Genomic DNA, 72089 nt, shown 5'->3' with positions numbered 1-72089 from the left:
GTCAAGAGGCTCTTTGCCTCTGGACTTGGCAGAAACATCAGGGCATTTCCCTGGTGGTTCAACACCTGGCGCGCTCCTTGAATACCTGGTTAAACTAACTCAGCTGACGATGCGTGGTCGATCCCGAATGGCATCTCCATCCAGAGATGATGCAAGGTCTCTTCCTTCAGTGGGGAGAACCTTGGTTAGACTTGTTCGCCTCCGTAGAGAACTCGCAATGTCAGCTGTTTTGCACGTTGGAGTTTCCAAGGCGGCACTTGCTCTGAGACGCTTTTTGTCACAAGTGGAATTCAGGCTCCCTGTACACCTTTCTACCCATACCACTTCTGCCCAGAGTTCTGAAGAAGATCAGGCAAGACCAGGCCCAAGTAATCCTGGTGGGTCTGGACTGGGCACAAAGAGTTTGGTATCCCAAGGTGTTGAGCATGGCCAAAGCTCCTCCGATCAGACTGCCTCTTCGGGAGGAATTTCTGTTGCAGCAGCAAGGGAGGGTCATCCACCTGAACCTGTCCACCCTCAGCCTTCTTGCATGGAGACTGAGCGGCGACAGTTTACGTCTTTTGACCTGCCACCTGACGTCTGTAACGTTATCTTGGCAGCCAGGCGTCCCTCAACCAAAACCGTATACGCCTGTCATTGTCAAGAAATTTGTGGCATGGTGCATGGACAAATCTGTTGATCCTCTTTCTGCTCTTTGTCTATCAGATCCTTCTCTTTATTCTTTCCCTTGCCCAAAAGGGCTCCACCCTGGGCACCCTAGATGGATATCTCTCTGCTATCTCTGTGTTCTTGAGGTTACCAGATCAACCTTCTTTATTCAAATCTCCCATTGTTGGGAGGTTTCTTAAAGGGCTCACACATCTTTTTTCTCCTTCCCCATTCATCATGCCCGATGGGAATTGAACCTAGTTTTTACATATGCTATGTGGGCCGCGTTCGAGCCGCTTCGCAGCTGCCCTTTACGGCTCTTAACCATCAAGACTGTCTTCTTAGTTGCCATCACCTCTGCCCGCAGAGTAAGTGAGCTCCAGGCTCTTACATCTAAACCACCTTTCTTGGCAATACATCCTGACAAAGTGGTACTTCGCACCAGGGCTTCTTTTCTACCTAAAGTAGTGACACCCTTCCATGTTGGGCAGTCCAACACCTTGCCTGCCTCTTTTATGCACCCACACATCCCTCACATGAAGAGGAGAGACTCCACCGTCTGGACCCAAAAAGAGCGTTGGCGTTCTACTTTGATCGTACCAAAGACTTTCGGGAGGACGATCAACTCTTTGTGGGATATGTGTGTGCAAAGAAGAGGAAGGCGGTGCAGAAGAGGACCATTTCTAGATGGTGCTCTTATGCATCAAAATGTTCTACGCTCTGGCTTAGAAGCAACCTCCTGAAGGTTTGCGTGCCCACTCCAACAGAGCTACTGGTACTACCACAGCGGTATCATGGGGCGTTCCAGTCCTGGATATCTGTCAGGCAGCAACATGGGCATCTCTGCACACTTTTACCAAACACTACTGCCTGGACAGTCAGGTCTGCAAGGATGGCTACTTTTTCCGTTCTTTCCTGCAGGACTTCTTTGTGTGATCTTGGTTCGCAGCCCACCACCGGGGATGGTATTGCTTGCGTATCTATTTAAAGGTAAGGAATCTGCAACTAGAAGTGTCTTTCAGATGTACAAGTTACTTACCTTTGATAACAATATATCTGGTAGAGACATATTCTAGCTGCAGATTCCTTACCGACCAGCCCATCCTCCCCACACTGTGAACTGATTTCTAGGGACAGAAACTTCCCTTTAAGGGCCCTAGTTTTGGTGCACCACTCTCAGTGCTCTTCATGGCTCCACGCTACTGGCGTTGAAAGTCGTTAAAAGAAACTGATGTCAGCACGCCGGGGTGGCACCTATATACGACTGCAACATCATCACAGCGACCACAACGCCAACGACATCCGCAGAGTCGACCAACGCCACCTGACGAAGTGCCAAGGTACTGCTCGAAGAAAAAGCTCCGGATCCATACTGACCCCTGGGGAAATTCAAAGGTAAAGAATCTGCAGCTAGAATATGTCTCTAGCAGATATATTGTTACCGAAGGTAAGTAACTTGTACTTAAAGATGCCAATTGGGGATAAGCCAATGTTACTGTGTTTTAAGGAGTGAGCACATGTACTTTGGCACTGTTTAGCAGTGGTAAAGTGTGGAGCGCTAAGACAGCAAAAACGAGGTCAGCAAAAATGGAGGAAGAAGGCAAACATTTTGGGGGAACACCTTACACTCTGGCCCCACGTAGGAGCTCCGGGTTTAGTAGGATTTGTTTTTCTTTTTATTAATTTATTTGTAATTTTATAGCACGCGCAGCTACCCAAATAGGGTTTCCTGGCGCTAACTCAAAGAAACAGTCAAAGTCATCTCCCAAATTTAGAATAACCATGTCTTCAGGTTCTTGCGAAAGGCAAGGAGTATAGAATAATTCTTTAAGATAAAAAGTAAAACTGCGCACTTGTATAGCGCACTACTCACCCGTTAGGGTCTCAAGGCGCTTTACACATACCGCTGTGGAAACCCTCCTGACTTTTCCCTGTGAGGCGCCCACTCCTGGGTAACCCCCAGGGTGAAGCCAGGCATCCAAGCGCTGTCAGGGCCGTTGTGGAGATTAAGCAACCTATTGCCCAGAGTTACACAGTGGGACCCATTACTTAGATTAGTCACTGAGGCAAGAATTATCTGGTCCAAGGGAATTGAGCCCAAGACCCACAAGGCGGGAATTGAACCCTGGTCCCGGCCAGATCTCTGCATCAGGGTCTGCCACTCTAACTGGAAGAGAATTCCAGAGCTTGGGACCTAAAGCTTAGAAGGAGGAACCACCCCATTCAGGCCAAGTGAAACCTCAGATTGCTGCCTATAACCAAATGCTGAGATCTAAGGGAGCGGTTCGGCTAATAGGGCAATATCACTTCCTGATAAAAAAAATAAAAAGAAAGTACTCTGGGTGACCATCTATGACAATAGGGGGAGTATGTTGAAGGAGGGGACGTCCCTTACATGTGAGGTGCGGTTTTAAGAGAGATACGGAAGGAGGGATGAATCCTCCTTGAAGGAGATTTTGGAGAGTTCAAAGGAACTATAGTGTTGATGACAGAACTTTAACTAACATATGGAATGTTGAAGATTTATGGAGGACAACAAAACCTTATCTCCTGTCTTGATTGGGGGTGCAGGCCACCTATGTTTATTTGCTTGCTTTCTTTGCATAGCTTGTGCTTTATAGAGATTGAAAAGTAGCTTTTGGTTTACATCTTTCAAGGTTTTTAATTTTGGGCAGGTAGTACTGAATCAGTTGTATCAGGAATGTCTAGAATAGTTTGGGGATGAAACCAGTTACGGGCAAAAAGGGTGAGAATCCTGTGGTTGTGTGAATGGCATTATTATAGGCAAATTCAGCTGCAGGAAGTAAGGATTTTTAATTTGTTTGTGCAGAAGAAACATATGTCTCAGATATTCTTCTAGGGTCTTATTGAGTCTTTCTGTTAGACCATTACACTGGTAATGAAATCCAGAGGGTGAGGCGCTGCAGATTCCTAAATTACTGCTTAAAAACTGAAAGAATTGGAATATGTATTGGGAAACATTGTCTGAAATAATCTTGGAAGGCAGGCTGTGAAGGTTAAACACGTTTTGCTAAAGCACTTTGACCATGTCTATTTCTGTGAATAGTCTTGGAAGAGCTGAAAAATGTGTGATCTTAGTAAAGGAATCCACTGTTAGCATTATAGTTGTACAGCCTTCTGAAGGTGGCAAGACCAAGATTAAATCAGAAGAAATAATCTCCCAGGGCTGTGATGGAAGTTCTGGTATGAGTAACAACCATGCTTTCTTTTGCGTTGTGGCTTTGTTTTAGGCACACACATCACAAACTTTAACGCACATGCTGATATCACGATGTAGTGCAGGCGATCAAAACTTTATTTTAATAAGATCTTCAGTTACCCGTTGTTCCATGTGATCAGAAATTAATGAATCATGACATAGGCATAATATAATATTTTGCAAGTGGGAACAAAAAGAGTTTTGTTGTCAAAAATAAGACCATTGATTCGTTTTATTTGATGGTAAGGATGGTCTTACTTTAGTTTCTGTAAGTCGACATTTCTGGTTTCAGTGCATATCTTTTCTGGAAAGTGGTTGCCATGGATGATACAAAAGCCTTAGAGTCAGTTATTCTTTCAGGCTCCATCTAATATGATGGTTCTGGATATTGCCTGGATAAGGCATCAGCCACTACTTTCTCAGAGCCAGGAATGTATGTTAGTAGAAAATGATATTGCTGGAAAGAAGAAAATATGCCCACCGGCCTTATCAACTGTTTCGACAAGCTGCTTGTTTGAAGCACTTCAAGATTCCTCTGATCAGTTTGAACACTACCTTGTGTTGTGTCCCAAGTAAAAAATGACCCCATTCCAGAAAGGCTTCTATGATGGCTCAGAGTTTTTTTTTTCAACACTGAATAGTTTCTTTCTAAAGCAGTGAACTTTCTAGAAAGGTAACCCGCAGGATATTCTTGGTTTACTTGGTTAAGTTGAATTAGAACTGCTCATATGGCATTAGAGGCACCTATGTAAAAAATGAATGGTCCGTTAATATCAGGTTGTTGCAGAATAGGCCTTTTACAAGTTCATATTTTAATCTGAGAAAGGCTTTTGAGGACCCGGGTGACCATTGAAAATGTTGTTTCTTTTCGAAAAATTCCGTTATAGGTAAAACTAATTGAGAAAAGTTCCTAATACGGTTTTGGTAGTAGTTAGCTAGTCCCAGAAAAGTTTGTGTTTCCTTTAGTGTGGTAGATATGGACGAATTCAGAATAGCTTGCACCCTTCTGTCATCCATTGCAAGGCTGTTTGACAATAACACATACAAAGATAATCTACAGACTCTTGGTGAAAAAGACATTTTTTCTGGCTCGGCTAACAGTTTATTTTCATGTAATCGTAACAGTACTGCTTTACATATTCATCATGCTTGTTTGCTTCTTTGGAAAAAAATAGTATAGCATCCAGATACACTTCCTTAGTCTATAAATGGTGATCAGATAATACAGTATTCATAAAATGTGTGAATATAGCAGGGCCATTACACAGACCAAATGGCATCACTCTATACTCAAAGTGGCCAAAACTAATTTTGAGTGCGGTTTTCCATTCATTAACGGAAGAAATCAAATTTAAGTGATAGGCACCCCTCAGGTCTAACTTAGTATAGCTTTTTGTCCCTTATATTGCTTTTAGTATATCCGAGATTTGGGGCTAGTGTTACCGGTCTTTGACAGCCACTTTGTTTAGACCCCTGTCGTCTGTGCAGGGGTGTAATTCGGATGTTTCTTTTTGGGCACAAAAAGTAGAGATGTGCCTGCGGGAGATTTAGACAGAACTTTAGACAGAACTTGGAGCCCATTAGCAAGGTTAGCAGTCAGGTATTCATCCTCTAAGTGCTTGTCTTTCTGTAAATGACAAAGAAATAATTCTCACACAAGTAACAAGTGCTTCAGGTTCGATTTCAATGGCACAGTCGAATGGACGGTGAGGTGGCAGTTCCTAATTTTTTTATTCTTGGAACACATCTTGAAATGTGATAGACTTCGGAAATTTCTTTTAAGTGACCCTCAGCAGGAGGAGAATTGTTTGATGGTATTTTGAGGACCTCTGAATGATCTTGGAGTAATTTACAGCGATTAATATAATATTCTGAAACTAAAAACAGTGCTTTAGCAGTCCAATTTATGTATGGATTATTACGTGCCAACCAGTTGATTCCAAGGATTATTGGATAACCTGGAGAGGAAATTAAATGGAAGTAAATGAGCTTATGATGGACAGCTGTTTTCAAAGTTACAGATTGAGTATCTTCAATGACAAAACCAGATGCCACAAGAATACCATTAACGGCTTTAACAGCCACCGGGACCTTTTTCTTTAAACTTGAAATCTGTTGAGTGGTGGCCCACTGGATGTACATATATACATTTGTAGCGCTACAGTCTACAAGAATTGGTGTGGTAATGTAACCAGACTGAAGAAAGAGTTCTCTATGAAGAAGAACAAAACTGGAGGGTGGTAACGTCCAATGCAGCGTATTAGGATCCTTATTCATCTTCATTACCTGCGATACGGAAGAACTTCGTAGTTTCTCGACTTCAATGAAGAACGTGCCAGTCGCACAGGACAAGAGTTCACCAAATGTCCTCCTTGACCACAATATAAACAGACCATTTTTCCAACTTCTTGCGTTTGCTTCCTCTGATAGTGGACCTTTAGTGATTGTTACATGCATGTATTCCTCCTCCATATCATGATTTTTCAGGAGCGGATTAAAAGGTCTGGTAGTAATTTTCATAGACTATTTTTTTTTCTTGCTGTCTTTCCTGAATGTGGCAATCTATCTGGAGCACCAATCGAACAAGGTCTTGAAAGGTAGGAGGTTTAGAAACTCTTGCAAACTCATCCTTTAAGGCTTCCCTTAACCCTTTCTGAAAAAGGGGAAATAAATTAGAATCAGTCCAATCAATTTCCCTTTCCAAGGCTATTAACCTTGCAATATGCGTCTTCAAATTAATTTAACCTTGGGACAGTTCTAAGATTTCTTCTTGAGCTGTGAATTTTTGATCCTGGTGACTAAATACCTGCCAAAATGCTGTCAGAAAGGCAGGGAAATTATCAAGAGGACTGGAGTCAGAGACTTGTGGCATTGCGCAGACTAAGGCATTTCTAGTAGTATTACTCACTTTAAAGCCAACCTTGGCTCGGTCTGATGAATAAATATGTGGTTTGAAGGTAAAATGAACCTGGCAGGTATCTAATATGCTTTCAATTTCCTGGGATTACCATCGAATTTCATTTCTTCAAGTCCCACTAATGGAGGATCTAGGGAGCCTTGCTGTAAAAGCCAACAACAGCATGAGAGGTGCATTCTCAGTGGTAAAGTTTTGTGTTTGCAGTGTAAGGTTATTTACTGCAGCCAACAGATCTGATACCTGTGATACGTCTTGTCCTTGCTCCACAGGAATGACATGCTGGTGTCGCAAACTATCAAGGACGGGTCTTCTTGGTGATGGAGGAAGATGTTTTTTGGTATGAAGGTATGGCCACTTCTCTCCAGAGGCAGGGGCGGATGCCAGAATTGCAATAGACACCCAGATCTGCTTCAAGGAAATAACACAGCTGAATAGAAAAACTGGAGTCCAGAAAAAAACGTCAGCAGATTCAGAAGGATTACAAGACGCAGATGCACAAAGAATTTGAGATTGTGGAATCCACGGAGACTAGGAACACACAATGAAGAATCAATTGGGACGCAACTGGTTCCTTTATTGAGTCTGCTTATTTAATGGTAAGGAAAGGAGGAAATGACCTAGGGAAAAAAATACTAATGTGGCAAGGACCTGACAGTATTTTAATAATTGCAGTGGGCCACATGGCAATGTTTACTGAAACTGCAGCAGCATGTACGGCAGATCAAAACCTCCAACACAAGATGCAGGACAAGAAGGCAGCAACCACCACTGCTCAGGTAAGAGCACACCTTACGATGGACCACTACAACAGTTTAGGATTTTCGTCCCTCATTCGTATGAGCCAACTGAGGGTCCTGTGTTGTGTCTGAGTCTGAAATTGAGTTCCGTACAGGTATGGTCTTAGCTTCTTCAGTGCCCAGATCAAAACAAAGGCTTCTCTTTCAATCTCACTCCACCTCTGTTCCCATGGAAGTAACCTCCTGCTAATGAAGGCTACAGGTTGGTCTAGCTCCTCCTCATTTAACTGTGTCAGGGCAGCCCCTATGACATGCCCTGAGGTGTCCGTCTGCACTATAAACCGTTTGGAGAAGTCAGGAGCCTTGAGTACAGGTGCTGTACACATCACCTCCTTAAGGGCATCAAAGGCTTTCTGTCAGGGCTCTATCCAGATCACCCCCTTCTGGGCTTCTTCTTTGAAATCAGCTCAGTTGAAGGGGAAGTAATGGTGCCATATCCCTTAAAAAATGCCTATAGTATCCTGTGAGGAACAGGAAGGCCTTCAACTCAGTCTGGGTTTTAAGGGGTTGCCAGGCCAGGATGGTTTCAGTCTTGGCCTGGAGAGGCTGCACCATGTGGCCCAGATACACCATGGAACCCCACCCTATCTGGCACTTACGGGCATTGATAGTCTGGCCCTCTTGTTGCAGGACCTGAAGCACCTACTAAAGGTGGTGCAGGTGTTCCTTCCAGTTGGAGCTGTCGACAACTGTGTTGTCCAGGTGGGTAGCACAGAATGCCTCCTTCCTAGCAAGTACCCTGTTGACCAACAACAGAATAGTGGCAAGGGCATTCTTTAAGCCAAAGAGCATCTCTCTAGATTGGAAAATTGGATAAGTTCTGGAGTGGAGCAGCTTTGGATACCAGCACCACCGGGTTGGACCGGACTGTGGAAGGGCTCAATCACCCCCTAACCAGTATCTTAGATACCTCCCCCTTGATACTGACCCTCACCTTATCTGACATCACATAAATTCTGTTTTTAACATCTGGACTGCCTTCAGTATCAATGTCACAAATGCACAGGTGTGTGAGTACAGGGGTGAAGGAGAACAGAGAGGAAACTGCCCCAGCAGCAGCAACAGTCATTCTGCTGTCCTGGGGTAAGAGTACGGGAGAGGTTGACATCCTCTACTGACCCATTGTGCTCTTGGGTAGACAGGAGAGATGGTCACTTTCCTTTTCCAACCATTCATCTATATCTATATCATCATATATTCTCTAAATGAGGGAGTAAGTTTTAAGTTTGGAAGTGAATGTTTTTTATTCAATAGATGACAAATTTGAATTAAAAGTGAATGGGAATATGAAGTAGTATATACTACATAAGTTGCATTGTGTATTTATTATATTAATTACATTAAATAAAATGGAACGAGAAAACAAGAACACAATGTGGTCTAATAAGGGCATTTTATTTAGCATTACGATTTGAATACAGCTACGAGTTAGTCATTAGTCATTTTGTATAACATTTGTGTGCCAGCAATTTCTTTTAAGTTTATTGGTTTGAGAACAATTCCCAGAGGTAAACTTTTCTGTGTGTGTACATACTTTAACCCTGTCCCTTTGGGGTGTAAGGAGTACCTCTCTAACTTGTTTGGAGTTTGAATATAACTTCTTGATTGTCCTCAAGATTGCTTTTAGGATTCTTCCAGAAGCAATGCATCTGGTTGTGGAGGACCAGCATGTAGCTGACCACATCCTGAGGGACCTTCATGGGAGCTTGCTCCCACCTCTCTCTGACAAGGCTCTGACCTCCTCTGAGAGGCTGGCCATGGAAGAGTTTGAAGGGGCTAAACCCAGCTCCCTTCTGTGACACCTCCCTATAGATAAAGAGAAGGCATGACAGGAGGGTGTTCCACTTACGCCTTATAGGCTTGGGTAAGCCCATTATCCAGCCCTTTGGGTTCTTGTTGAATCTCACCACAATACTGTTTGTTTGAGGGGGATAAGATGTGAAGAACCAATAGGTTACTCCACAATCATCCCACATAGACTTCATGTATATTAACATGAAGTTAGTGCCTCTGTCGGACACTACCTCAGTGGGAACCCCACACTGGTAAAAATCCCAGTGAAGGTCTTGGCCACCCCAGGTGCCATAACTGACCCTCAGAGGGATAGCCCATGGGTAGCTAGTGGTTTGGTCCACTAAGACCAGGATGAACCTGTTGCATACAGCTGTCTTGGGGTTCAACAATGTTGTTTCTCACCCTCTCAAAGGGGAAAACAACAACAGATAATGAGGTCAGGGAGCCTTGAGCTTTTTTCCTGACTTCCCAATGGTCTGCCAGGTGGGACAGGACCTACAGAAAGCATCTAGGACCGTCTTCATCCGGGGCCACTAGAAGTGGGCAAAAAGGCAGGCGAAGGTCTTGTCTTGCCCCAGATGTCCTACCGACCAATGTCATGAGCCAACCGCAGTAAGAAAGCCCTGTAACACTGGAGGGCCACCAGCACTAGGGCTAGTCTAGGAACCTTAGACTCGCTATATAGAAGATCATTCTCCCAATAGATAAGGTGGTCACCAGTGGTATCATGTGCTGCCTGGGCTTCAGCTTGCTGCCTCAAGGCCTCTAAAGTGGGGCACTCTTTCTGTGCCTTGAACAATTCTTCCCTGATGGGCCCACTCTCAACCTGTCAACTAGCAAGGCCAGGTAGGCCACTTAGGGCAGCAATGTCCTCCACAGTTGGTTCAGGAGCATCCTCCTCCCTTTGAAGTCCTCAGGCATGTCTGCCTCCCCGTCCTGGCTCTAGACTAATTACAGGGGGTATGCAGCCCTTTGTGTCGCGGTAGGACACAGCCTTTTCAAGTGTAAATGGGGCTGTACCCAGCTCCTCTCTCTCATTCTGCCCTTGATGGCTCATCCAGACACGTCTAAGCTACCTATTGTGTGTGGCTTAGTAGAAAGAATACACAAAGCTCAACTGTCTGCCCCACTCAGTCAATTGACCCAGGTAAATGGCGAAGGCAGGAAAATGTCAACTTTGTAAGAGTGACATTTTTTAAAAATGTTAACTTTTTTAAATAGAAACATTTTTATTAGCATTTTGTATTTTGTCAACAAAACATATTTGCTTTGCACACTTGAAGCATTGTAACATTTTGGTCTATAGCCACCGAGCTTCTGAGTCAACATAAGCTCACCCCCAATGTCGAGGAAAATGTTTTCGGACTTTGAGTAGGGTCTGAGTCTGTAGTAGTTCCACCATTTTTCCAGATTATCACGTATTTGCAGGGACATCCCTGTGCCTTGTAAATTGTTTCTTCAAACTAATTGCACTAGTCCATGCCTCAAGTCCAGGCATTGGAGGATTTGCAATTTTGTGCTTTTGGCAATTAACATGCCCACCAGTATCCTGTCTCTTCGGGGCCCACCTGCATCGTCAAGGTTACCAACCAGTGCAGTCCTTGGGTTCACTTCGATTTGTGTGCCTGTTATGTCAAAAAGAACATTATTAATGGCAGTCCAGTAGGCCGGTATCACCAGGCATTTCTAGACAACGTGGAAGAAATCCCCCTTAGGGCTTTTACAATTGTGGCATATGGTTGAATCAGTAATACCAGCCCTCCACATTTGGTAAGATGACAGATAGGCCTAGTGCAAGTACTTAAATTGTATGAAGCAGAGTCTGGTGGAAATTGTCAGCGTTCAGTGGGCCACGCAGACATTGCTCCAATCTGCCTTGTCCAATTTCCCCAACCAGGCCTCCCACTTGGCCATCAAAGAGTCCAGTGATGTGGGCAAATGTACCACCAGGCATTTGTAGATTTGTGACACCCTGCCCTCACCTAAAGGACCCATAAGGATCCTGTTTTCCAGGGGGTTGTGTTCAGAAATGTCCTCTGGTACATCCTGGTAAGTATGTAGGATGTGTCAGAGTTGTAAGTAATGGTAAAATTGTGATATCCACATTCAGAACTCTGCTTGAAGTTCCTGAAAAAAATTCATGTGGCCTCCACCACAGACGCCTACTATTCTTGAAATGCCAACGGTGTCCCATCTCCTCAGCCCCTTTAGTGAGGACACCTGAGCCAGCTACCTGCCCTCCAAAGTGGGGGTTCCCTTGTCGGTCTCCAATTCCACCTCATCTATCAGAGGATGGCACTCCATGCTCCAAATGCTACCTGGGTCACCCCCGGAAGCTCCGATAGAGGATGTGCCTGACATTGTATAGCCCCAGTAGGGCCAACTTACCCTTGTAGGCGGGGTCGTCCCTCCCCGTGCAGCCAGTCATTAATGGGGTCACCTAGTAGTATAGACATATGTCTGTCATGGCGAGACTGCCGTCATACATCAACAAGGTACATTTCCCAAAGGCCATCCTAGGGGTGCCACCTTCCCACATGAATTTGCGTTCCCTGGCCAAAAGCGAGTCAAACCAGGTTTGTGGTATGTGTAGGAGTAGGTTTGTAGACTGTAGAGTAGTCTCTGGAGACCATCATCTTAAATAGTGCAACTCCACCCATGGTGTTAAGAGGCAGATTGTTCCAACGTACAAGGTATTCCTAGGCCCCCTTTGTCACAGCCAAAGTTGAGACTCCATGTTAGGTTGGGCCCCCAGGAGATGTGTATCCCAGGGAATTGGAAGCTGGCACCCTGTATCGGGATTTGAAATTGCCAGGCTTCATCTAGATGATCACCGCTCAGAGGGACCAACAAGGATTTACCCCAGTTGACCTGTAGTCCTGATGACTCCCCAAAAATTCCCAAGACTTGAAGAATTCTGGGTCCGGTTTCAGCTGGTTGGGACATAAATAGCATGACATTGCCTGCTTATAGAGCTCTGTGATACTCCATGCCCAAATCCTAGTCAGAGCCCCTCATCTGAGCATCATCGCACCGGACCCACACTGCCAATGGTTCAATAGCTAGGGCAAATAGGAGTGGGGAGAAGGAGCATCCATGACTGATGCCCCTCCTTATGGGAAATGCACTTAACTCAGACTCAGCCCTGTGGGCCCGCATAAAAGATAAAAGACCCTGACCAGGGTGCAGAACTAGGGACCCGATCCCATTTTAGAGAGCACCTCTGTGAGGTAGGACCAGTCAACTGTGTTGAACGCTTTTTCAAAGTCCATTAAGAGGAAGGCCGCAGGGCCAGGTGATGCTTTGATATGAGAAATAGCTATGTGTACCCTTTGGATGCAGTGTCTGGTGCCTCAACGAGGAATAAAACCACATTGGTCTGGATGGACAAGCGGTTGGATAACAGTCATCACCGGATCACCAGGAGTTTTGTGTACAGTTTGACTTCAGTCAGAAATGAGTCAGAAGCAAGCACATGTTGGTCGTGTGCGACCAGCCTTGGGTAGGATCACTATTGTGGCCAATGTCTGCGTGAAAGTGGCCCCTGTCGGTGGCCACATTGTATTATTTATTCAGGGGTGGAATGATGTCTGGGTGGAGCCTGCGATAAAATTCTATAGGGTATCTGTCGGGTCCTGGGGTTTTGCTCAAATTTAGGTATGCCAATGCATCCCCTTTTTCTTCAGTCGTGATTTCCTGATCCAAGGCTTGTTTCTCCAGGGGAGACGGGGAGGTTAGTGGGAGTTCCTCCACCATGTGGGAACCTGTTTCAGAGTCTGGTCGTGCCCTTGGAGCATACAGCTCTCTAAAGTAGCAGACAAATACAGCAGCAATCTTTCATGCATCATCAACCCATTCCTCAGCGTTTCCCAGAATGCAGGTATAGCTCTAGTTTTGGAGTGATGAGTAGCAAGTCAGTGTGGTAACTTACTGAACTTGTCCCACCTTTCATATACTAGGTGCGTGGAGGCCATCCAGCACTAACGGCGCAGGGAGGTTCTGTCAAGTTCCAGCTGGCACTTTTCTGGCTCATTTAGTATTCCAGGGTGTTAGATCTGGCATCCTCAGGGTGGTCTTACCCCAGACTTTTTGTCTTTCAGCTCCTATTTTTGCTTTATCTTTTTGTTGGCCTTAGGACTCTAAACACTTTACACCTGCTAACTAGTGCTAAAGTGCATGTGTTTCTCCCCTAAACATGGTAACATTGGTGTACCCATAATTGGCATATTTAATTTACCTGTAAGTCCCTTGTAAGTGATATACCATTTACTCAGGGCTTGTAAATTAAATGCTACTAGTGGGCCAGCATCACTGATTGTGCCACTCACTTCAGTAGCTCTTGAAACATGTCTCAGGCCTGCCATTGCAGAGCCTGTGTGTGCCACATCGATTTTGCATTTAAAACCTCCTGACAAGCCTTACACTTTCCTTTTCATACATATTTGTCACCCCTAGGGTAAGCCCTGGGTAATTCAGAGGGCAGGATGCAATGAAAATAAAAGGCAGGACATATACTCTTTAGTTTTACATGTCCTGGTAAAGAAAAACTCCCAAAGTCTTTTTTCATTACTGTGAGGCCTGCTCCTCTCATTGACCAGCTTGGGAATTCCTTAATATACTTATAAGCTACAATTCTCGATCAGAAAGGAGTAGCTACATCATGTTTCATATCATTGGAATGGTAGTATTAAATCCACTTTACTGGTAAAGTCAGATTTAAAATTACTGTTTTAGAAATGTCACTTTAAGAAAGTGGGTATTTCTCTTTTCTCACTGCTCTGTGTGCGTGACAGACTGTCTCCAAAACAAGTCTGATCAGTGCTGGGAGATAATTACATTTGTGCATTCCCTCCAGACACCCACAACACAAGACACTCAACTGCATCTGAATTCATCTCCATACCAATGGATCTTCCCGGACTGGAAGGGTCGAGTGGAGCTCACAGCTAACCTTCAAGTGTGAATTGCCTACCCCCACACGAAGGGCTGATTACCTCCTACTGATAGTCTTGTGCCAGGGCTGGGCTAAAAGGGGGACCCACGCACTTCAGAAGAATCCTTTGAAGTTATTCCCCACATCATAGGCACTCTTCAGTATAAGTACTGGGGCTTTGACCCCCTAAAATCAGTACACTTCTGGGCCTGAAGGAAACCCTGCTGGAGTAAATGCTGCTGTGCTGAAAGGATTGCCGCCTTGCTGTGCCTGACTGTTCCAAGGAGCTGCAGGTCTGGTTTGCTGAGCTGCCTTGAGGCCTGCTAACATCAGCCCTGTCAAAAAGAACTAAGGACTAACCTAGACTGTTTACGAGAGCTTGCCCCAGTTATTCTCTGAGGTTTTAGGTACATGAAAGACCACATGAGCAGCTTAACCAGAAGTTGCTGCACCATTCATCAAGTACCCACTATCTCCTCTTCAAGAGCATTTCTGGCTGACTGGCTGGAGCTGGAATGCAGCACCTAAGTGCTCCTCTTTTGGAGGAAGAAGCAGAATGTTCCTTTTTCTTGGGATCCTTTTGGTGAGTGCGGCACTACAAACTGCCCCCAGCAAGACTGTCTGGTCACTGACAGCAACTTCGACGTGCTGGGTGCAACTTTGCTCATCTCCTCGGGCGCTGTTGCCAGAGGTGCCCCATCCAGTTGCCCAGGCAGCTGAGACGTGCTGTATGCGCCTACACCTCACCTGTCCTGTGAGCTGTGCCCCAGCATGACCTAACTCTCAGCAGCGTTGCCTACATCTAACCAGGTACTTCCCCTTGAGCCACGGCGGTGCAATTACGTGCTGAACTTGGACCCGAGCTGTCCCGACATTGTGACACGGTGCTCCTTGCTACAGGGGGAAACCTACACTTCACTCATATCTGCAATACCGATGGGGCTATAATTGACTTACTTCTAAGACAGCAATATTTAATGCTTTTACCCAAATTACTGTAAAGACTCTAAGACGAGTCCCATCGAAAGTGCTGCAATTGAAAGCTTGAAAAGTGAATAACTCTTACTGTACTGATTGGATTTGTTTTGTTGTTTTGGTCTCATTCAACTCAGATAAGTAATCTCTATTTTTCTAAACTGGTGTGGAGTCTTTTTGTGTTGTTCTCATTGGGTTGCTGTTCATGTGTGTGTTGCACAAATACTTTACACTTTGCCACTTAAGTTAAGCCTGACTGCTCTGTGCAAAGCTACCAGAGGGTGAGCACAGATTAATTTACGGTGTGTATCTGATTTACCCTGACTAGGATCGTGGTCCAAACTTGGAGAGGGTGCACACCTCTGCCAACTTGAGGCCCAATTTCTAACACTGGGTCTCTACGTTAATTATTATCAAGGTTTTGGTGTCAACAAATTTGCAATCTTTATCCCGGTCAGCTTCTCAAACATAGGAGTGGGCCACGCCTCTCACGTATGTCTTTCCTGCTTCCCTGAAGGTCCCTGAGGAATCTACTGAACCCTCATTTATCCCGATGTAGGACTTGAATTGCTTGAGAATTGTTCTGCAAACTTGTCATCTTGCAGGATCCAGGCATTAGGCCGCCTCATAATGCGGTTGCCTCTTGGTTATATCCCGAAACCGGTCCCAGGATGCTTGTTTCTGGTCCAGGGAGGACCTGGCATGGCAGATCGGGCTGGACTATTTCCATGGGGAGCTGGGTCAAGAATGATTTGCATATGGCTGGTTCCAAACTGGGGTGGCGTGTTCGGCAAAATGACAATGGATTAAACCCAGATCTTTGTGACTGGGGTGAATGTTTACATTGTCAGCATTTCATCCATCATCTGTTCTTTTTGCTTCTGGGTGTCATGTCAAAGGAAATCCGGACCAATGTGTGATTCGATATCCCTCGAGAGACAACATTTGAGAACCAGAGCCCGAGGGAGGTTACAGGCAGACAGGAATAGGTAGTCAATGCAGAACAGCGACTTGTGTACGGCCGAGGTGCGGTGAAGCCAACGTCATCTGGGTGCCACATCCCCCATGCATCGCTGAGGCCAAGTCCTTTTGACCACTCTGCCAAGCTGCAAGTGCACCTTGGAGTACTACTCTGGGGCTCGTGCCAGTCGTCCTGACCCACGATGTCAATAAAGCACCCCTGCCCCTCAAGAATCGTCGACTTTTGAGGAAGATCTGCCATCAATTTCCCTAGGACTGTCAGTGTGGTCTGGATCATCGAAGGGGGATGTGGACAGTTAAGGCGCTGTAGGGGGTTATGGGGTGCCATCCATCATGGCCTCTAACAAAATATATCTACCCTGTGTGTCTCATATGACCTTGGTTATGACCATTGGTAGAGATTTTTGTAGAAGGATAGCTACTCCCCTGCATCCTCTAGTATGACCTGCATGCAGTACCCTTAGATAGCCCCCACAGGCAAGGAGTTGACAGTTGTGGCCCTGTGAGTGTGTTTCTTATGGCAACACTATCCCAGGGTGTGTTGTTGTAAGAACTGAGATACCGCCCCTCTCTTAATACGGACCAGTAGGCAGTTTACATTTCAAGTTAGAATTGTGAGTGAATGAGGCATGGAATAGTCGATGGAAATAATTGATAACCAATGTGGATTTCCCCTTGAATACTCTGGGATGTCAACAATGTGGATACCTGTGATGGGTGATGCTGGAATGAAACCCTGTAGGGGAGGTAATAAGTGGTGTGCCTCTCTGGAGTGTATATAAAGCAATGCAAAGCAATACAAATTAAACATAAACACATCTAACTGTCCCCTCCCTACCAACTCTCCCAATACATCTCACTGTGGAAGCATCTGTCTCCCCTTTCCAACTCAACTTAGTACAAACTAATCATTAATGGGGGTTACATGTAAAAAAAAGCGGGTTAGAAAGTCCCCCCACCATCATTCCTTACCCTGCTGTAAAGCAATATCATAGTAGGATACAAGAGTGTTGGTGTGTTAGAAGTATTTCAGTTGCATGTATGGGCTAAGATCAGGTTGTGGATGGGCCGGAGCCATTTTGGGAGGCAGAGGTGTTGTCTTCTGGCTGTGGTCCATTTTCACATTCTGAGACTGAAGTGTTCTCTGCGTATTGGTGTCCTGTTTGTTGTGTTCTTAATCTCCTTCTCTGGTGCTTGTCCTTTGGTCTCTCAACTTCCTGGCTAGGTAAATGAGTTGGGCTCAAAGAGCCCCAAAGGGGGGGGTGGGTTAGGGGTGACCGGACGCTGTTCAGTCAGCCAGGTCCATGCCTCCTTTGGGGACTCAAAAAAAATGGATTTGGACTGGTGAACCACCCGTAATCTGGCAGGATACAGGAGCCTGTAGGGAACTAGCATGGCCACCAGTTTAGCTGTAACTTGATCAAAGGATTTATGTTGTGACTGAACTATGTGAGTGTTGTCTAGGAAGATCAGGATGGGCCCGGATTGTAAAGGTAAGTCTTGTGTGAGGCGAGCGCTTTTCAGGATGGGGTTGCGGTCTTTATAATTCAGAAATCACAAAACTTATGGGCTACATGGTGCTCTGGGAGGTTTGGGGGTGAGGGAGTGGTGTGCTCGTTCGGTGACAGAGCACGAGGAAAGATGTGGTGAGTCCATCCATGACGAGATCCATTGTTGTAAAAACAATTTAGGGGATTAGCCCTCTGGTCCCTCAGGGAAATCCAATGAACCAAAGATTGTTGCGCCGGGCCATGTTTATGGCATCTCCTACATGTTCTTGAAGGGTCTTTGTGTCGCTGGTAACCTCAGAAGAAAGGTGGTTGACAGTATCTTCCAGGGTGAATATTCTTTCCTCGACCTATGAGACACTCTCCACTGTTTGGCGGAGGTCCTGTGTAGCAGGGACACATCTGCTCCTTTCTCCCAATGTTTGTCTCCAGGGACAATTTGGAGTCCTGGATAGCTTGTAGAATTATGGATGTTGTGTCCCCGTTCGTCGGGTTGTCATTTCCAGGAGCACCCTCCAGACTTCCCTTGGTCCTTCCCAGTGAGGTATATACTTGTCCATTTTGGGTTAGCCTGTTGGCCCCTTGTCACAACCCCTGGTTCCGTACCCAGCTGTTGGGGCTGGTCCAGATGGTGAAGGGATGCTGTAGCAAGAGGCTACAGTTTGTAGATGATACAGCAGACACCTCAGGGCCCACACAGGACCTCCCTTGATGGAGAGAGGGTCCAACCTGCTTGCACCTAAGGGAACCCCACCAGAATGCAGAGCTCCCTAGGCAGCATGAGCAGTCGGTTATGCCCCATACCCTGGAGTCTCTTCATACTGTACACCATAGACCACACACAGGCAACGGATGAATTTCAGTATTGTAAAGTGTGCAGGAGCCCAGAGGTGTTCTCCAGATGCTTGGCCTCCAAATTTGCAGTGCCGCTCAGTTCAGGAGTGTGCCAGACCACCCCCTGGGTCCAGGGCCCAATTCTAGCCGTGCCTGGCAGCTCATCCCATCAGCAGTTTATGGGATTCAATGGTGGACCCCGCATGGACCCCAACCATGATCTTAGGCCTCGGTGCCAAGCGTGACCAGGATGTGCACAGAAAGTAATTCAGGGGTCACTGCTACCCCCTGGGCCTTGGCAGCGTCCCCTGCAGATTAGCCCCAGTGAGGGCAGACTTGTGCTTCCTATTTTGCTGCAGCGCAAACCGGGGAGAATTCTTTCCACCCCCTGCCGCCATTACCTGAGTGACGTGCCGGCTGCCGTGTCCATCTCGCCACCTCGCAGGAACTGTTTGCGGCCTCAAAGGATGGTCCTTTGGAATGCTGTTGGTCGTGGGCGCTCCAGCTGAAGCACCGCTACTCCAGTGCACACCAGAACCCTAGAAATGCGGGGAAGGAGCGACTTTGTCAGGAGCTCAAAACGTTCCGCCCGTCATCTTGGCCATCCATGCCATGCCCCTCCCAAAATTGTAATTTAAAATCTGTCTTCACCATCAGTTAAGATTTTTAATTACAATTCCAAAGACAAAAAACGTGAATTGGTTACCTGCTCCATTTGGAAATTACAACTCATTAAATGTAATAAGATAACTCCAGTGTTATCTTTGGCAGAGGTAGGTCTTGCAGTCATGACAAATTTATTTAGGAGTTTTCACTACCGATAAAAAAAATAAACAAATTACATGTTCCACTTTTTAAGTACCCTAGATGTGACATATGTACTTAAAGGGAAGGTTTGGGCCTGGCTAAAGGTTTATTTTGCCAGGCTAGAATGGCATTTAAAAATAGCACACACAGACTGTCATGGCAGGCCTGGGGCATGTTTAAAGAGCTACTTAAGTGGGTGGCACAAACGGTGCTGCAGGCCCACTAGTAGTATTTAATTCACAGGCACATGTAGTGCCACTTTAATAGGGACTTAGAATTAAATTGAATGTGGCATTTGGGGATAGGCCAATATTACTATGCCTTAAGGAGTGACTACATGCACTTTAGCACTGGTTGGCAGTGGCGAAGTGTTCAGAGTCCTAAGGCTAGTAAAAATGAGATCACCAAAAAGGGAGGCGAAAGACAAAAACTTTGGGGAAGACCACCATAAGGATGACAGGTTTAACACTTGGGGCCTCATTATGAACACGGTGGTAAACACCGATGAACGCCGTGGTGACGGTGAACAGAAGACTGCCATTGGGGTTGAATAGAAACCCGCCATATAATTAATCAAAAAACAGATTCTGTCAAAAATCACCAGTCCCCCAGTCTCCGCCCGGACCCTGTCAGGGGAAATGATGGACCTCCCAACCCGCCACTGCTGAGCACACCCACATCCTGCCCTCCAAATAATGATGCACAAATCACCTTGGCGGTCAGTGGAAGACAAACGACAATTGGCGGTGCAGACCACCAAGGGTGGCAACTGGACCTAACAGTAAGAAGTGCCCACATTGGATAAGTTAGAAACCCACTCACCTGACACAGATCTACAACACCATAAAAACACTCACAGACACATCCCACAATCCTTTGCTACGAAAGTAGGCCAACGAAGACAGATAACACCAGAAGCAGACACCGAACGCCACAATACACGAGACTCACACCGAACCACAGAAGAGCACCCTCACCGCGATTCCACTCCTGACACCATTCACCACACTCACCATGTCACCCCCTCAAACATCAATGCTTCACAGAAAGGGAGCTAAGGACCATTGTGGACGAGATCCTGAAGGTGTAGCCACAACTCTTCGGGGCTCAAGTACAGCACACACCCATTGGCAGGAAGATGGAGCTATGGCAGACCATTGTCAACAGGGTCAATGCAGTGGGACACCGTTCATGGACCAGGGACGACATCCGCAAGAGATAGAACGACCTGCGGGGGAAGGTCAGGGCCATGGCATCCAGGCACCACATTGCAGTCCAGAAGACTGGGGGCAGACCTCCACCAACACCACCCGACTACACTGACTGGGAGGAAAAGGTACTGGCCATCCTGCACCCTGGGGGACTCACTGGATTCACTGGAGGAATGGACTCGGGTAAGTCGTCTACAAATACCCCATATCTATCACACCTGTAATGCATGCACCACCCCACCCCCTCCAACACACACCAGGACCAACACCCCACCCAGCCCACAGGCACTGAATCACCACCCATGCATGCTCACAAACCCACTAACAGGCCCACATCCCTCCCCCTGTGCACAGCCACCCACCCCTGCAATGAAACTCAATGGGTTAGAACGCCCACAATGCACCTCCACTCCCTAAGTTAAAAGCAATGTTAACCCCACTAAAGCATCCTGCATGTTCCCAAAGTTTGTAAGCTGCACAAACCCGCCCAGGCCTGTGCATCCCATCCGACTATGCTAATGTAACAGACATGTCCATTTCCCCCAACAGGCACCACCACCCATGTCACCCTGACGGACAGGACAAGGAGTGCCAGTGCCCCCAACGGAGACAGAGGCACCTCACAGGACACAGGGGATGGAGCCCTGGACACTGATGAGCAGGCTGGCCCCTCACACAGTCCTGGACTGTCACCATCCAGCAGCCCCACCCAGCATACCACTGACACCCCTATCACCCAGGCAAGAACAGCAGCCCAGGGAAACCGTCCCCACACCTGTATATCCAGGCCACAGACTGGTGGAACACAAGGTCAGAGGCCACAGTCACCCCCTACTAACAGGCAGGAAGACAATGGCCCCAGTACAAGTGGCACCACCAGACCTGTGCAGGGGACACAGGGGCCTAGGCCCAGAGGGAGGGCATCAGTGGCCCAGGGGGGAGGCCACAGGATGGATGCTACAGCCCAGTACGTGATCTCTGAGGTCCTGGGGACCTACCAGCATACCCATGGCTGATTGGCCTAGATAGTATACACCCTGGAGCAGAGTCAGAGGATGCAGCAGGAACATCACCAAGAGGCCATGGAGCAGTGGAAAATGCATAATGCCACAATGGCCAGCATAGCAGGTGAGCTGCAGCAGCTTGTACAAACCAAGTCTGAGACCCACACAGTACAGGAAGCCCCACTACAGCACAGGAGACAGACCGCACAATGACTGCATCAGCATCAACTTCTCACGAACTACCCTCAGAGTAAACATAAGGAACAACCATTTCATCCGCTATAGATCAACAACAGGCGCCCAAACTGACCCTCAGACCAAGATATGGGACTGGAACACCTGCCAAAAACAAGGCCCCCTCAAAGAATTGACTCTGCAACAATCTGTCCACCAACGATCCCAAACAATCAACCACCAAACAGTGCTACCAATAAATAAGAACTCATGTAAGCAACGATGGACCTACCAATACTTACAACAAGGCTGCCACCATGTTGGCATTTAGGATAACCACCCATGACCAACTCCCATCACTGTAATTTGCACGATTCAATCCCTGCACCAAATAAAACACATATCCCACCTGTAACACTGTCCCCTGCCATAATGTGTGAACAAAGTGAAGTATGGATCCAACTGCTGATAACTACTTTATTTGTACCTGCGTAGCATGAAAGTACACACTCGCCTTACATGTTGTTGTGCCTAAATATGTTGAAAAAAAGAACCACTAAACTGTATTCTGTCCTATGCAGACCTGGACACAGTTGCAATTAGTACATTCAAACCCCTCTAGATGACAAGGCACACTGACAGTATGTTTCACAAACACCAATCTCAGCCCTTAGTCCACATAGTTACTGGAAGTATAGTTGCATAAGTTGGGTCCTGGAATTGACATCTTCCCCTTCCTCATCATCACCATCACTCTCGTCCCTTCTCTGAGGAAGCTGATCTGGATATACAGCACCCTCCACCTCCAAGAGGGTGATAGAATTTCTCACTGCCACGCTGTGCAGCATGCAGCAGGCCACCACTATTATACACACCTTTTCAGGCCCATAGGCCAGGGAACCCCCAGAGATATGTAGACAATGAAATCTAGCCTTCGGGAGACCTATTGTGCACTCAATCCCCCTCCCAGTACGTCCATGGGCCTTATTGTAATTCTTCTCTGCATCTGTCCCAGGATTCCTCACTGGTGTCAGGAGCCAACGCAAGGTGGGATAGCCAGAAGCACCTAGAAAAAGGTGCAAAACAGAACTGTCATTGACAAGCCTGAGAGTCAGACAGCCTGGCTGTATGCCAGGTGGCAGTTAGTGACAGAAACACCTACCTATGATCCACCCTCTGTCCTCTTGTAGTGGTCCATTTTGTGTGGCATACTACTTTTCCTCAGCTCAAAGGAATCATGGACTGAACCGGGGAACATGGCATTCACATGTGAGCTGTACTGGTCTGCAGTACATGCCAATTGAATGTTCATGGAGTGAAAGTTCTTCCTGTTTCTGTACACCTGTTCACTGACTCTTGGGGGGCATTAAAGGTATGTGGGTGCCATCAATGGCACCTATCACATGGGGTATGTTGGCAAAGGCATAGAAGTCAGACTTGATGGCAGGGAGGTCAGTACTTTCGGGAAACCTCACATAGGACTGCAGGTGTCGTACAAATGCATTCAGAAATCTTGTCAGTATCAAGCTGAACATTGGCTGTGAAAATCCAGCACCCATGCCCACTTTCACTTGAAAAGAGCCCGTGGCCAGGAAATGGAGTGCAGAGAGCACCTGCACTTCAGTAGGGATGGCATTCTGATTCTGATTTACCGGAGCCAGTGCAGGATCCAGTAATGCACAAAGTTTGAGAACAGTTGCACTGGTGAGTCTGTAATTGATTACGATGTTACGCTCCACCATGGTCCGCTTATCCACAAGTGGTCTGTACACCGATGGGGCCCTTCCTCGCCACAAGGGCCTATACCTAGGAGGAATTTGAAACATGTGTGAGGAAGACACATACATTGGCACACATTGGCAGTCAGTGAGCACTGCTGACTTGATTGTAGGGACTCAAATGCTAAATGTTTTTGACCTAACATCAACAGGACCATAATTATTGATCAGGGTTTGTCAGGTGTGCTATTGTTAAAGGTCACCTGCATAGGTGTGTTAAGTGAACATTAGGGCCTGCATTGTGCAGATAGCAGTATTATAAATGCGTAATTTTTGGCAAAATGTCTGCCCCCTGTAATCCAGAACTGTTGTGGTGGAAGTGACCTCATTCCGCTAGCGGTTGACGTAATAGCGCTAAGGCAGTGTTTACCACCATGCGCACATTCATTGGTTGACATGGATGTCAATGGGGAATCATAGCGTATCATGATCTCCGCCGGTGACGGTCACCCCAATTTCACTTGACTCCCTGATCTTGTGCAAGCAGGTACTCCACTGCGTGTACTGCTGTGTCCTACCTCTGGTCATTGAAGTGGCTCGTGTTGCAGGGGAATGGGCCCGGCCTTCACCCAGGAGGAATTGGAGAGGCTAGTGGATGGGGTCCTGCCCCTGTACGCCAAGCTCTACGGACGGCCAGAGGTACAGGTGAGTCAGGGGATTGTGGGCAATGGTTGTGTGTAATGGATGGTGATGGCAGTACATACATGTGCACCTCCAATCCTGGATGGGCCATGGTTCAAGACATGTTGCGTGCGTATGTGCTGTTAGTCTGTTTGTACAGTCCATCCCATAGTGGACGTATAGCCAGCTGTATATATTTGCCAAGTGCCTGACCTCTGTGTTACATTTCTGTGTGTCCCTTTTAGGTCAGCGCCCACCAGAAGAGGGCACTTTGGCATGCCATCGCCAAGAAGGTGCAGACCCTGGGGGTCTACAACCGGTGGAGCACCCACTGCAGGAAGAGGTGGGAGGACCTGAGGCACTGGGCGTGAAAAATCTGTGAGGTCCAGCTGGGGAAGTCCTCCCAACGGGGAAAGGGTGCCCGTCGGTTACTGACCCCCCTCATGCTACGCATCCTGGCGGTGGCGTACCCAGACCTCAATGGGCGCTTGAAGTCTGCACAGCAGTAACAAGGGGGTGAGTACACATACCACATTTTTGACCCTTGATGGATGTCTGTGTGTGCATTCTGGTTTATGTTGGTTAGTTGCAGGGACTCTGACTGATGTCCATCTACATGATGGCCCCCGTAGGAATTAGGGGTGTTTGGGTCAGGTCCCCTACACGTTGGGTCCTTAGGTTGTTTAGGGAATGGGTGTAGAGCAGGGTTCTGGTCACTAGTCAGGGGCATGGCCATGGGTATACTGGAAGGTGCTGCTTGTTGGAGGGTCTTCTGGGTGAGTGTATGTCTGACCACTATGTTCACTCCTTTCAGCTATTTACAAGTGTCTCTCCTGTTTTATCTCCCCATTCCTGTTCTCTTGTGTTGTTTGTGTACATCAGCATCATTTGGCCGGGGAGCTGAGGCACCGGCGAGTGGGGATGCAGCGGCCCACAGATCCTCGGAGGAGGAGTCATCCAACGTCAAGGGGACCAGTGAGTTGGAGGGCAAGGGGAGTACCACGGGGGAGGCAACTACCACTGGAGGTAGTCACTCCAATACCTTCTCCGATGGAGGCTCCCTGGCAGTGGCGGACCCTAGCGGGCCCACCCCTACTGTATCATCTTCTGCCACCTCCATGCCATCACCACCCTCCCATTTGCTCCCCACCGAGATGCCCGTGCCCGCTCACCCAGAAGGGTGGGCATCTCCTTCGCCCCAGGCACCTCCTCCCCTGCTCCAGTCAGCCCTGCTGCCCTCACAGAGGAGGCTATTGACCTCCTGAGAACCATCTCTGTAGGGCAGACAACCATTGTCAATGCCATCCAGGGGCTAGCATCAGAGATGCAGCAGACCAATGCCTATCTGGATGGCATTCACTGTGCCGTGTCTGGCCTACAGAGATCTTTTTAGGCTCTGGCCTCCTCTTTGATGGCAGCCAGTTTCCCAGGTCATTCTGTTCTCCCTCCAACCTCCTCGACCCCTTCCAGCACCTCACTCCTTTCATCCGTCCAAAGCACACCATTTGACACGCAGTCACACAAGAAGCACACTTCTAAACAGAAGCACCACACCTCCCACCACAAGCATTCACACAGCCAACATACACATGCACACACAGCAACATCCACTTCCCCCAGTGTGCCCACCTCTTCCACCTCCCTGTCTGTCCCCTCTACATGCACACCCCCAGGCACTGCACCTTCATTCACTGTTGCTGAGCCTATTCCTGCAGTCACCACAATAGCACACATCCATACATGCACCCCAGACACCACACCTGCATTCACCACAACTACTTTAGTTGACACATGTAGCGCACTTACCAGACTTGCAGACACCCACACAACATACATTCACACTGGCAGCCTTTCTTTTCCCACTGTGTCCACCCCCCCTCCAAAAACACACAAATGCATCAAAACACCCACCCATCACACATCCACCACACCTCAGCATACTGTTCAGTCACCTTCACCCACAACACGCACCCCTACACCACCTACGTCCACACCCTCTGCCTCCACTCCCACGCCCTCCTCCGGGTCCAACCCAATTTCTCCCAAAATACTTTTCCTCTCCCATGCTGACCTCTTCCAACCCACTGGCCCACCCCGTCTTGTCCCTAAACGTGCACACCTCCTTGCCCTTTCCACTCCTTCCACTTCACAGCCCGCCCCTGTCCACCCCACACATTCCCATGCCCCTTCCCCAGAGAGGATGAAGCCCCGTGCAGAGCCAAATCCATCTGGCTCCACTTGGTCCAAGCACACACCCGCACCTTCCAAGGCCAAACCCAAACCCCCTCCACCTTCCGGCCGCAAATCCAAGACCCACCCCCCATCGCAAATCCCCACCCCTGTTCCCTGAGGTGCCTGGATGCCCCATTGTTGCCCCTATAAGGTGGAGTACCGTTGCACTTTTGGGAGTCAGGTTGGGGCCATTGTAGCCCATTGAACTCTAGCACTAGGGACTGGCCATTGGCCTTAATTGACAATCGTTTGCTCAGAGAGCTGAATTAAACGTTTAAGTGTGGCCTGGGTTTTGGAGGCACACTCTTGACCCTGGACTCTGGTTTTATTGTTTGTGGGTGTGGGGCTTTTGTATGTACTATTGTCAGGTTGGATTTGCATTGTGTGGGGTAAGTACCTCTTGCTGTGGGATTTATGGGTTGTGCTGTTGTGAAGGCTTGTGGGAGCATTTCAGGGTGGGTGGAGTGGGTGGGTATGTAACTGTGCCCTTTCTTCCCATGTGTACTAGGTTGCGGTACTTACCGTTGTCATCTTCGTCGGCGGTCTCGGTCGTGGAGGTATATGGCAAGGAGAACGGCTGGCATGATCTGCAGCTCTCTATCCATGTCTGCTTCGGCGTGTTGTGTGAGCCTCCGGTGAGTGTTTGCTTATATTTGGTTTGTTTCTGCTTGGCTTTGCGTGGCGGAGGTTCCCGCCCCGGAACTGACAGGGGCTAGTAGTTCATTATTTGATGGGCGGGTTGGGCCTTTCCGTCGGCCCTATGGGCGGCCTTTGCCGTCGTTGTCAGCACTCCTCTACTGGCGGTGGGTGGTTTTCAGGATGCCTGTATTTCAGTTCGTTCATTATTTGGCAGTCCGGACCGCTTCTCTGTTGGCGCTTTTTATCGCCGGCTGTGCGGTGTTTACCGCAGTGTTCATAATGACCGCCTCATTCTCCTGTCTTGGATCCACAGCTTCTTGTTTGGCATGCCTTCTCTTGTTCGGGTTGGTGACTGTCTATCACCAGGCTCTAATTTTTGCTTGGTGTTCTGTGTGGTTTCGATGTTGCTAGGTCTAAATAGTGCTGCATTTTGGTTTGTTTTTGTCTCTCTTTCCCTGCGTCATGGTCTGCGTGTTCCCTAACTGGTGCCTCTCTCTGGCTTGTTTTGCTCACCTGTTGTCTCATTTGGGTTACTATTACGCACGTTCACAACTTGTGGGGCCCTGCACCTCTGGGTGTATTAGTTGTGCCTTTTGAGCTTCTAATGCGTTTGGGCTTGGTTTCACACTAGCATTTGTAACTTTATTGGCCTAATGGGTTATGCCCGTCCTCCTTTGTGTCTGGACTTTGCCCATTCTATCTGGCTACCTTGGTGGGCAATCTGTCCCAGGTGTGTCTCATGATGTATGGACTGTGACAAAAAGCAATGAAGAGTTAATGATTCAGTTACTTACTGGTGAGTCCATTGCTCTGATTCTACTTCTTAGTCTCGGTTCTTATGGCCCTCCTGCCCTCCCTGCCGCAGAGGTTCATGGGCGTGGCCCATATGATTACGGTCTGTTGCGATACTTCGGTAGTCAACTAGAGGGATCTGCATAGAGGTGCACATGGAAAGGGGAAACTTCTATTTATAAGTACACATGGAAAGGGGAAAAGTCTTTTTTTCTTTTAGGCGGGTCAGAGATTGACTGTCTCAAGCGTTTGGACACCCATCATTATATAAGGGCTGGGATGAATAATCTGAGTAATAGGATTACTAGCAAGTAATCGAATTGCTGAGGGTGATTTAGACAGTTTACCGTTAGGTTACTAAGAGTGAAATCTATACTAGGCCACCGCAGAGTACACACAAAAACTGCATGAAAGACATTGCTGGACCTCTAGTTAGCACTTCTGATCATTCAGAACAAGCTGCAGGGGCTAGAACCGAGCTCGTAATACAGAGCGGATTAATGATACTGCTGTGGCATTTCTGACAACACCTCACATACCCACAGCTTCACTAAAAGAACAGGAGCTATTTGCCATATTGGAAAGCGAAGCCTGAATTTTTGCACACCTCACGCAGCCGGTAGGCGGCGCCCTGGTCATGCATAATTCATTGCTGGAGCTGCTTCGTCGGAAGCTGAGCAGTGTGCCAGATATCTTGTACAAGCCATCAAAATATTTTGGCAGCTCTGCAAAGTGACAGCTTAAATGAACACAGAGGGCGTTTAACCATTTATAGGCTAGAAAGGGTGTGTGATAAAGCGTACCTTCATTGTACAATTAAGAGGGAACACCCACTGATAACAGTACAGGTCACTTACCTCATTTCTAATAAATTCCACCTTGATGTCCTGCTAACAGGCTGCAAGGACTGTGCTTCTTTAGGAACTTCAAAGGCACGTATTTATACTTTTTTAGCGCCGCATTTGCGCCGCTTTTTGACGCAAAAGCGGCGTAAACTTACAAAATACAGGCCCGTATTTATACTTGTTTTAGCGCTGCATTTGCGCCGCTTTTTGACGCAAAACGGCGCAAACCTACAAAATACAATGGCATTTTGCAAGTTTGCGCCGTTTTTGCGTCAAAAAACGACGCAAATGCGGCGCAAAAAAAGTATAAATACGGGCCACAATTTTATTTTGAAAGTTTGCGCCGCCTTTGCGTAAAAAAATGACGCAAATGCGGCGCTAAAAAAGTATAAATATGGTTTGTGCACAACACACACCTTCCCTTCCTGATTAACACACACAAAGTCAGCGATACGGAGAGGCATCTAACAGCTTGTTCCCACACCTCCTTCGCTGTGCTTGTGCTGCGTAATGTGTTGGTTTGTCACTGGTCATTGCAACAGTATTGAATATCACCACACTTCTGGCCTTGCGAAGCGATTCATTGTACATGTGGCACGAATGAATGAGTACACTGTTTGACCCCCACTATTGTATGCAACACTGACAGGACTAGCCATTTCCGTGTTCTGATTTGTGTCACTACACTGGTCTTGTTGCTGTACGTCACCACACTACTACTCTGGCACTATTCATTGTGCTATTATTGTATGCCAGGGACTTTTAGAGAACATGCACTCGGCACAGATCAAACTGGTGGGGCCTTCTGCCTAAGCCAAGTGTAGAGTGTGTGTACGCATAAATACAAATCTATGTGTGTGTGTGTGTATATATATATACACACACACACACACACAGGAGAAAAAGCGCAAGATGCGTATATGCATGCTTAGTTCAAATATGGCTTTGAATATATATAATCTGATCTAAGCCTCAAAGGGTATTGTTTTGATTGTTTTGAGATATATATATATATATATATATATATATATATATATATATATATATATATATATAAAACAGAAAGTCAGATTTAAACATTTTTTTGCAGTTTTATCTAGCTCGAAATCGACCCCAAGGCATGGGAGTGCTTTACATGAGCACCAGTTTCATTACACAAGAACACATTCATTTTTGGTAGGCACTTTTAGGTAATCGCTATTTAGGAAATGCAAAATGGTATGTAACAAAATAGCGCTTCCCTAATAGCTATTCCTACAGAGTCGCAATTGCTAGCAGGGAATAGATATTAGGAAATGCGACACCATTTGCTTCTATGAGCCTAAAGGCCCATAGGTGCAAACAATTGTTTTGCATTTCCTAATTTTGGGTTACTTATTAGGAAATCACAAATTAGTGTCTAGGGACCTGAGGCACCCTTTGATGCACCTCTAAAATAAATTGTGCCCATGTAAAGCGCTCACATGCCCTAGTTGTATGTGTGTGCAACTTGGCACTTTAAAAAAATGCATTTTTGATGCATTTGTTTTTAAATTGCACATGGTTAACATCGACTTGAAGTTGATGGTAATAGCATTTCATAAATTAGGAAATGCTTGGTATATGTGCTTAGGGAATCACAAATAGGAAGTCCATATTCCTTATTTGGAGTCACAATTTTAGGAAATTGCAAAAAAATTGTGATTCCCTAAAATTAGACTTTCAATGCCTTTCATAAATTTGGAAAGTCTGAGACTCAAACCTAGATCCCATGTTTGAAAGTCGGCAGCTCTGGCAATTAGGCCATAACCTCTCCCCATTAAGCATACATCTGGGCTTGTGTATTGCCTCAAACAAAGCCTACTTTGAAGTAGGTGGATAGACAAATACATTTGTATGGCAAGCTGCAGTGTCTGCATTTTCTTCTGTCTTACCTCTTGACACATTTAAAAGCTGCAATGGGTGGGGGGGGCAGGTAAAATTTAGTTTTGGCACTGGCCTCATTTAGCCCTCCTCTAGTGATGCCACTGATGGGCACAACAGCTATACCTAGGGCCAGAGCCAGCTTTCGGCATGGGCGAGCTAGGCCTAGGCTCCTAGCGTCAATCTTCGGAGGGGCGCACCTATGTGCATTAAGATTATACAAATAGCAGCCCCCTCACCTGTCTCCAGCCCTTGTCCGCTGCTTTCTCTGTCAGATTTGCCAGTTTACACTGGTCTTATTCCTTCATTGTCATATATTAGAGGATGCTTTTAACACCCATTAGCCCCCTTGCTTGTCCTCCCTTCACCTTCAAACACCCGCTGACGCACACCAACTAAACCTTCAACAGGATGGCACAGGTAATCTGTGGGTGATTTAGGGGAGCTGTGGGAGGTCCGTAGATATTTGTGTTCAGAAGCCATTCACTGTTCAGTCAGGGATTGACGCGTAAACACGAAAGGCGCCCGCCTCCCCGCTGCATCATTTAAGTCACCACCATCAGCACGGGCTCCACATTACTCTCCGACCAGGGTGGTATCATAGCAAAGGCTAGTTCTGTCTAAGGTAGTATATTGCTGTAGATTAATATTACACTGCTTCACTGCTCTTTATTGCACTGTTTCTATACTGCCTTTTACAGCACTGTGTTGCACTACATCGCTGTTGTATACTATGCCCTGTTGCCACTGCAGGGCTTTCTACTGTGGAGCCAGCTTACTCCACCTGGGCTGTCCTTTGACAGCACACTGCTCTGCAACACATAGCAATGTTTCTCTCATTTGGGATACTGAAATAGCTACCACAGGAAGAAGGATCTTTGAACTATTGAACTGATGACGTCAATATTGTTTGACTGGTTTGAAGTCATAAGGTTGTGAGGGTGTACAAGATCTTGTCGGTGGTGTACGTAGATAGGCCTAAGGAGCATGGAATATGTTCCGTGACCACTTTGCTGATCTCTAATGAAGTCTCATCTTGTGCCATGATTTCTGCAGGTCTCGTCTGGAGCATTGGTGGCACTTCTGGAGGCCTCGTCCAGAGGAAGGATTCATGTAAAATTCTGCAGGTCGTGTCTTTAAAAGGATAAAGGTAATTTATGGACCACATAGAGGAGCTGTGGTGCACATTCTCACTGTAATGAGAGACTCAAGAACAGAGGCATTTATACAAATGAATTTATTGTATTGCACGATTATTTAAAATCATTGCAATGTTCCAAAATAATACAATCATACCTGTCACAAATAAAAGCAGGGTACAAAAAACGTTAAAAGAATGAATTAAAAGGGAGAGAATAAGTAGGCTTTAAGACCTGCAGGTAATTGCTTATTCACAGTTCACACTTTTTTTTAGAGAAGCTGTTAAAAAAAAGAAATAAAATCTATTCAAAGTACATTTCCCATTTCATGTCTTTTCTTTCTCATAGATATTAATTATATTAAATCTTAACAAAAAGGTTCATTTCTAACTAAATCCAAGCCTCTAAAGTTCTTATGTGCCTTTTATACCTTGGGCAGTTTAAAATGCTTGTGCTTTTCACCTAAGGGCTTCTACGCCACCCAGTCCAGTCCGGTCTCATAACTGGTAACTTGCCATCTGGTCTTACTAGCCAAAGTCACATCATAAGGTCCTTTTACTTCACTCAACCGGGAGAGCGCCTCTGCCATATATTTTCCTAATTTGGTTACCTATGATGGGGAGGTGATGGAGAACAGTGCTGGTACTGCATCTGTGCATGTCTGTACCCCTTTTGACATCAGCAAAGGATTTAGCAGCTTGCGATGTGGTTGTAGCAAGACTGGGCAGCAGCAAACCAGATGCAGCAGTGAATCCTCTCTGTACTTGCAGAGTCTACACTTGGTTATGTGTTCTAGAGATTTCAAGCCAGGGTTTAGTTCTTTGATTGGCAGGGACACCAACCTTGCCCATTGTATATCTTTTAGGCATTTCCTTCCCAATGCTTGGTTCAGATATGGCTGTATTCTATTTGCCTCATAAGGTGTAATTAAGCCTGGTTGCCCTCTATGGGCCGCACAATTGATTTTATCTGCATCCCGCGATAGCCGATAGATTTGTTTATTAAATGGCCTTCTTTATGGCAGCAAAACTCATACCTTCCTTGAACTAGGTTTCTCTTGCCAGGCCGAGCACTCCCATGGCCTTTTACATATCACTGTTCCGGGGGTTAGCCGTTCCTTTATGTACTGCTTTAAGCATGTCTTGTAGACATCCTGCTGGAGCCTTGCAGATTTGGTCATGGTATTTCGCCTGCGTTACCAAACATTTGTAATTTTGCTGGACAAGGCCAAACTCCAGGTTGATGAGCCTATTACGTGTATTTGGGTAGCTTCAAGATGCGTTTGTATGCCTGGCACTGGGATTTTTCCAGCAACTCTTCCATTTGACCTGGGAATGTTTGTTGTGCATGGCCTGCTATTGCCAATAATTTCATTTTTATGACCTTTCTAATTGGCACCAGCCTCCCATGGAGTATGAATAAAGTGTAAATAGTTTATTGAACTTTAGACGTCATTCTTTATTGGTGTAAGGTGGCCTTCTCCGTGTCACTGAGCCATGCCCTGAAACAATGATACGTTCTTAGGGTGATGATGGTCTGGGCGACCAATCTCCATCAAAGTAAAGTTTTTTTTATGTAATGTCCGAAAAAAAACACTTTGGTCTTCTTTGGGTTGGTAACTAGCTCATTGCTTTCATTGTAAGCGTTAGGAGTGCCCAGTCCCCTTTGTAGTAATATGTTAGTGTGATCCACAATTACCAAGTCATTCGCGTACTGTAGTAGTTGCACTTTGTTTGACCCAATTTTCAGAATGGCTAGGTTTGCATTTGTAAGCGTATTGCCCAAATCAGCCATGTATAAATTGAAGTGTTGCAGCTAGAACACAGCACTGTTTTAAACCCTGGTTTTTCCCAGAGATCGTTTCCCTGGCCAGTTTAATTCTTACCCAGGTTTTACTGTATAAAGAAATGATAGCCTTCAGGAAAGAGTCCAAGATGTTAAATTTTCTTAACTTGTTCTCCAGCTTATTGCATTGGACCCCATTAAAGGCTGCAGAGTAATCCAAACACTGGCTTGTTGGAATTTGTGTTTGCTTGCTGGGCTATATAGGCTAGTGCGACTCTTATTATTGATTGTTGAGCCACCTTTGCGAAAGCCAGTTTGGTAGAACAGAAGTATCTCTTTTTCCTCAATCCGTCATGCTAGTTCTGCTAATAAAGCGCCGGCATATGGTTTCCTTTCGATATCCAACAGGACAATTAGTCTATAATTTTTGGGATCCATGTTGTCACCCTTCTTGAATATCAGCTGTAGCAGAGAGCCTTGCAATGAGTCTGGGACATCTGCTTGTAGCTTACATTCTGTAAACAGGGTGTATAGAACTTCTCCTCAATAGGCCTACTTGCCCTTAAACATTCTTTACAGGATTCCATTGGGCCCAGGTGCCCCATGCCTTCTTATGTTTTTTATTATTTTTATGACAGCAGGTGCTTCTTGATCTATAGTCCCATCATTCGCCAAAGGTATATAAGCACTATCTGCTCCATTGCCCAGAGCTTCATTCTTATTAACTTGTAGGGTCGATAAGTGGTTTTCTACATAAATATTTGCTGTATGAGTTAGCCATGCTTCAGCCATCACAGAATTACATCTGTCAATTTTGTCGTTTTCTAGACAAGCCACCTATTCCCATTGCTTATGTTTTAGGCTTTTAGATAGTTGGTAAACTCTGATCAATTCCTCATCGATGTACTTCCATTTTAGTTTCCTAAGAAGACGCTTGCGGTCCAAGTGGAGTTTTCTCTAACTTAGGCTACAATCTAGAGTGCCCGTTTTATGGTGGATCCTTTTAGCCAGTCTCAATTTGCATGTGCAAATCCTTAGGCTTTTGTTGTATTGTCGATTTTGCCTTGTTTTCTGATCTAGTTTGTGTGTGCCTCTCCCCCTACCCCCAGCCGCCCACCTGATGGGTGGTGCGTAAATCCAGTATCCAGTTTTCCCAACTTTGGATAGTGGGGGTATACTTTGTGGAATTATCTCTGCTTTCTTGCACATTCTTTCACACAGCTAACCTTACAGCGTGGTCTTCATTCCATCTAATCTTTCGCACTAGTGTATGCTCCTCGACACCACTCCTATGACTAATGCATCCAGTTAGTTCATGCTGTTCACTATGTAGCCTTTAGCTCCACTTGGAGAGCTGCAGGACTGCTTATTCCATACTGAGTAATTGACAAATGTAGCATATTTTATATGAGGTATTTACTAAGAAAGATGTAACTAATTGTTGTGCAGTTGTTGAATGAAAAGATGCCTGGCATGTTCAGTTGTTGTTTCTTTGCACGGGCCTCAGCAGATGTAAGTTTAAAGGCTTGTAAAAAGCTGTTGAAAGTTCTTTCTGCCTACATACGATCGCCAGTTCCGCTCAGGTCTGCCCCTAAATGGTGGAGATTAAAGTCCCCCGTGATCACTGTAGCTATGGGTAGATGTGCACAAAGAAACTCCTCTAGAGCGGGAATTCCAGTTCTGGTAGTCTCAAGCTTTTTGAAACTGTTGGCATTGAGGTACACATTGATTATTAGCAGTGTAATCTTTCCTTCTTTGCCCCTATTGCTTTCCACTGTAATAACCTGCAGCATGTCCAAATCTACTTTAATTTCTTTGGCGGTGAGGTCAATTGCGTGTTATGTATATATCCAGATGCCGCCTGAATCAGCTGTTTCTTAGCAGATTTGCAGTTAACACTCTGACTGCGAAGGACATTCCAAAAGGTCAATTTGATACCGGGCTGTGTACATTTGGTGATTATCTGTTCCCCTTTCTCTGCCTGATTTGTTACTGGTGTGATGCTCTGTAACCCTGAGTGCGCCTCCCAGGAGCTAGGAGTAGCTATTGTCTCTGCCCCCACTTGATAAAAATTGGGTAGTGCTATCCCCCTTGTTCAGTTTCTTCCTTTGAATTGGGCAGTACTATTCTTCTCTGGAATGGCCCTTCATAAGGTCTGTATAATATGTTCGATTCTCAAAGCAAGGCATGCATACATTGGATAAAAATACTAAGTGCTGGATATTGTGGTCATAAAGGAAGTAAAGACTACATTTGAGGCTGAAAGAATGTGCTTAGTATTTTCGGTCAAAGTATGAAATGAAACAATAGATTTGGGAGTAAATGGAGTGCGTGTATCACCTGATGTAACTACTGCCTTGTGCTTCACTGTGCATCGCTGTACTTGCACAGAATAATCACTGCTTTGTAACACTGCGCTGTTTTGCACCGCACTATTTGGCATTACGACGCTCCTTACAAAATGTCCCCAGTGTTTTGTACTCAGATCCCTTCATGCTTCGATAGAATGCTCTGTGGATCTTCTAACTGGTCCGCAGCAGTGTGCGTGACGCTACCTCTCTCTACCCTATTTTGTGAAATACTGCACTCATACTACTCTGTACTACCCCATGACACTGCTCTGCGCTCTAGTGCTCCGTGCTCTTTCCTTCTCTGTGGAACGGCGCTGTGATGGAAGGCCCTGTAATTGGCTCTGCACTACTCTTATCTTTGCCCTTCTACGTGACTTCACTTCTTTGCACTAAAAGGTGTCTGCCTATACCGTTTTGCATGATCGTAACATCATTGGTAAGCGCTGCTCTAGTTTTCAATGCTGTGTGCCAGGATGCACATTTTTGTCCCAAACATGCATGGTGTGCCCAATACTTTGTGAGCATGAACTGCTTTGAAGTACACTGCATCAAACCTGCGTGTGTGTTCTGCTGTCTACTACACTGTTCACAGGGATACAAGTAGACTGTACAGCACAACTACTGCATACTAGCTTATGCAGAGATTTCAGTTTGTCCTATGTCAGACTTGAGTAGTTCATTCAGTCGTGTGATTCAGAAGGGATCATCTGGCGGGCTAGGCGGTGACTTAACCTGCTGCATTTATACTAAAAATTAAAAGTGCACGCACCGGGACGCGAATAATTCCTCAGGGGCTGTTCTCCCATGACCTGGGACACCGTGTGAGGCCTGTTGTAATCAACCTCTCCTCGACTTCCTTACCTGTTTCTGGCCAGTCCGACCGTCAACATCTAGTGCGGGTAGGCCGAGGCAGCACTGAAGCAGAATTACATCCGCGAGGCTATGATTGGTCCACACCTTGTGACCACAACTGTGTTTTAAATGCATAGTTGCCTTGTGAAGGGCAGTTTAGGACCCCCTCTAAGGTGCGTTATGGACTAGGATCTGAAAAAGGAAATGTGTCTGCCAGCCTCTGAGTGCAAGGACGAGGATGGAATGATCCCAGCTACAGAATCCTCAAAGTCAAGTCCACACGGCTTGTTGACTGAGAAAATGAATGACATTTTTCAATCCGGGGTTTGTGAACCAGGCAGTTTACCAGCCCTTCATTTTCATATTTATGGCCCATGTAAAAGGTCAGGGAAATGAATGGGACAGAGATGCAGTACATTCTGGGTTTAGCCAGCCATTCGTCGTTCCTATAGTTCAGCTCGCTACTAACAGGAGTACACCCCAAGCTTAACATGCTCCGACCACACGCATCAATCTCTTCCTTCACTCACCACAACACAAGCACACGAGCAGCACCATGACAATCCGCTATAACATTGATACACGACTGGTTGCTCTGGCATTCATTTTATTTCTATATCAGTGTACTAGCAACACCGGTATAGAACATGTTTTACCAGTACTTCCCACAGCACTATTAGAACTCCCACTCCACGGGCACTTTTACATAACCAACATCGAACATTCCTAACACAATTGCACACCAAGTCTACCATCATTACAACTCCAACATACACTGAGCTCCCCGGATATAAAGCACATTCCTATCAACGCAGCAAGAATGGCAGTATATGCAGAGCTCCATACCCACCAGGCACATTGACAAAATCATTGCACTCCTGACACCTGAAAACATCCAGTTCCGTGCACACTGGGGACAACTCTGGTACACTGATGCTCCACGTGTCACATGAACTGCATGAAAGCATTGCTACCAGCACACAACCAGCTTCACTTGTGCCACAGATATCACTGCTCTCCTGCACCCCGCCACACACACCGGCATATTTTCCACCTTACTTCCAGCTCTACATGTACTCATCACATAGATCAATGCTTCCCAACCTGTGGTCCGGGGACCCCTGGGGGTCCGCAGAGCCTTCTCAGGGGGTCCGCGACTGATAATATTAACAGATTAGGTCCCCAGCTTTCAGTATTGACTCACTGGTGGGGGTCCCCGGATTCCAATAAGCATTCAGTGGGGGTCCACGGGTTTTAGTAATGATAAAGTGGGGGTCCACAGAAGTCAGAAGGTTGGGAACCACTGACATAGATAGTATCAAAGCATTGGAGTAAAACGCCCACAGTATTCATGGAGAAAGGGCTGCCCGATTCTATGACACTGTGACTTGTAGAAGCAGTAATTGTAACAAAATGGCACCTAGTTGTCCAAGGCCTTTGTTCACTGTGGGACTTTGGCCCACCACTGCTGTTTAAAGGCAAATTGAACACTATTCTGTAACTAATACATAACTCCATCTCACCTCATGGCCCATCACCAGTGGTGCAAATTGTGGAGTCTTGGGACCAGGGTTCAAGAATTGACTTCATAGCGACTCTGATACAGAAGCAGTAATCCCTGTTTGTTTTTGTGTTTTCTTGTGTAAAGAATGTGTCTATGTGTTCGTTTATGTGTGGGTGCTTGTGTTTGCCTGTGTGTTTATGTGTCTTTGCCTGTGCTTGTACATGTGTGTCCCTTCCAATAACATGCCTCTGACTAGTATTAAGTGCATGAAAGCCAGGTTCCCGAGCTCCTTCAGGTTCCACTGTACAACAATGAAGCTACAAAAGGTTAAAAAAACTAAAGCAATGTCAATTAAGATCAAGTGAATGTGAAACTATACTTTGTATTATGTCTTTACGAATATGGGTCCAGTTGTATCAAAGATGCGGTTTGCATTTCTTAAATAGCAAATTTTAAGAAATCGCTATTTCAGAAATGCAAAATGGGATGTATGGAATTTACGATTCAGTAATAGCGATTTCTTAAAATTCGCAATCACAATCGCTATTACCAAAATGCAATTGGAGAATGCAACTCCATTCATCCCCATGGGTCTGTAGGTCCATAGGTGCGAATGGTTTTGCATTTCCCAATTTACAAATTCCAGTTAGGAACTCGCAAATTAGGTAATGCATACCCCAGGGTGCTGGGAACATAAGGCCCCCTCTGATGCATCCCAAAAAAATATTTGCGGACATGTGAAGCACACACATGCCCCAGGGGCATGTGTGCTTTACATGTCATTTCTAAAAATGCATTTATAATACATTTTAAAAAATTGCCCATGCTTACCACCAAATTGGATTTGGTGGTAATTGCATTTCCTAAACGCCCAATTTGCATGTAGGAATTGCTTGATACATGTGCTTTGGAAATCGGAAATAGGAATTCTCTATTTGCAATTTCCTATTTAGAGAATTGCAAATTCCCAATTTTTAAGAATCACTATTTTAGCGATTCCTTAAAATTGCACAGCGAATGCGTTTCATGCATCTTGAAAGGCATATTTGCATTCGCAAACGGACAAATTTTGCGATTCGCACCGTTTGCGAATGCAAAATTGCTTGATACATCTTTCCCATAATTATTTTTTCTCACCGGTAAGGTCTCACTGCAGATTTTAGTAGATGAACAAGAGAAGATGTAGAGTACACTCCATTCAACACTGATTAAACTCAGACCCAAGGTCTGAGTTTAATTTACAAAGATGCCCTTTAGCTGACATCTCAAAATAGGGCTATTGTTCGAGTAAATTACTCTCTATAACAAAGGCCCAGTGTACACTTCCAGCATCTACGTTTGTGAACTACCATGTCAGAACAAACCCCTTGTCCTTGCAAGAGGACAGAGCAGCATATGGAGACCACAGTTGTTTACACATAACAAGGGCTTCTACAATGCATTGTATGGAGGTAAAGACTAATTTGCTTGAACCACACCTTGGCAAAACAGTGAATTGTGGCATATCTAATCCTTAGGTTCACCTCGTCTGCAACAATTCAAGGATCTCACACTAGAGGGTAGATGATGTGATTTTTGGCTTACAAGCTGGAGTTCACAGAATGAACTCTGTGGCCGTTTTCTGCCTTCCGATTTTTAAATCCAGCCAGACCTTAGGATCATCTCTTCTCCTGTGCAGTAGAGGGCCAGCCCTAACCCTCACCAAGGTATTCTTCAGTGCTGTGTGGACACCCAGCTATAGCATTCAGGATTCAGTCTGCAACAATGTAGGGTGGAGTCCCAGCCCTAAACACCAAGATTGACCATCTACACTGTAGAATTGATAACTAGACTTAACCATTGGGGCCCTCTATTCTGCAATGTACTGTATAATAACCACCAGTGGCAGAACAAAGACCCCTGCAGTGCGGAGGGGGTGTGCTTCAGGGGACCTCCTCAACATAACACAGTGGCCTGAGTCCTCCTGAGGGAGTCCTGAGAGGGGGCCCCTCCATGGTCTGTGCAGGGAGGTCTCAAGTTTCGTTACGCCACTGATAATCACTCCTAAATCTCAGTTTTTCTCCAACATAGTAAGTGGTTTCAGACTGCTAAGTACGCCCTAGGAGAAAGTTTGAATCCCCTAACATTTGAAGGCGCAAACTAGGTTTGAATGAGCATTATCTTGTGTCTTGACCAAGATTTCATTGTAATCCGGGCAGAGGCTCAGACCTTACTGAGCCCTTTTGTAGACACCGAAGGACAGAGCAATCTCCCACATGTCAGACAGTTACAGTAGGTTGCCCCATGCAACTCTTTGATTTCTATGTCAATGCCGCCCCCCTCGCCCCCCCGTCACTTCCATCCTTCAATCCCTCCCTACCTCCTTCCCCCCTTCCTTTCTTCTTTTCCTTTCCTCTTTTCTGTCCCATTTAAGGTATACATTTATACCTATTTGCCAGCAAGTACAACAATTTGAATCCCTTCATTATTTCGCTGTATTTCAGGAGACTAGAATACTGCCGTGGGGGGAGGGAGAAGCTGGAAATTGCCAGATCTGTGTCTGAGTGTTGGACTCGGGGTCAGAATTTGACTCAGATTTCGTTTCATTTGCACAAAGACACATTGACGCCCTGGCTAATGAACATCAATATTCCTAATGACAAGAGAAAGATCTGTTTTAGGGGCTCCAGACAGACAGTGTCTCGGCTCTGCTGCTGCCAAAGCGCAGGAAACCTGTCCCTGCCTCTGTTAGTACCATGCCACTCGCGGCTGCCAGTCCCAAGCGTGCATATTTTTAACCTTAAACCTTATTTAAAACGTCCTGTTAGCTGCATTTCACAGGATGTCGTCCGATGCGAGTCCTGCCTCTGCGCTGAGTTTCCTGGCCACACCAGTCTCAGATTATATACGTTTCCAATAAGCAAGTCCAAAGTAGCACATTCTTCCTTTGAAATTTTGATGATACTGTTATTTTTTATGCCAAAAGATACATCCGCCTATTTCTGAGGCTTTCTTTTGCTTTGTTTGTCAGAAATCCTTGGAAGCATAAATAAGTGGCCATAGATTGATATTGCAAAATGCACTCACAGACCAATTGAATTTAAGTTGATGCATCTGTAAATTTAAATTGTATGTTGTTTGCTTTTCTTTTTTTTTGCACGGAAATGTTGCATTTCTACACTCTGCCTTGCATCTTTGGCTCCCAGATGTGTCCCACATTGAAGAATTATTTCTCCTCCCTAGAGTGAAATAAATGCAATCAATATGAGTATTGCTCTCAGGGCCTTGAAATATTACATTAATGTTCCATGTGGTGACATTTTAGCTGGAATTTCCAAATACATTATGATGGTTCAAATTAATATTTATCAGATCAGCTTTTATATTTTGCAAAAGAGAAGGAGCTGCAGAGAAAGAGAGAGTATTATTAAAATAAAATATGCAGATCAAGCCCCGAATCGATGGGGCATTTTAGGAGCACTTTGAATAGGTTGCATTTTGCTTTCTGCTTTTGTTTTAAATGTATTAGTTCTAGACATGCAGCCATCTGTCTTCCTTTATCTGAATGTTTAGCAGTTTATCTTTTTTACCTTTATTCCACTCCATCCTTTCTCCCATATGCGGAAGGAGGTTGAGAATTGCACTAGGAGACATTTTATGTACACTTTCGCTATCCCCCCGTGATTAAATCTGCTGCACGACATCCTCGTCCTTTCTATAAATTAAATCATCTTTGCTCTCCACCTTTCGCTCCTGCTAGCAGAGAGGCTCTGGCAGCCTGCAATAAAAGGCTACGTTTTGTGGTCTTTATTTCCAGCGGAGCCCGGTGCCGGTAAGCCTCTGCTGGGTGGGATACGGCGTCTGCCCCCAGCGACGCCTTAACAAACAAACGGTTTACAAGGAGGGGTAACAAATTCGTTCGGTTTTTATCCTCCCTCAGTTGAACGTCCAATGAGACCGATGGCTTTATCATTTCAAGCCCTATTTCTTATTTCCGTAGATCTCTTCATTTGATAGATTAATGCTAAAGATATTTACACATTTATTCACTAATCAAAGCAGCTTCCAAAACTGTTTTATGATAACCAGGTGGAAGTATTTTGCACGGTGTGCTCTTTTAGCCAGTAAGCGGGGCATGAAGCTTTTGTTTTCTGAAAATATCTAAAAAAAAATCTCCTATTGTGCCCTTGGTTTAAACACAGCCCAACTAGTCCCACAAGGTAACCGGGTTTAACTCCTTTGTCTCTGCACGTCTGACAGTTCCAAACTTTTCCTTATTTCTGTCAGTACACATCTAATGCTGTGTGCTATTTGTAAAGCGGGCTTATGGGCTAATGTAGACGTGCACCCACAAATAAAAAGTGGGTGCGAATATGGACAAAGCCATCCAGTCCTTATCAGTTTTTTGTGCGTGACTGAGCTGGACCAAAGAACGAGAGGAAACTTAAAAAAAGACGAAGCAGGAATCGATAGTTCGACCCGTACTTGAACTCTCTCGAAAGAGATAAAGCAGAATTTTCAATAGGTCCCTTGCCCTTTTCACCAGGAAGGGAGGCAGAATAGAACAAGAGATATTTATATGACAGCATCTGCTGAAAATAGCATTTCAGACCAATAAAAACGCAAAAGAAATTCAATTGCGAAAGGGAAAACGCAGCGACTCTTTCTCCCTTCCTTCAAATCAGAAAGTAAGCTGCTTGCCCTGGAAACGCATGCATGCCTGCAATAGATTTGCTTGAAATTATAGTTGTCATTGAGAGAGAATTTATGCTTCTATTGATCTGCAAAAGGAAAATATTAAACGGTTTGGTTTTGATCTTTTCTGACCTCGGGTCAAGGGTAGTCTGAGATTAGTATTCATAGGATTCATCACTAAATTGTAGTCAGCATCTACTTTATGCAAACACGTAGACAACGGATGCGGACAAATCTCTAGAAGTGAACACTGACAAGCAAAGAGAGATACGTGCATAGCCAGTCCTTGCGGCACCACAACACTGACACACAACCCAACACGCCAAACATAGTAAGACAATCTGAAACACACAACACCAAGAACCTTATTAGAAACCAACGTCTAAAACTCAGGCAGTAAGGAGCACCCATTGCACAGGCAAACTCAGAAATTAGAAAAACACCACAATGGAAAATAAACACCTGCATGAGAAAGACACTCTGGGAAATTGTACACAAGTCAGAACAAGAGAATAGAAGAGAACATTTGTACATGGTTGGGAAAAGCGATTAGCAACACAAATAGAACAAAATGCACTACTACTTTGCATACAGAAAGCACAATCACACATATACACAGTACAATAATTACATGCAGCAGAGAAGTGACAGGCAGCCACAGCAAAACAATCCAACATATGAACTGATTAACAATCATGTATATTGTAAAACAATCATGCACCCTCAAAGATCAGCAGTTTACAGATGAACACGAAAAACATCCCACCACAAAACAGTTTAAAACGGAGACAGCAATTCAAAAGCAAAAATAATTGCAGATGCATAGTAGAATAACCAAACAGAGATAAACAATCAGACTACAGGAAAACAATCATTTGCACAGAACAAACCCATTGGGAGCGAATGGACAGAGTGAACCTTTGACCTTGCATTATGGACAAACATATAAACACACAACAAAATGAACATACTCCAGAGAAGAACAGTCACACACAACAAACACATACACAGTAAAGTAATCACAGCCTTGCTTGAGGGATTTGTTACAGACGAGCACAAGAGTGCCATTACGAACCACACAAAATAGTCACTGGTAGAGAGCAAACCAATCACACACACACACACACATAAGAAAACCAAAAGACACAATAAGCAGAATAACACAGGCATAGCAAAACAATCACAGGTTTATATGGAAAATAAGCACAAAAAGAAAAAACAATTACACGTCAAGTAATGCACTGGCAGTTTAAGGGCAAAAACACACACATAACAACAACATAAACGAATACAGAGCAAAATACTATCACAAAGAGAAAAAATAGAAATATCCTCCAATGCATAAGTCACACTTATACAGAACAAAATCATCAGAAATAGCAGCAACAAAAATAAACATTCAGGCACATTCATAACAAGCCAAACAAACAGTAAAAGCCACCAAATGAATGGTGTAACAATAAAACACACAGATAATCTTATGTATAGCAAACTGATGATACATACATGGTAAAGCAATCACATAAACATGGGAAAATAGCCACATATATGAAAGCAGGAACTCCATTCAAAAGAAATGTGATCATTCATACGAAGAGGAACAATCAGAGATACATAGGAATAACATTACACACAGTCCCAAAATCACATCCACATATATGAAAAAATACAGATGTGCACAGCAAAATAATGACAGGTGCAAACTGTAATAAAACTGTATTAGATTGTCTGTGCATGAGGGTGTGTGTGTCTAATTACAGTTTGTGACCTAGTTCACTAACCCACTGTCATGTATCTGTAAACCTTTAGTTTTTAAGTTTCTCAAAAACTTCGGAAGGGATTTACATTAAACTAGGATCTACATTGGACTAAATAGCATTTTTGGTGGAATTCTATCAAGTATCTTGTGAAGTAGCACAGGTACGAGTTCCTGCTCAAGTCTGACTAGAAAATGCAACATTTGCCATCAACCTGTAATCTCCCTGGACTGCATGAAAATTTAAAGGATCATACCTACCTACATGTTTACTTTTTAGGCAAAGTTACAAGCAGACATGTATATGTATGCATATGTATATGTATATCATATTTGTAGAGCGCATTCCGACTCACAAAGAGCATTGAAGCGCTAGTGTAGAAGGTGAAAGAAAATGGAAAAGACAAAAGCCAGGAAACCCCCCAATAGAACAGAACAATGGAAAGCAAGAAAACTTACTTGAAATAACAAACAAGGAGCAAAAACAGAGGCTATCGGGGAAAGAGCCATGTTTTGGCCAATTTCCTGAACCTTAAGTAACCGGGTTCTTGCCTAATGTTCAGAGGCAACGAATTCCAGCATTTTGCAGCAGCCACGGTGAAGGCTTTATCACCCCATTTAGCATTGTAAGTACGGGGAACCTGGATTCTGTAGCCTTTGGAAGACCTCAGATTTCTCTTAGGAACATGCCAACAGAGCCTGGTGGTGAGGTAACGAGGACCAATCCTGTGGATTGCTTTGTGAGTCAAGCAGAGCGATTTGAAAATAATACGCTGAGCCACCGGGAGCCATTGTAATTGTTTGAGGCTCCCACTAACTGATGCCCACCGTGAGAGGTTCAGAACCGCTCTAGCAGCTGAATTCTGGACCAATTGCAGCTTATTGATCACTGTCTTATCCAAATTAAGGAATAAGGCATTACAATAATCAACTTTGGACATGACTAATGCTAAAATAGCAGAGACTCTCCATTCATGCTGGAGGTAGGGAAACATTTTCCTGAGCATTTAATAAGCCAGAGGCATGTCTTTAAGGTATGATTTACCTGACTTTTAAAAGATAAATGATCATCAAAGAAAATGCAAGGTTCCTACTGACCGTGGTGGGAACAGGGAGGATACCGCAGTCTGAAGGCCACCAACCTGGATTCCATAACTCTTTTGCCGACCCAAAACACAGAATTTCGGTTTTGGTGGCATTCATTTTCAGCCAATTAGTCTTCATCCAATTACCAACTTCTTGCATGCAGTTATTGAACCGATCCACAACCTCTTCCCAGGGCTTTTTAATTGGGATGATGAGCTGAGTATCATCAGCATAGGAGGTCGGGATAAATCCAAACAATCGGATGAGATTTGCCAATGGGGCAATGTACAGATTAAACAGAGTAGGGCTTAAAGAAGAGCCCTTGGGAATCCCACAGGGTAATAGATAAGGCGTGGATATGAAGTTGCCACAACTTACAGTAGTCCATCTGTTTGTCAGAAAAGATTCCAGAAGCTTAAGGGCTCGCTCTCTGATCCCTACTTGACTAAGGCGAAACTTCAATAAGTAAGGGGAGATCATATCAAGCGCCGCCAATAGATCTAGTATTACTAAAATGGCCCCTTGACCTTCATCAACCAATCTCCGAATCACATCAGAGGATGAAATCAGGGCAGTCTCAGTACTGTGCGCCTTTCTAAAACCATGTTGAGAGGAGTCCAGGCCTCCCACTTCCACTAAAAATTCCACCAATTCCTTATTCAGGATTTTCTCAAAATTTTTTGCCAGAAAAGGAAGAAGTGCTATTGGCCGTAAGTTATTTAGATCCTGACTATCGCCATCCGGCTTCTTCTTTAGGGGAACAACTATAGTCTCCTTCCATAAGGAGGGATACCTTCCAGAGTTTGAAACCTCCTGAAAAATAGGAGCTAAGGCCCGAGCCATCAGGTCAGGGGCCAGTCTAAAAATGGAGGGGGGGCACGGATCCAAAGGGGAGCCTGACTTTATTTCTAAAATAATTTTTCTGATATTATCATGAGTTGGGACGTGAAATTCAGATAAGACTTTGCAACTAGCTTTAGAGTCAGAGGACGCCACAGAGGGAAGCTCCCGAGAAACCTCATGGGGAACAAAATTGGCATGTATTTGGAGAATTTTGTTCTCAAAGTACCTTGCAACCTTATCGCAAAAATCCTTGGAATTTTCAAGATCAGATGGCCTAAAAGGAGTGGATAATGTTTTTATCACTGTAAAAAGTTCTCGGGGAGCATTTAATGCCTCCTTAACTTTAGCAGTATAAAAGTTAGATTTGGCTTTAAAACGTGCCACTTTGTAAGCATTGAGGATGGACTTTAATGCCACCCTTTCCTCTGGGACTGGGTTCAATTTCCACCGGCGCCCCTGTTGCCGGTAATTTCTCTGAAAAAGTTTAAGTTCACTAGTGAACCAAGGTTGACTAAGCTTCTTCCGGCTACTGGGCCCCAGGACCGTCAAGCGTGGTTGTGGGTATTAGTGATAAAAACTCTACTGCAATGTATTTTTTCACTCACTCCTAAATATTGCCACTGTAGTAGTAATATATTTACTTATTTTTCCTGCATACCGTAGTCTATAGGCCTGGCAAAGCCTTCTGAGATCCCCCACTCAGGTTGAGGGAGAGCGTGACTGATAGAATCAGACCTGGGCTCTTCAAGTTTAAGCCATGAAGTGCTTATGGCCGAATGTTCATCCAAGACACCTTGTCACGGAGAGGTAGGTTCACCCACTCTCACTGACCCCATCCTACTCTGTGACAAGTTAGGGAATGTCCTCCTTCCACTGGCTGACCCATGACAAGTTCAGCCAATAAAAGAAGGCAGCAGGATCTTCCATCCCTCCCTTTCCTGAAGCCTCCAGGAACCACAGATGCCTTTCTGCTGCTCCCTTCAGTCACCCCCGTGGCCCGATAGGTATTACTTGAATGTTGTATGCATGTGTGTATGTATGAGTATATGTGTAGCTGTGCGTGAGTGCTGTGAATGGGTGGGTCCATGTGTATGTGCATCTGAATGGATGGATGTGAGTGAGTATGCACGTGAATGGGTGATGTGAGTATGGGTATGTGCTTACAAGTGAATGGGTGGCAGTAAATGCGTGCGTATGTGCCCATCCCACTGCTCACCCACATTATGGGCTGCCATTGCTTCAAAGATATTGCAAGCAACTTACCATGTACATATTCTACAGAAATGAAATCAGATATCATTTAACAAGGAAATCATTTGCATTTATATACTCAAACAAAAATTACACACATTGTAAGCATGCACAACAAACCAGTTGTACACATATGCCTTTAGAACAATTCTTTTTAAAACACAATGTTAATTTTTAGAGTGCAAACATTTATTATTTTAAAGAGAAGTTAGTACAACTCAATTATGTTTTCAATGTAACTGCGCCATTATCAATTTGCAGTATAATTCCTTAAGCAGGTATAATTTCAAAGCTGCAAAACACCTTTAACAAAAAAAAGTATTCAAGCCTATTTAAAGATTTGGAAACGTCTTGATGGTATACGTCATGGTAGGGGGTTCACGTTAAGTTTGAGTAGCAGACCATACCTGGCTAATTTCAGGGTTTTTAGCTTTAGATATTGAACTAAAAGTTATCCTTAACTCTGTTTTTAGAGTGAATTTAGAATGAATTTCCCTGTTTTGACTATGTGATTTTTTCAGTGATTACACTTGTTTAAACTATTGTTTTTTCATTGAACTTCAATGTTTTTAAAAGGAACATTGGTGGTTGAAGGCAGAGCTATCACCCATTGGCCCTGTGCAACGGGCACTGGGCCAAGGAACTGGCCTCAGAGGACTCCAACCCCTACGACACAGAGTTTTTGCAGGGGTGGAAAGCAGGACTTGTCCATCGGCTGGGCCCTGAGCCCACCTCTACCTGCATCACGGTGTTTGGATGCAGGTCTCGGTCTGTGGCCAGGCCTTACAGCCAGCCAACACTGCATCCTACATAGCCCTTCACCAATCAACAGGATTGATAACGTGTTTCTTTTTTAAAAATTGCACATTTCATGAAACTCTTAAAGTGTTAAAGTTACAAACTCTCTCAAAATGGTGCTTTTTCCAAATACATATGCAGCCTCATTCTTGCACATTCTAGAAAACTCACTGTGTTTCATATCATTTTTCTCCACCTCGTTATTGGGATCTAGCCCCTATTTTATTCTTAAAACATTTCATCACACACCCCCTTCCCTCTTTGTTTTTTTCCATGTTGCAGAGTTTGCAAATATTTTAGAATTCGTGAATTTCAAGACTGCAAATAAAGAAATAACTTAAAAATCTTTAACCAGCAAGTCACAAAAATCACAAGTTTTAAAATCATAAGTTTAACAGCCAAAATAATTCTAAATTTAAAGTTTTCGATACCCATGACACATTATTCAAACAAATTACAAAAAATATACTTTCAGAGTGAAGTTCTATATACATACCAAGTTTGGTGTTTTAGTCTCTTTACCAGGGGTTGCTTTTTGTGGAGAGCAAAACTTCCTGTGGATGGTAAAATGGGAAATGCATTTTTTGAGCACCCTTAAATGTTTTAGCCTGCAGGGATCTCTACAAAACATGGCATGATCAATCTTAATCAGTTTCCGGTAGCAAACCAAAAAATACACTTGATCAAAAACCTCAGTCAGTCAGTCATAATCTTTATCTCGATCTTTTAAGATATACATAAAAGAAACACACAGAAGATATAAGAACAATGTTTTAAAAAAACTAAAAAAACATACTCAAAAATTAAAAACATTTGAAAACCATTAAAACCTCTTCCTATATCTGTGAAAAAAAGTAACAATATCAGATTTGAGTAACAAAAATATCATAGCAAAGTGTGCACATAGCCAGCGGAAATGCAAAAATGTACAAATTTGATCCCCTCTTTTTCCTTTCTTTTATCACTGCAACAATAAAACGGTAAACAGCCATACACACTGTATCAGATTGCAGTAACTGCAGGTAAAAAATAGCTTCCTTACACATCCTGATGTTTAAAAGCTTAAGTTGTGGAATTAAAAAAGCCCTTCTCTTCATAAAGTTTATAAAATAGAAACATATGCAGTTGTGATTGCTCTGAACACCCATCGCATGGGCAGAATATTACATTCTTTGGGCGATATACCTTCGGTGGATAAGCCACCAAGAAGTGAGCCACCCCAAACAAAACCTCATCAAATACAATCTATAATAAAGTGGAACAACTAACAGATGGGGTTCAATCTTTGGCATAGTGCATAGGGAAAGATAGGCTGCCACCATGCCTTTCCCCTTTCCTCAGATCGCGCCTCCATTTATCATCCATAATTTTTCATGAAATTAATTTTTAACCACTACAACGTCCTGTTTGGTTATAGACCAAGGGTTAAGAAATAGATTTATTCTGTTAAGACCGACCAGGCTATCTTTAACATACATAACTCATATGCACCTCTGTACTCTGTCCAGTCTCATGCAGTCCGTGAGCAATGACTGGGTAAGGGCTGCTCCGGGTCTAGTCCAAACGGACATCCAAAGGGATAAAGGGGCCAACTTAATCAAATCCTCAATAAACGGAAGCCCCAATTCTCCGTGTGGAATAATGGCAGGTACATTGGAGGGAAGTGAGAGTAAACTTCTCAAGAATTTATTTTCACTGATTTGCAACGCAGGTGCACCCATATAACCCTGTACCCCGGCACCATATCGCACAATTGAACTCAGCCTCGACTTATAGATGGTAGTAATAGGATTTAATGGAGCACTGGCAAGTTTTTAAATATTTTTTTTTTTAAATCAGAGCTATAACCGCCTGATTGTATTGCATGTTCTTAATCTCTCTGAGATAGTTCCATTTACCCTCATTATCATAGGGGATCCCCAAATATGTAAATGTATTCACACAATTTCAGACAGGAGCCTGAAATGTAGAACTGGGACACACTACTTTCCAGGGGGCCACAAACCATAGTGTACAATTATGCTTTGTTAGTAGTGAAACCGAGCAGAGTCATAAAGTCCACAATTTCTTTTAGCAATTTTTGAAGGCCCCTCCCGGTTCTGGCTATAAGGACACAATCATCGGCATACATTAAGACCAGTTGAGGTCTACCAGCAATCTTAGGGGGATCTGCTTTTTCATCTATCAGGGCTTCCTCAAGGTCCTTTATGTAAAATGTAAACAAAAAGGGGGCTAAAACACATCCTTGTTTTACCCCTTTACCAACCTTAATCGAGCTAGTACATTCTCCCTGTTGTACAAATCTAATCTTAGCTTCCACGTTACTGTGAAGTTGGGACAGCAGAGATACTATCTTTGGGTTTGCTCCTTTGTTAATCAGCATTGCCCATAATTTGCTTCTCACAACATTATCAAACGCTGGGGAGAGGTCCATAGATGCCAAATATAAACAAACTTGTTTAGTGCCCACATACTTTTCTCTAAGCTAATGAAGTTTCAGACATTAATCAACTGTCCCCACCGTCTTCCGCAAACCATACTGGGTCTCTGAAATTATATTGTTATCAAAAGCCCACGCTTCCGGGTGGTGCAAAAGGACCTTCCCAAATATTTGTGCAGTGCCGTCAATCAGGGAGAATGGGTGATAGCACGTAGGGTCATTCCTACTCCCCTTTTTAAAGATTGGGACAATGATAACTTTGGACCATGTTGGAAGAGTGGCAAAGCTTAGGACAGCTCTAAAAACATTAACCAAAATTGCCCACAGCTCTAAATTATTTTTAAAGAGATCAGCTGGGACATCATCTAGTCACAGGGCCTTATCAGAGGGTGAGCCATACATTGCTGATATCCCCTCACTCAATTGTATGTCCAGTTCCTCAGTAACGGGGTTATCGAGACCATTAACAGCAGTGTTATCACACGGTTCCATGTTACTTGCATACATGTTTGCAAAGTGAGTGATCCAGCTATCCTCTGGAATGTGTGCCTCAACTCTCTTATTTGTATCAGGGGTGAAGAAAGGAGTATTAACTACTTTCCAAAACTGAGCCCCAGAATTTTCAGCTGAGGCATCTACTAGTTGCTCCCATGCCTCTTCTCTAATCACCTTTTTCCTTAGTGCAACTGCCTTCTTATATTGTGCTCTACGCCTTATAACTTCTGTCTGATTCCTCTGGATAGCCTTTATTGCCCGTATGAGGTTAGCATGGGCATGTGTACATGTTCTGTGAAGCCACTTCACTGGTTTGACTTTATCAGAGTGAATTGGAAGGGTTTGATGCACTCTTACTGAATCACAGATATTCGCAAAAGCACCTAAGACCCAGGCTGGAGGCACTTCAGTATTTAAACAGACTTCAAAATTTGTCAAATAATTGCCCACTATGGGAGATAAGAGAACCTTTGTATCCACCTGACCCCATTTGCATAGCACACCTTTATTCCTATGGTGTTTGATGGAACCTTCCAATTTCTGAAAACTTTCTTTCTTAAAGCCATTATAAATTGTTATGGTCAGTGGATTATGATCACTAAAGCCACTGGGGATTACCTGAAAGGCACACAATTTGTACAGTAATGACCTCGATTGTGATATGATCAATAACTGACCCACACCCTCTCCCTGTAAAAGTAATGTCAGGGGAGGTGTAATTCATTGAGATTTCATTTGTCAATGCTAAATCGTAGATCCTCATCAAGTTACTTAACTTATCCCCACAGGGGTTATGATTAAAGTGCGAGTAATTGCCACCATCCTCACAAGCTAATCCACAGATCTTATCAACCCCTATAGAACAGAGGGAGACATTAAAATCCCTCCCCAGACAATTATGAAATCCTCATCTATAGAATCTACGATCTCCTTGATTGCCTTGTGGAGGGCATCTATGAACATTAAATCTCACAAAGTTATTATGGTAAAAGTTGACTAATAACAATAACGGGCTATTCTTCACTGATAAAATTAGTAGTTGGTAGTAAGGGAATCAGTTCGATATTTGATCACTTTAGCTCCTGAGGAGACATTAATCAAGACAGCAAACCCGCACTACTTCGCCCTGTAGATGTACGCGTTGCCAGGGTTGTAACTGATTAAAATCCATGGATAAAGATTTCTCTGCTCTCCCACGTTTCCTGGAGGCAAACTAGCTGCTTATTCTTTACCCGGGCAAGCCATTTATTATCATGATATTTCGCCCCAATACCAGACGCATTCCTGAATAACATCTGCCAGGGATGCTGGGAGGACCCTCCACCCTCCAAATATTTGGTTTGGTTCATGTGGATCAGAACTCTTAAACTCTAATTTCCAGGGGAGTAAGTTACCCTTTTTCTTCCCATAACCTTTTCCCTCCAAATCATCACTCACTTTGTGCAAAGGACTACTTTTAGGCCCCACCATCTCAGTGGAGGGCATTTTGTCTCAGGGTTGCCAAATGGGCCTGAGTTAAAAACCCATTTCTCTCCCCTGGTCAATCTACTTCCTCCAAACCGGAGCCCAAGAGGCCATAGCGATTCTGTGTGGATAAAGAAAATTTAGAGTTTTCCCCTAATCGACTATGCTCGGGTTGAGAGGGCTGATAAAAAATATCCCAGTGGGACCACCTGAATATTGACATCACTATCCTGCAGGGTCCCGCACTGATCCAGTATCAATGCTTCCTGGTGGGTGTTTCTAAAATTTACCACCAGTCACCAGGGAGTCTTTTCCTACTGCATCCAACCTATTGTACCCTCCCCACTCCAATAATAAAGATCCAGTAACACTCACTATTTGCTCCCCCCGGTGAATTTTTTAAACAGAAAATCACTTTGTTTTTCAGTTGATACTCATGTTCAATAGTGTTGTTAGATAATTGAAGAACATTTTTTAAAACAATAACATAGGGGGTGCACTGTGGCGGTAAATGCAAAACTTTCATGTGCTTTCCCTTGGAAAAGCTATCCGGTTCAGACCTCTGCAACCCTTCACGACCAAAAGCCATCCTCTCCCATAATTTCCTAAGGGTACGGTTTTGGAGGAAACTCAACTTTGTTAACTGGATGATCCATGGGGGTAGTTATTGACTGCATAAACCTTCTAGGTCTAGATTGATCGGCCCTTTTTGTACCGTCACAAGGCATTCTGCTGGTGGGCCTAAGGAGCAGAATTCCATGTCAACCTCCACATTCTGGATGGGTAATGATTTATGTTTTGCGGACTCCACAAGATGTTTTAAGGAGGAGTCAATACTGTTCAATATATCCACCAGTGGTTTAAGTTCTTTTTCTAAAATACCCTCCACAAAGACTTTGTCCAAACAGTTAACCTCAGAATCTCAGGTTCCTGTTGGATAATCCATCTGTCTTTTCCTGGCAGCCTGGGTCTTTTTTTGTCTGTAGGGTAACCTTCTCTGGACGAGTTGCTTTAGAACCTTTCATCCTGGTCATATCCAGGTTCCGGGGTGGACTTCTTCCGCATAGTAGGTGGAGAGAGAATATCTTCCAGGGGTACATTGGTGTTATAAGGGGCCTGATCACCACCTCCACTGGTTGAGATATTTAATTCCCCTTGTAGAACACAGCCATTTTGGTGGCTTGATATCATGCACCCATCCCTTTCTTTAACAGTACACCCAGAGGGAGCCCCACCCTCCGCCCCTTCCAAGATGGAATGATTTCCAGTCTTTGACAGGGGCTGGGAAGGGGGGCAAGAGACTTCCTTGCTGTGCCAGTCTCTCTTCAACCGATTCAACTTCGGTATTTAATGCAGTCATGGTCGTAGTCAGAAATGACACTATTGAAAAAGTTGAGGTGCTTCTGCGCGGCGACATTTGGTGTTATCTGTCCACGCTATCCTTTGAGCAGTTGGGAAATGGTATTCGGGCAAGGGCTGGCACCTACCCGGGCCTGGGGAAGCACAGAGGCATGCAGCTGCCGTTCCGGTGATGCTGCCCTGTCTTGTTCTCCTTGCGGGAGCAACCAGAACAAAAGATTCACGGAGGTCCCGGTGTGACACCAGGCACAGCGTTGAGGCAAAAACGAAGGGGGGTGCCCTACTTAGGGTCCTTACGGTAGGGCTTTCCTTGCCACGCTCTCCTTTGTTCCAGTGGCGGGAGAGGAGGGCCTCTGCCTGTATCTCGGGCGCACACCAATGGCCAGGTTCCCACAAGGATTTGGCCTGGGCTGACCTGTGGAGCCCAAACGCCAGACAACTCCCAGGCAGTCCCCACGGAGTCGGTTCCCTGCAGATTCTTGAGACTTAGCATGTGGTGCTGTGCAGGCGCCATGCTCTCGGTTCCCTGTGGCTGGCATACTTAGATGTTGCAAAAATCATAGGACTTTAGTCCACTGACAAAAGAACAGAGGAAGGATCACTTGGCTCCTGTTCAGCACATCCACTTGTTTTCTTGAATGATGGCAAATTTCAGATTGATTGATAATCGGCATGGTGGCTAGGCTCGTCCTTGGCGGGCAGTGATTGCCAGAGTCGCCGGTTTCATCGCCTCCTCACCTAGCCACCCCAGCCCCATGCACCTCAATCGCTATTTACTCATATATGTATATATATATATAATATATATATATATGTTTATATATATATATATATATATATATATATATGTGTGTGCAAATATATATGTATGTGTACACACATATATTGTTTTTTTTCAGAAAGCAAACAAAGGTTAAAGTTAAATAATAGTGAGGGGTTGAAATAATACAAAAACACTAACATTTAAAAACAAAACCTACTGAAGTTCTCTCTGTAGCAGTTCACTGAACTAACTATAACCTGTGCCCACGCACTGCTTATAACCTGTGTATTGTGATGGAGGGGAGCAAGGGATAGAAGGGAGACAGTGTGCCTCTCCTCTTACTTTTCATGTATTCCTTGTATTGCTGTTATCATGCTGGGCAGCAACTGTAAAAGCAAGTGGACTATCAAGTAATGGCTACCTAATGCACATAAGAACATTTGTATGGTGAACTGAAGTGCCTATGACACTATTGCAGCTATAAGGAAATTAAGCGGTCCAGTTCAGGAAGTTATTTACATGGAACTGTTCATTATGGGAGTTGGAGTTTGTGATTGAAGTCACATGACTGTGTATTTAAAAAGCACTGGCTCACTCACACCTGCTCTTACTTACCTGGCATGCTGTTGCCGAAACGCGTCAGGATTTTTTGTCTTGCTGCTCAGAAATGCTATTAAATGCTTGGATTTTAACATGAACTGGTGCCTGGGCTTTTCGTGTTTGAGATACATATATATATATATATATATATATATATATATATATATATATATATATATATGTATGTGTACACATATATATTGGTTTTTTTCAGAAAGCAAACAAAGGTTAAAGTTACATAATAGTGAGGGTTTGAAATAATACAAAAACACTAACATTTAAAAACAAAACCTACTGAAGTTCTCTCTGTAGCAGTTGACTGAACTAACTATAACCTGCGCCCATGCACTGCTTATAACCTTACATATTACATCACTCATGACACGTTAAATTATATCATTGATGACATCACTGATGACATCATTCAATGAGTATGACAGTTTGCTATAAGCTTTTCATTCTGAAAAGTATTTGGTAAGGTACAAGTAGACTACATTTTCTATTAACTCTGTAGTACTAATGGGCATACCTTTTTTGCAACAAGCAGAGGTCCTGCTGTACTGCAACCTAGTGTAATCTTCAGTGAAGCTTGTCATCTAGTGAAGCTTGCACGGTCTATCAGTTCATCTTTGTGGGAGTACCGCAGTATCTCACAGGAGTGTCATGCTGGGTTCGGCAGGACTTCTGTGGTACAACATGGTCCAAAAAAACGTAAAATAAAAATACATAAATAATATTCATTTACCCTGGGCGGTGGGGTGGGTGTCTCTGGGTTCTCCCTATGAGTTTCAGGGTGTCAGAGTGTTCATACTCTGCCCTGTAATATCTTATCGTTTACATGTTCAGGACTTGGGACTGAGTCCCTCTATCCTTTAATCGTAGCTGCAAAATTTTCAAGCTGCTGCCATCTAATTAGATCATATTTGATATATATATATATATATATATATATATATATATATATATATATATATACACATACATATATGGAGAGAGAGAGAGAGAGAGAGAGAGAGAGGGGATATATATATATAGATATAGATATAGATATAGATATAGATATATATGAATATAAATATGTAGCAGCAGATAACCTCTCAGGGAGAAAAACACGCACACTTTCAGCATCTTGAATTCCTTAGTGATTCCTGAGTGATTTATTAATGGCAACACAACCAATGTGTTTCGACACCAACTGTTGTCTTGGTCACGAGTGAAAGTTGACAAAAACAAAAGACAATTAATTTGACGTCCCAGTAATCAACTTAAACAAAGACTGCACACAAGACAATGCCTCAAATGTAGCAGCCATCTTGCAAGGTGGTTAAATAAACCAAAATTAAAAATAAATTGAATAAACCTAACATTGAAAATCATAATATTGTTGGGCAATTACATAATACATTCTAAATTCAAACAGGAATACTGCATAAATATAAATGAACATTAGTTCAATATGCTTGTCACACTTCTTCATATGACCTCTTTATTAAGTGGCGTGAAATATATAACTGCCCAAGGGGGTTGGTAACCCCCAGTGGTACAACTTCAATGTAATATAATGTATGGGAGGAAAGTGATGACGATTGTAATGATTATCAAAAACATCAATTTATATTGATTTTCTTATTCCATGCAAACTCAAAACAAATCAGTTAGACAAGACAGCCTAATTATTCTGCAAAGTATATTGCAAAGCACTTAAGAAAGCAAAATTGCTGATAGTACGCATGATAAGTGGGCATAACATCAATGATAATTGTTTAAACAACATTACATAATTAAACAAAAATAACAGAAAAAGATGCATGATTAGCTCATGGAGTCGAAGGACGTCTCTGCAGTGCATCCCCATACACCTGTGTGAAAAATTTAATTTAAGTTAACAACAGACATCTAAATTGCAATGGAGAGATACATAGTGGCAAATCACACAGTTACACATTATCTCAGGTGTACTGCCATTTCCTCATCCATATTCAATTCTGCTGGAGGAAGGGTGTTAAATTTAATGATATCCCTAGATTCCGGCCTGCGTAGTGTGAGCGGTCTGTCGCCACCCCGGTTATTGGGAGTGACGTGGTTGAAAACAAAATATTGTAGTAAACTGCTGTCACGGGAATGGCACTCACCAAAGTGCCTGGCCACTGGGTACTGTCTGTCTCAGGGAATGATAGCTCACAAGTGCTCCAATACTCATTTCTAATTTCTTTGCCTTATGTATTGTGCTCCAAGTATAATATCGGTCACACAGCACCTCAAGGTATAAACACAATAGTCTGAATTGCATGACAGTCCCTTCTAGACTGTACATTTCTGGTTACACTCTGGTATAATAAATGACCTAAAATTCTTGCTGGTCTTACATGCTTTGCAGTTTTTGCATGTTACAACCCAGGTGTACATATCATGCCAGCTCTCTCATCTGTTTTGCATAGACATGTATTTAGAGACAATATCGTCTGTGTGCAGAGTATGCCAATATATTTTTTTAGTATACTATGATTGTGTTGGCCTGTCTACTGTAAGTGGTGATGAATCTGGTCTATCCCTCCCCAGTAGGCAATTTCTGTAGTGAAACAAGTAGGCTTTCCCTTTTAAGTTTCTCTACTTTGTTAACTGCCTCTTGTAGAGTCTTTATGCTACATCCCCTGCTATGACATCTATTGATCATCAACTTCTTCTCTTCCTCAAAGGTAATATCATTGCTACAGTTGCATCTAGCACGTATGACCGCCTATTAGAGGTTGCTATGAATCAGATTCCTGGGATGGCTACTGGCTGTAAGGAGCATAGTGTTGCCAGCTGTTTCTTTCCTATACACTTTGGTCTTAATCTTGGAATTTAGGATCTCGAGTTTGAGATCCAGTAATTACAGATATCTCTGTGAATGTTACAGTTAAAACTGAGGTTCAAGTTGTTCTTATTAAATGTACCCACAAATTCCAAAATTGACTGTTGCGTTCCTTTCTAGATGACAAATGTGTAATCTGTGTACCTTGCCCAGAGCACCACAGGGTCATCACACAGATGGATGGTATATACGACCTGTCCCTCCCACCAGCCCATATACAAACATTAGTAGATGGGGGGGGAAACAAATCCCCATCACAGTGCCCTGGGTTTGGTGGTAATATTGGTTATATAGTGGTAATATTGGTTGTCAAAAATGAAAGAAATATTGTGGAATTAGATAGATAGATAGATAAATACATAGATAGATAGATAGATAGATAGATAGATAGATAGATAGATAGATAGATAGATAGAAAGCAGATGAAATTCAGGTGCTTATTTACTTTACTTTATTTCACTATGTGAAACTTGAAAGTTTGATCAAATTCACAAATTTCAAAACAGCAGGAAACACAAACAAGTCAAGCAATTACTCAGCTGATCGCATTTCATGAAAAATTCAAAGGTTATTGACAGAAATCTTATGTTTTTTGCTTGCAACTTAAATAGCCAGGAAATCTCAAATTTTTAATCATTCAAAGTCATAGAGATACTTTTTTCAAATGCTAGAATAGTAAACTGGTACTAAACAGGTGACACCAAGCAACATCTGTTGTGGATCCATTTTTGTTTACTCCGGTACAGGAGTTTAGCTTAGCCTCGACCTGCAGGCCTGTGTCCTTTTACCTAGATACACATGCTCTGTTTTATTATTTCTTTTTATTGACTTTTGCAGTTCTTCCAAATTTATAAGAAATGTTTTTATGTTATAATCAGTTGCCAGTCCGTGAAAGCGTCATTATCAGTAATGTACGTTTTGAATTGTAATTATGTCCCTTTGCTTCACAGAATATGAACATGTTAGGCACTTTGTTATGATATTCACAATCCAAATCAGGATGTCTGTATGAATAATAACATTGGCCTTTCCAAAACACTCTGTGAGACCAAGGTCATTAGAGGGAGTTCCACCCAGGATATTCCATTCATACTGCACATCACTTTACAGCATACCTCAGCCTTTGTCTCTAAACCGCCTGGTTTGGACACAGGAGGCTGACCTTGTTTTAACATAACAAGGTTGGGGCACTTCTCATGGACATGGCTTGGGAAGATTAGGTTTGTCATACCTTGCTGTCTTTAGGGTAGACAATACGCTTTAGGGAGGAATATGTATTTATGTTTTTGCAAAATGTTGGGTTTGTTCATATTCACATCGCTTATCCTCACAATCCTGATTTTGTCTCTTGTCATTATCCTAATCATTGCAGCTCATGCATTTTTATCGTAGAGTGCAGTCTTTAGAATAAATGTATTGAAAGCTGTCTTGCATCTTCTTTCTTGCCTGTGTGTGTGTGAGAGACTCATTTCTAATGAGAGAAAAGGGTAAGACTTGTTGTACTGTGATTCTGTGAGAGGATTTCAGAGTCCATGCTCTAGGCTGTCAGAAATCACCTTTACTGTTTGTGTTTTGGTGAGGTGCTGCTAGAAAGCCTGAAGGGTTGGGCCGACAGCAGCCAACTGGTGTGGGAGTGACTCACTCGCCTAAAATCAGAGGTGCTGCCACCTCTAATCTAGCAGTGTTGTAGAGATACAAGGGTCCTTAAGACACATCAAGGATGCTTTCTTAGGAAAGTTCTACACCTCGCGCATACTAGTGGTTGGAGGCAGGGATTGGCCTGTGCCCCGAACGTACGCCCACCCCCCTGTACATGCTTCCAGTCCCTCGATATAGCCACAAGCCTGATGACTTAATTACTTTCTTAAAACTATTTTTAAATCTTCCTTATAGTGGGGTCTTATGTATGTATTAATTTGTTGATTTATATTCAGAACACTTGCAGATTTACTGAATTATACAAGGTTAAAAAAGTGATGCAAATTTCTGAAAGCAAATTGGTGGCTGCTTGCCCGTGATTTCTCAGAATTTATCAACTACTGAATGTGGTCTGAGACTTTTAAAGATGGCTTCCCTTTCATCTGTAATTTTTTTTCCAAAATTGACCAAAAAAAATTAAACCCTTCTTCAGGCAAATCTAATTTCATGAAAAGTTCATGTGTGAATGACAGATCTTCTGTGTATTATGCTCCAAGTTGAATGGACAAGAAGTCTCTGAGAAAGTGATAAGATGTTGTCACAGTAGGGGCCTTTCCAGAAAACTTGATGATGTCTGCATCTTGATTAATAAATATGCTGTCATTATATACCATTTACCCCTGGCCCCTCTTTAATTCCGTATACAAGGTGAACAGAACAGATGACAGGATTGAGATCACATTTACTATTACAGAACAGAGCGTGAAGGCTGAGGACCTGCTGAGTCCACGAGAGGAAGAATAAAAAACCTGGGGATGACTCCTCAGGTGCATGTCGGGGAGAGAGTATGGAATCAACTTCCTCATGATCAACAGTTTCGAATGCAGCAGAGAATATAAAAAGGCAGTTGTATTAATTGGTGACTGATATAGTCACCTGATAGAGAAGTATGTAGTCAGGTAGCAGGAAAGGTGGATGATATACACTGGTAGAAACTGAGTGCGAGAAACCCACCTCTATTAAGAGTTTGAAATAATATTTCTTTACCAAATTCATCTGAACTCATTGAAAATATGGGTGCGTTGATAACGTTGATAGCACCATAGGCTTCATTTTGCTGATTTTATTACAAAGGTTTCGATTCTCACTCTCTCATCTGACATTGCTCTGGTCGCCAGTAACTTCTCACGAAGTTACTTGCCACAGGACTTACAAGGAAAAAACTTCTGTGCTTTCTTGAGGAATTTACTGGACTCGTTTATGTTTTTTGTAAACATTCGTCAAATTCCGTTTTGAGTTTGAAGAGGCAAAACTGAGTAGGACAACCATGCACCGGTAATGTCAGTGCCTGGATCTGAATTAATAATCATTTAAGCCATAAGAAAGCCATCCACCTATTGTCCATACCATACCGCAAATAAAGCTTCGTGGCGCAGCGAAGAAATCTGTTAAGCATGTACAGTATAATGAATCTGTTTTGGTTTAATTATACAAGTGGACATGGCAACCCCTCTCACCCCAATCTTTATCAATCAATCTGAAGTTTGCCATCATTCAAGAAAACAAGTGGATGTGCTGAACAGGAGCCAAGTGATCCTTCCTCTGTTCTTTTGGCAGTGGACTAAAGTCCTATAATTCTTGCAACATCCGAGTATGCCAGCCACAAGGAACCGAGTGCAAGAGCTGAGCGCCAACCAAAAGCAACACATTTCTCTAAATTGCTTTCATTCCCTTCCAGTGTAATAGCTGAGTAATGGACGGGCTTTTACCTGAATTATTGTTTTACGAATGGCCTGCTAGTGTGGCTTAGCCTGGCCTGGATTATAACAGAGATGTGCTGATTGCATTACTGAGGATACTTTCATTATCATTAACATATTTGTCTGGTTAGACGTTCATGCCAACGGCCGTGCACTGCTTGTTTCTCATGGCCACAGTTACAGCTAGGAAGTACTCATATTGTTTCAGAAAATGTCTAATTCCTCATTTCTAATTTTTACAGGCCATGCTGCTGAAGCTGTGCAAATTACTTTTATTACTGTTTGGCGAATCTCTGCATCTCGTCCTCTAGTCTAATCTTGTAAGGTATAATTTTCCCCTGATTAGGTTGTGGGTAAAATAATGTTATCAAGGCTTAAAATGATATTCCATAGTCAGACTGCAGCATATCTGGAGTTTGCATTCTAATACAAAAGTTATAAACCTGGCACCATACGTGTGCTTATCTATGTACATGTATACCTATGCTAATTGGGCAAAAAATGCAGTACATTTTGAGAATGCCTATAAATTTGTAAAGGCTCATACAGTCCATTTTCAGGTCATGCCAAGAGCTGAAGCCTGCATTTAAAATGCAGGTTGAATGAGAAATTGGCAATAAGAAGATTCTCACGTGCCAAGGAATGCACTGGTGCCAAAATGTAGTCCTGTTATTCCACTTAATAAGCCGATAATCAGGAGATTCTGTAGGTGAGACAGTTCACAAGCACACAAGGGCTCTCCAAGACGAGGCATCCACGAGGGCTCTCCAAGACGAGGCATCCAGGAGTGAATAGTTTTTGAGCGGGGGTCTTGAGTTACTTGAGTCCACTATGGAACAATGCGGTCACATGTGGCAGCTTCGCAAAATAATCAGGAAACAGATCATCATTGCCTAGTGTCCGGAAGCCTCACGATAGTTGCCTCACATGGGGGCTGCTGGTGTTTATATCATTATTAAGAGCAGTCGTTGGACTGTGAGAGGTCCTTTTATAAACATTACACATATTTACCAAATATTGTGTTTTAATGCAGGGTTTTATTACTGCATTGTGTGTTCTAGAGCAGTTCCCAACTACTTCTACATCAACAAAGTCATTAGCGGTCTTTCCTTATTGTTCAACACCACAACTTCAACTTCTACTGCCACAGACTCCTTAAAGTTCTCCTAGACAAATTAGAGAAGTTAAAGAAAAAGCAGATCAGAACAATATAGCATGGCCGAAAGCTCACAGATAATCTGTAGCAGATTGCCTTTGTGTCATGGCGTTTTAGTGCTTAAACTCCGGTGGGAGTGTATCGGAAACCTCACAGTTTTTCGTGCTGCGGTGATGGCGCCAGTTTTCCTGTTAGTGGATTACCCCCCTACCATTATGTTCTCTCCCTTTTTCCCATATTACGCCTTCTCTTAGCTTTAATTTAGGGAGGGTCTCATTTTTATATATATTTTCTTTTCTTTTTCACCTCCAGCGTAATTCCATTAAAGATATTCTACATTTAACTATAAGTAGGATCCTAGATTACCTAGGTTACCCAATTAATGGAGCAGCCCTTTTTTGCCTTTTCTAAATGTAATGTACGCATTTTTCAGACATTAACGGTCGACTGAATATACTCTTCAGTATACTTACTATAGCGTTGATGTGACATGGGGTGTGCACCAATCTCACAGTGGATTGTGTTCTTTCTGGCTTTTAAATGCTGATACAGAACTTGTCTTTTCTGTTACTACAGTACTACTCTGAATACTCACATGTACTACAAGATATGGCCTCTCTCTTTCAAAACACTCAGAGCTTGATTTAGAGTTTGGCGGAGGAGTTACTTCGTCACAAACGTAACAGATATTCTGTCCACTGTATTACGATTTCCATAGGCTATAATGGAATCATAATACAGCGGACGAGGTATCTGTCACGTTCGTGACGTAGTAACGCCAAACTTTAAATCAGCCCTTTGGTCCTTTTTAGGCTACTTCACTAATTTTGTTTTCCCTTTGATTCTGTACTGCATGTACAATGATTCAGCACCAGAGTTTAAGAACATGGAATGGTGCACCTTGGGACATGGAATTCGTGATTATCAGGTCACATGATCAGCAATTTAAAAAGCACTGGCTTTGTGATCACTTGCATTGTCTCACCTGTGATCAAGGCAGTTGGAGCCGAAACGCGTCAGGAAAAGGAGAGTTGTTGTTCACTCTGGAATAAAGTCTTTGGATGGATCCCAAACTGGTGCCTTAGCTACTTTTGTTCTATGTTAAGATGGGATGCTTCGCCCTCATGCGGAGGCTGCCCTGTCGGGTCTGTGGCCCCTTAATGGAGCGTGTTGAACAAAGATATATATATACATACATATATATATCTGTGTGTATAAATATATTTGTGTGTGTGTATGAATAAATATATTAAATGACCTATGTGGATTGTAGTTGGCCATATATCTTTTTTACAGTAAACTTTTATATGCAATACATTATTCATAAACTATTGTATTACTGTTGCAAATTGTTCATCCAAATCAATGGCCCTTGGGACATTGTTAAGAGTTATCACATATGGACCAAGCCTAACTGGATGGGTGGCTCACTACCCCACCGTCTACTTGTAGTGGTCCCCAATCAAGAGTCGACTTCCAAAGAATATGGATCTGACGAGAATTTGATCCCACCTTCCACCCGAAAGGAACGGGTATACACCACTTTCTGGAGGAAAAAAAATCAAGGGGGCATGGACGGAGCCAGAGTGGGCATTGCGTTCTGCTAGTAAGCTCCAGCGAAATACTTGGTGGACTCTTGGTGAAATAAATCCAGTCTTCGCAATTCCTTTTATAGCTTATTGTGTGTTTTGGAGAGCATTCTCAATGATGAACTGGGTCCCCTCACACAAGCAATAACTAAACACATAACGTCTGTAAGGTCTCAAGGCTTTATGATTCTTATTTTAAAACCTCTATAATGAAATTTGTTTTATTCCGTTTCTTTTGCAAGACCTCAGATGAACATATGTTTGTAATTTGCTTTGGAACTTTGAAACTGATCTAACAGAAATAGCTTTTTTCAGAATCAACTTTTGTTATGTAAAGCTCGTTAATACCCAATTGAGTCATGTTCGCATTTAAAACTGCAAAAGTAAATAAATACAAATACTCTTGCGAAATGAAACCATTAGGTGCATGCGAAAGAGACTTTGCTATTTATAACAAGGAAATAAAACACTAACTTCAATCATGACACTTTGCTCTTTACCCATTAATAAGGAAGCAGCAGTGAGAGATTTGACTGAACTGGAGCAGCCTTTTTACGGAGCGTAAAAAAATAATAGGACCCTGTTTCTAATATGTATGCATTACTAAAAGACACAAGTAATTTTTCAAAATGGCCGTATATGTCTAGATGGGCGAGAGAGTGTAAATATCACAAAACAATGAAAAACATTATTGAGAAATCTGATAAAAACGTTAAAATATATCCAGAACCAAGAAACTCTATCTAAAGTAATTGCAGCTTCACACCTGGAAACCATATGTAGCAGGCACCCGTGACATATGTTGAAGACATTGGGGGCAGGAGTGACAAGACATGTATGGTGATCATGTCTGCCATTGACATTTTTTTCATTAAAATATACCGCACCATTCATAAACATGCTTTAGATAACTGGAAGACCCCCTCAAAATAATTGATTAGTCCAATTACAATGAAAATAATGTCATTTGATTTGAAAGTCATGAGGAACAAATTTGAAAGGATCTGGAAACCACTGAAAGATCAGTTATGATATGCATCATTGTCGGGTTCATGACCTAAGACATAGAGGACATGAGCACTGGTTTGGGACACATGACAAGTGGTGCTAGAGTTCACTATTCATTGTTAAGTTTGCTAACAGAGTACCGGATCCAAAAAGCTATTAATGGGTATTCTTCTTTCTCTTCTTTTTTCCATTGTATTAAGTGATTTGGGTATTCTGTGGGTGCAAAATCGAATATGAAAATCAAAGCTCAACATTACCTCTGACTTGGAATCACATCAACCAAAAGATCTTGCTAGACACAAACACAGACTGATTTTACACTTACATCAGGGAAAAATATATGATGCTCAGGTGCCAAGAATGCCCTCTAGCACACATCTTTTGGAGATGGTGCAGGGAAAAATACCCTACACACCAACATGCGGACAATCCATCCTGTGACCAAACAGGATGAGTAATAAGAGGCACATGCTTCTTGTCAAAAATAGGCTATTCCATCCTTTGCTTATACCTGAGAAAATAAAGAGAAACTATTCATCTTTAAAATAGATTCAGTAGTCACAAAAACCGTGCCACAATGTGACCATAGCCAATCGCCATCTGCCATCTCCACACAGCAAAATAGATTTTGCAAACTACAATGATGCATCTATCAAAATGACCCACCTTTGATGTGATAGATCACCTGAGTCAGTATGAAACACCATCTCTCCTTTTAACAAACATGAGGAATGCTCCTCAAACGTCCTCTTCACTGTAACAGTTTGCTAATTGCAGTTTAAATAATCTTGTATGTATGGGATATTTGTATAATGCAAATGCAGTCGAAATTCTGCAGAGCCCTGTACCTGTTTCTGGTTCAGAGGTTGATTCTTTGTGTGTGGTCGCCAGTACTGCCTTTGGGATCATATTGAGCCATCTGAGAACGGATTCAGGAAGCATCAAGTAAAACCAGCTTCTGAAACTAACCATATTGATGCAGCTTCAACCCCTTGTGATGGCAGAGTCCTCAAACCACCTCCTGCTACTGTTCCAACAACACAGTAGACTGGCCCTTGTCATGTGGAGACCTGTTGTTTGCCTTGCCTCCGCATCTCAGTTCTTCTCACAGTAGACTAACAAACTAAATCAAAGGGAAAATAAATAAAACAGGTAAAAAATCATTAAAAAAACAATTCAAGTGCACACACTTAGGGGGTCATTACAACATTGGCGGTAAAAGCCGCTTACCGCCGTGCAGAAGACCGCCAACAGACCGCCGTGGCCGCGGAAATCCGCCACAGCTATTATGACCCACATCCCGAAATCCGACAAAATTCAGATACCCACACAAGTCCGCCACACCAAAGGTCAGTGATAAACTGGCGAAAACAAAACCTCCACTGTCACGCCAATAGAAATACGCCCATGCTATCACGACCCACGAATCCACGCGGCGGACTTTCAACCGCGGTATTCCATTGGCGGTACACACCGCTGTGCTTAAAATACACACACATCTCCAAAACACCACCACGTTGGACAATTCGAAAGACACACACCTGATACACATACACACACCACTCCCACACACTCAATACTATATAAAACACCCACCCACATCACCCACAAACCCCTACGACAAAAAAATCTGAAAGAAGGCCAGAGAGAGACACCACTATCCACAAACTAGCAGCCACAGGCACTCAACACCATCACCCACACTACTTCCACGCACAAAACACCACACACCACTACATATCACCACACTTATCACCATATACACCACCCCACACATCACCTACACCACCCCATGGCACGGCAAAGACACCCCAGGTTCTCGGAGGAGGAGCTCAGGGTCATGGTGGAGGAAATCGTACGGGTAGAGCCACAGCTACTTGGATCACAGGTGCAGCACACCTCCATAGCTAGGAAGATGGAGCTATGGCGAAGAATAGTGCACAGGGTCAACGCAGTGGGACAGCACCCAAGAAGTCGGGACGACATCAGGAAGAGGTGGAACGACCTACGGGGGAAGGTGCGTTCCGTGGTCTCCAGACACAACATCGCGGTACAGTGGACTGGCAGCGGATCTCCACCTCCTCCCCCACAACTAACAACATGGGAGGAGCAGGTCTTGACTATTCTGCATCCTGAGGGCCTCGCAGGAGTCGGTGGAGGAATGGACTCTGGTAAGTCAAATCTTAACTATCATATCCCCCACCCTACCTGCATGCTATCACAGACCCCCACCCCGTCCCCTCCCCTATCACTCCAACTCCTCACTAATGTACTTATAACACAAACCACCCATCCCAACACCAAGCCCGGCATGACACAACAAAGCATGGACACCCATCACTAAAGCATGCCCACTGCACATACCCATAACACCCCCCTCAACCATCATCACACAAGCCCCCACACAGGAATGCTAGCACTGGGGTACACGCTCACCCACCCATTACACACCATGACACACACAGATGCAATAATCATGCCTTTACACCCCTGCAGGACCACTACCCAACGTCACCAGACAGGAGGGTCCAAACATCTCCACCCCACCCACAGAAGAGGCCCACAGTGATGACAGCAACTCTGTCCAACTGGATCCAAATGACCAGCCCGGACCATTGTGGGCCTCAGGACAGTTGGTTCCCCTCACACAGGCACAGGCCACCACAGATCTTCCACCCTCTGGTAACACCAGCACAGCACCCACCCAGAGGGCCCATACCTCCGTACCCAGGACACGTCAATCAGCTGTGTGTCCACCACTACAGGGAACCCAGGATAACCCACCACCCCAACAACAACAGGGACCTGGGGGCAGTGGTAGTGGGCACACGGTCCAGGGGACGGAGGCCCAGGAACACAGGGGAACTGGGAGGGATGCTGTGAGACAGGGGGCGGACAGGCATTGGGAACCCACTCTCCACGAGGCCCTCTCCTCCATCATGGGAGCATACCACCACTCCCAGGAGACGATGGCAACGGTACTGGCCAAGTTTCAGGAGACCCAGCGCCTGCAGGAGGAACAGTATTTGGGCTTCAGGGAGGAACTCAGAACCATCAGCACCGCCCTGGGCACCATCGTAGGGGTGCTGAAGGAGATACTTAACACCAGGAGGGACACCGTGGCACTCCAAGAGGCCCCTGACACTAGCAGGGACGATGAATTGCCCACCACATCCGCCGGCGCTAGTGGACAGGAGGCACCCCCACAGGACCACCACACCAGCACCCCACCTCCTGCAGACGGAGAACCACCCCGCAAACGGTCCCTGAGATCCATGGAAAAGACAGAGCACAATGCCAAGACCCCCGCCAAGAAATGAGACCACCCTGATTGTCATCCTACTGTCCCACTTTGTAACCCTGTCCATATTGGAACTGCCCTAGCTCCACTTCCTATGCCCATATGGGCAATGCACCTGTGAGACTAATAGACTGGACTCTGCCATGGACATTCCTCCACCATCACCCTCACCATTTTACAACCCCCTCCAATATTTAGCACTGCAATAAACACCCTTGAAGCACAAAACAATCTGGAGTCAGTCTGTGATTTTGAAAATGTGTATTAGCAATGATAGTGACAAAATGCGTTCTCAAATGTAATGTCAACATACCTATGTCACACATCTCAAGTCCATGAGGAATCTAAGCAGATAACACACGTTGGAAACCACACCTGTGAAACCGTAATGGAAATGTACAACTCAGTTACCATATACTGGTTGAAATCGACAGACAGGATAGAGGTAGAATTGTGAAAGTACTTGTAGTAGGCAGGAATGTATTCTCACCTGTGTGTCACTGGAAATATTGCTGGATAACTGAGTCCCTGTTGTCGATGTCTTCTTTCTCTGCTTCCTCCTCATCACTGTCCACAGGCTCCACAGCTGCCACAACACTGTCTTCTGGACCATCCTCCTGCAGAAAAGGCACCTGTTGTCGCAAAGCCAAATTGTGACGCATAGAGCAGGCCACGATGATCTTGCACACCTTCCTTGGTGAGTTGAATAGGGAACCACCTGTCATATGGAGGCACCTGAACCTGGCCTTCAGGAGGCCGAAGGTGCGTTCGATCACACTCCTAGTCCGCCCATGGGCCTCATTGTAGCTTTCCTCTGCCCAGGTCCTGGGATTCCTCACTGGGGTCAGTAGCCATGACAGTTTGGGGTAACCAGAGTCCCCTAATAGCCACACCCGGTGCCTCTGGAGTTGACCCATCACATAAGGGATGCTGCTATTCCGCAGGATGTAGGCGTCATGCACAGAGCCAGGGAACATAGCATTTACCTTGGAGATGTACTGGTCTGCCAAACATACCATCTGTACATTCATGGCATGATAACTCTTCCGGTTCCTGTACACCTGTTCACTCCTGTGGGGGGGGGACCAGAGCTACATGGGTCCCATCAATGGCACCTATGATGTTGGGGATATGTCCAAGGGCATAGAAGTCACCTTTCACTGTAGGCAAATCCTCCACCTGAGGGAAAACGATGTAGCTCTGCATGTGTTTCAGAAGGGCAGACAACACTCTGGACAACACGTTGGAAAACATAGGCTGGGACATCCCTGATGCCATGGCCACTGTTGTTTGAAATGACCCACTTGCAAGGAAATGGAGCACTGATAGCACCTGCACTTGAGGGGGGATCCCTGTGGGATGGCGGATTGCTGACATCAGGTCTGGCTCCAACTGGGTACACAGTTCCTGGATTGTGGCACGGTCAAACCTGTAGGTGATGATCAAATGTCTTTCCTCCAATGTCAACAGGTCCACCAGCGGTCGGTACAATGGAGGATTCCGCCATCTGCTCACATGTCCCAGCGGACGGTGCCTAGGAAGGACAACAGTGACCACAGAGTCAAACAACTCAGAGGTATGTACCCACAGTCTACACAGATCACCATTCATACACAGAATCTGGCCTATATTTGTGTTGTGCGACAAGGCCTAGGTCTGTGTGACGCAGTTGGTAATTAGGCCATGTGGGCCCCTGAAATGGCGGCTGCCTGACCTCCAAAGTGGGACAATGGGATGTGAGGTAAGTGCGCTGGCGTTGTACACTGTCGCGGTAGGCGGTCGAAGACCGTGGCGCAATGCTGCATTGGTTAACATTGGACCCTATGAGTCCCAGGAGCCAATGACGATGTACGCCGGCGGTGATGCTACGCACCGCCGCGGACGTGACCGCCGTGGACGTGACCACCATTTTCTAGCTGTTCAATCACTTGATACCTGATTTTCAACAGGAGAGGACCTATTGTGCAAGTGCTGCTGTGACCTCGGTCTGGAAGAGACAATGGCTCGTGCGTCTGGGGAAAGGGCTCCTGCCTTCACTGCAGAGGAGTTGGAGAAGCTCGTGGAAGGGGTCCTCCCCCAGTACACGCTACTCTACGGTCCTCCAGACCAACAGGTAAGTACACAGGGAGCACGTTGTATGGGCTATGCCTGTGTGGAGAGGGCTGGTTGTAAGAAGGAAGGGGGCACAGTTCTGCGTGCATGAAGGACTGTGAATGCATGTGCCACATGGCAAGGCTAGGGATGTGGGCCACTCACTTCGACGGTGCAGTTGCTAATGACTTCTCTCCTTCCCCTGTACATTTCATGTAGGTCAGCGCCCACCAGAAGAAGGATATTTGGTGTGCCATCGCCAAGGACGTCCGGACCCTGGGGGTCCACCACAGACAGAGCACCCACTGCCGGAAAAGATGGGAGGACATTCGCCGCTGGAGCAAGAAGACGGCGGAGGCTCAGCTGGTGATGGCCTCCCAACGTGGGAGGGGTGCCCGTCGAAACATGACCCCCCTGATGTTCTGGATCCTGGCGGTGGCCTATTCTGAGTTGGATGGGCGCTTGAGGACATCACAGCAGACACAAGGGGGCCCTTGTACAACATCATTCAGTGGACTTTGCGCACAGATAATGTGTCTGGGTGGGGGAGGAGGGCTGTGGGTTTCCCTAGGCCAGGGCGAGTTCCGTAGGCTATGCCCCTCCGTAATGCAGGCCATGTGGCACCCCACCCCACCTCTGTAGAGTGCCAAGTACAGGTATACATGCCCCTGTGTCATCTATGTGTGCAGATGTCGACCATAGCCATGTAGGCCATATCCCAGGAACTGCATCTGTAGAGCCCAACAGCATGGCGTAGTGCAGGGGGCTGCTGTGTCTGTATTGTCCGCCAACGGTAGCGGTAAGCCATGCACTCAACCTGTCTTTCTTCTGTCGTCCCCCCTCTTTTTGTGGTCTCCCTGTTCTTGTGTGCATCAGCATCATCAGGCGGAGGTACAGTGGCACCGGAGCACGAGGGAGCT

This window comes from Pleurodeles waltl, chromosome 6 (assembly GCF_031143425.1).
Source record: "Pleurodeles waltl isolate 20211129_DDA chromosome 6, aPleWal1.hap1.20221129, whole genome shotgun sequence".
NCBI classification, from domain to species: domain Eukaryota; kingdom Metazoa; phylum Chordata; class Amphibia; order Caudata; family Salamandridae; genus Pleurodeles; species Pleurodeles waltl.
This window is presented reverse-complemented; position numbering follows the sequence as displayed.